We start from the raw sequence: 62,690 nt of genomic DNA, 5'->3' as shown, positions 1-62,690 counted from the left end.
TAGCCTACATCCAAAATATGGCTTAACCACTATGTTCTTTATTGTTTATCACAGCGATGATGATGATGATGATGATGATCTGCCTATTAAAGGGACCCTGGCTGGAATAAACTGGAATCATCCTTTAACACACTCACCACCCTCTCTTCCAATCTTGCTGTTTATTGACACAAAACACCTTTGGAACATCATTAGAAGAAGAAGCTGCTGCCTGAGAGAGGTCTACTACTGTGGTGGTGGGAGAAAGGGGCAGAGAGGAGAGCTGAACTTTGTTAATGGAGTGTTTCTCCATGCAAGTCACTCAGCTTTGAAAGCCAAGCCCCCCGGGTGAGGAATCTGAAGCGGAGCAGGAATCAGACATGCACAATCAGTTCCACTCCTTAAATCTCCTCCAGAATCATATCTATTTGAGCAGCCTTTCCTTAATTTATTTCTCTATCAGTTAGTGGGTTGTGATCTGACAAAGTGCTTCGGGAATACGAGGCACCGCTGAATGGTGAAATGGAGAAGGTTGCTCTCTTTCTGTTCTGTGTGCTCTGCATCCACACACACTCCCCTATCTCTCCCCACTGTGCCCTCGCCATCCATTTAGGCAGTGCCTCTGACTAATTTGCCCATCACGCTCGCTGTCTGGTCCTTTACGGTTGGAGACGTTTTGACGTGTCTCTCTCGGCTCGCTCGCCGCACTGGCACTGTCTCCACTATGATTAAGAATATTCCCGATAATAAGCAAAAAGCCAAGAGTCACCGAATGGCTGAGGAATCTGGGGTGCCACAGCGCGAGAGAGTGCCTTCCTCTGCATGAGTGGAAAACATGTTTAGAGTGAGCAGTGCATGCACAGCAATTTCTCTCAAAGGGGATGTAACACAGAGTTCATATTTTTTTATATCCTAAAGATGGAAGAGACAACGCTAATGCCTCAGATTGAATCTATAACTCCTATCATATTAATTACAGGCATTAGTCGTAAACACCTGCATGGATGTAGACGCCACATGCTCCCACGTGTCCTTCATCCACGACCTGAGTCACTGCCTGTTTGACTCCTCCCACAATCTCTTTGGGGGAAAAAAAAAAAAGGGCATCACACTGACGGGAAGAATGTGCCAGGCCACCGTGGCTCTCCACCCCCACAACCTCAAACCTCCACTCGCTGGACTCACCAAGTGATTAGTTGGGGATTAAAATATTTGCTGGTCAAATATCTGCTTTGGCCGTCTGACCCGACATCACAGTTCAAAGACACGGGCTTAACAAAACTTTTCTCTTTCCTCGACAAACCATCAAGACATCACCGGACCACACCCAGGACACCGGTCATGAATCGTTGATAATCTCCAGAGTTCGGTGACTGTAGAGTTCACCGAACTCACTGTGGAACTTTTTTTGTATTTAAACTGTGAATGTGGGCCATGTAGAGAATGAACTGCTGAGAAAGCATGTACCCGATTTGAAACGGAGGTCATTAGAGGGGATAATACGCGACCAAACACTCATGAATCTTGTGTTGGAGGTTCAGTTTCTTGCTTTTCTTTCTCTCCATTAGTGAAAGTATCAAAAGCGTTTAATGTAGAGTTTTGTATAATTATTATTATCATGGATATGTGCCCTTTAACCGTTATGGCTGTGTAAAAAGGAGCTAATGTTTAATATGTATATCCTGTTGGAAGGGTAAACTTATATTAAATAAGCATACTTCATTCAATTATCTAAATGGTTTAATTAAAGGGGAAATTGGGTCAGGACACTTGTAAAGTGATTCTTTTCCTGGTTAAATAAAGTTAAATTTAAAGTTAAAGTTTAAATAAAAAAAAAAGAAGATGTATTTATATAGTGCTTTTCTAGTCTTGACGACCACTAAAAGCTGCCTTACTTTCGATCACTCATCAGGAGCAACATTGGGTTAAGTGTCTTGCCCAAGGACACAGTGGAGCCGGGAATCAAACCCACAACCTCCAAGTTGAAAGACAACCAAAATGTAAAGAAACAAAAAGACTTTTTTCCACCACTGACCATGTGACATTAAATCAGGTCAAAGTCAGAACTTCATATATACTGACACACCTACTCAAGCTAAAGCAGCTAAAGCAAGAACTCTCTCTCTCTTTTTTTTTCCCCTTCAAAATTTCCACATAAACCGAAAAGCAGGGGAGACGAAGAGAAGTTGCCAAGTACATTATTACCCCTCGGGGCCAAACAACACACTCCCCCGAGGACTTACATCACTCAGCAAATTAAGAGCGGGGGCACTGTGGCTGGGGCTGTCCACCTCAGCAGCCTCCACCTCCCCGTCGAACAATACAACCTGCTCTACCACCCCAGAGCATTCATCTCAGCTCTACACCCAGCCTTGTTATTCCTTTATTATGAGTCCCAGCCACGAACTCAGGGGGCTAATATTGTTTTGCTTCCGACGGCCATTTGGCACTGAGTGTTCTTAATTTCTCGCGCCCCCTCTTTCCATCCTACCTTTTCTTTGTGTATCCCGAGGGAGCGGGGGGCGAAATGCAAAGGTTTAATTACTTTTTGTTGAATTAATTAAGGAGGAAAAACTTGTTCTTGGGGAACAAAAGTGAGGCTGGTTGGAGGCAGCGGTCAAGAATGGGCGTGCGGCAGAGGGAAAGAGTCATAGTAGCCTGGCAGCTTCAGAGGTTTTAATTTAGAGTGGGCCTCCTGGAGGGTCCCCTCATCTACTGCAGCCATAGGCCCCGAACCAACCGCTTGGAGGCTCTTATTGGTGCCGAGCTCGCAGCTATCCATCACTGTCACGCCACCGTCTGAAAACCAGGGCACACTGGGAATCTAGACGTCCGTCTGCAGGGGAGAGAGCTTCGGACCTGGAAACCGTGGAAATAAAAAGAAAAACAAGAGAGACACATGATGTTGTTATGATGTTTACGCTGACAGATTTTTATTTTTTAGCATTGTGTGTTTGGTTTAGCTTCCACAGTCCGAGTCTGAACGAGGTAAATTAATGTGTGCAAACGACCCCAATAAAATATGTCCTGATGATGAGGACGTGCAGGTCCTTCTATGAAACCTATATAATAATAATAATACCTTATATTAAAATACTGAATTAACATTGTGTCCAGACTGGTTGGAGTTTTGACATTTAATCTGATCTCATCTGCTTATTGCATCGCTTGTCCGAAACCACATCAGCCTCCGAGTTTGTCCATTTTTATCTGGATCAATTAGCAAATGTGCGATCCAATCGACGTGCCCTTACTCCCCGATTTTATTTTTGGGGAATATTTATCTCCGTGTTCCTGTCATTTCGTTCATTCCGCTCCCTCTTTTGAACCCTTATCTGCCCAACAACCCATAATGTAGCTGTCTAATAAACACATGAACTGAAAGTCCTTCAAGCACAGGAAAGATAACTGCACTGTTGTTGCCGTGTTTTTGTTTTGCATTTTTTTTCCCCTTCCTGCTTATAGCATAGGGGGGAGGGAAGGACTGTTAGAATACTACACCCAAAGTGTGTGCGCGACAGAAATATCACTAAATTAGATGTCTCTAATCCCTCCAGAATATGAATTAGCCTGGAATGAATCAGCGCTCAAATGAGTAGGTGTTTTGAGGAAGGAGAGGCACTGATATAAGAAACTAAAGCCAGTACGACAACAATGCACAATGGAAAGACAAAAAGGGAAAGTGGGAAAAGCTGCTCGAGGAAGATGCCAGAGAGATCTGAGACATTACATTCAGTATCACAGACAATGAGGTATGGTGTCATTATCAGCTGAGGATTTCTTCATCTCGTGTTTCTTACCTTTTGGCTTGGCGTGCACAAAAAACAAAAAAATGTGCTTTATTTGCGACCAATGTGTGCATTTCTAGTACCAAAAATAACGTTTTAACAGAGTGACAGGGAACAGTGTTATGTTTGTTTGTTTGTTTTAAACAGAGATGAAACCTCGCCGGACGAAACAACCTCATGCTGTTCGAAACCCTTTGATGTGGCGCATTTTAGTGATTTCAGAGGAAGTGGGTTTAATGGAAGCGGTGGATGTGTTTGTGCCATCGCTGCCAGTTATCAAAGCGGTTACTGCTGCAGCCTTTGGTTTTATCAGTGTGAGCTGAAGAGCTGGTGCTGAACTAATGCCTGCCAGTGCCATGGTGTTGAGTTTCCCTACTGGGTGGGCCATGCAGCCCCTCCAACTGTGTGCTGCCCTCCGTGCACCCACAGCATCGTACGGAGGTGTTCAAATCCCAGTCGGGACAAATCTGCATCTCTCTGGTCCACAGCTCCCATTCGCTCTCACTCGCACATTCCCCTCCACAGATCCACACCTCCCCTGTGACGGCTGCTAAGTGGGGGTGATGGCAGTCAGAGTGAGCAGCACCGCTGCAGATTATCCTTTTAATTGGCTTCAAACTGTTTTAGAGGGGTAAACAAAGTGGCACACCATACACTAAGAGGTATAACAACTCACTCACACGTTTCACAGGCGTCCTTAAAAAAAAGGTTGGGACGGTGTCCACACAGAGATGCTCTGGGACTTTGAACGTTGTTGCATAGCAGCAATCTAAAAGTGTTTTTTTCTTTAGAGGAATCCATCTTCCTCCTTAATCACACTATCAATTTGTAAGATCAACAAAAGCTTATTGCTTAAGCTGTGTCTTATTTTTTGGGGATGGAGGCAGTGTACTCTGTAAATGTTCTTATTGGCAAAATGTGAATTTCTTTTGCCTTCAAATTAAGCAGGATTAGCGGTCGCGGGGAGGAGTGGGGGGGAACAGGCTTTTTCGAAGTCATGTGACAGCGGTTGGGCGCGGTCTGTCCGACTCTCAGGTGACAAATTAAGGGTAAACGAGACAGGACAGTGGCATCAGACACTGCAAGTGTACACTTCATTTTAGTCAAGGCAGTAACACTTGCAGTTCTATACAGGAACATCGCAGGATTACATCTTAAATAATTGCATGGCGAAAGGGAATGGTGATGCCGATGTTCAGTGTGACCAAACAGTATAGAATAATTCATTGCGTTACACAACTTTGGACAGTTGCGCTTCAACCAAAACAGAGCAAACTCTTCAGCCAAGCCTCATTATCAGCAGCCTTATCCCTCTTCCTCTCTCTCTCTCTCTCTCTCACTCACACACACACACACACACACACACACACACACACACGCACGCCTTGCTCATGTTGACCGAGAGCAAATGAAAGCAGGCCCAGACCCAGAGAATGGATGGGTCTGTGGCCACAGTGTGAGGAGGGGAGGAGGCCCCAGTGTGCTGAAATAGCTTTGGTTCCAAAAAGAAATGAGATCCAGGCACTTATTTGTCAGAGTGTCTGCCTGCTCCTTCCCCGTCGCTGCACCGTGTGAATATGCATGAGGATTTGAGAGGTATAAATAGCGGAGGTGTCCATATTGCCACTGCGTTATCCATCAGTACATAGAAAGGTTTTAATGGGCTTATTATGAACCACATTACATCACCGACAGCCAATTACAAATTCCTTAAAGAAGAAGGAAAAAGAAAGGCTTATACTTTCAGGGCAAAGTGTGAGCGGCAAACACACCTAGTGACACCTTAGTTAAAGTGGCCCTATAGGTGTCATGTCACCGCAACATTGGACCGTAGCATAGCTAATGAAATAACAAACCATTAGCCAACAGTGGTCGCTCACTGTAAACTGGAAACAAATACCAACTTCCAATATACCGTATATAGAAGAGGCAAATTATACAAAGACAGTCCCTTTGAAGTCTAGTTTTGTCAAACTAGCCATAGTCACTGCCACATTAGGAATGTCACATCTGTCACTACTTACAGCCGAGATAGTCTAATGACACAGATTGTACAGTTCCATTAGAAGAAGCATACGAGGCAGTGGTTTTGGGAACTTGACCCATCCAAGGGACTGAAGATATCTCCACGTCATGTGTCACGTCGCCTATAATGGAAATACAATATTAAATCCATATCCAATCCAATCCATAGGACAGGTGCAAATGCATGAAAGGCCAAATTTAACCCAGGTGGAACTCAATGTGCCATAAAATCAAAAAGGTGCAAAATATTAGGCTAAATTTTTCTCACACATGACCCATGCATAGGAATATTTGAGGGACAGTGAAAAGAGTTTGTCTCGTTTTTCTCATAGTCTCTGGTGGGACCACTGGCTGGCTATAGGAACTACATAGCATAGCATGTCAGTGAATGATTCTGGGATGTGAGTGAACCTGAAGTTGCATGACAAAGATAAAAAATAATGAATTGTTATGGTTTTGTGTGTCTGTCTGAACACAATCTGAATAAAATCTTTGCTTATAGAGCTTAAATTTGTTTAGCAGCGTGCACACTGGCCCACTTTCTCCCATAGTTCCTGTTGGGGATTCACTCAGTCAGACTTCTGCTCCACTTTCTGTATAGTAATATAGTTCTGTCTTTGACCCACTTTGATTCACTTCAGTCTCCTGCTAACAACTTCTGAACATGGCGACACTGGATGAAATAAAGCCAGAGGAGTTATTGATGTATAAGTGGAAATATTCTGTAGAGACATCACATTGGGGGAGAGAAGAGATTTCGTCATCAGCGGCAGCAGCAGAAGCAGCAACTACATGGTAAACGGTGCATTCAAGGAGAGCATAGAAGGTCAGAAGCAGAGAGCTCAATGAACGGCTGAAGAGAGGGAGTACAGCCGTGGGAGATTAACATGTGAGATACAGCCAGAGTCAGTGTAGGAGAGAAAGAGAGAGTGAGATAAGTTGAGGAGGGTGGGCGAGGAGGAGATGAGGCAGGGATCTCATGATAAGCCTGATAGAAAGAGGGGCTCAGAGTTCTCTCAGGGAGCAGGTCGAGGGAGGATGGATGCAGCAGACGGCATCATCGAGGACCCCTGCCATCGATGGGACCCTGACGCCGGCACAGGCACGGGGGCCGGTTGCAGGGTAGGTGCCAGTGCAGATGCGTCGGCGAGGAACAATTGGGCAGGGGGCAGCGGGGCTTGGCATGAGGGGAGGCAGATAGAAGGAGAACAGGAGCTAGGGAGAGGGTACCATCCCCGCCGCTCTTTATCGCAGCCATTGATCGTGGCGTGTGTGCATTGATCCAAGTCGACCATCTGCTAGAGTTAGATAAGCGTGCGAGGGCCCGGGCATTGTGCTGTCACTCATGGAGTGTGCACTAAGAGAGAGAGAGAGAGAATGAGTGAGATAGAGGGAGAGCGAGATAGAGGAAAAAGGGAGTGGTGATGTTGGGGAAGGAGGGGTGCCGTGGCTGCAGGGAATTATGGGGGCAGGATTAGCCTCCTCACTTGCAGGAAACAGAATTTTAAAAGGGCTGTCTCCTGGCTCCCTCACACACACACACACACACACACACACATACGCACACACGCACGCACACACACACCATCCCCGTGTCTTCTCTCCCTGCCCCCATCCTGACTCCTAACACACACTTACAGTTACAGTGAAGTTCATTAGAGCAGCTCTGGTTTGGCGCATCATCTCGGTGACTTTAGTGTTCCTGTGCCTGGGTCATCATCTCATCACGGGGACTCTTGGGCCTTTGTGTGTTTCACACTTGGACATTTCTGGTGCCTTTTTGATTTCTTGATGACTCAAAATACGTCAGATTTGGGCAAAAGTACAGTCTTTCCCATTTACTTGCCACCGTTTGATTACAAACATGGTAGTGGGCTGTGAGGGAATCCACTGAGGGAATTATTTAAGCGAGATTTACATTGGCTTAATCATTTCTTAAAAGCCACTTTTGATCCACTGGCAAAAAAATTGTCCTTGGTAATACAATCCCCACTTTTTTTTGAGTTGTCCACATTCGGCTGCTTTTTTTGTTTTACTGCCTAATCCAGCTGGATTTGAAAAGAAACAATATGGTGTATCACAGTCGGTATTTGTGTACAAAAGTAAGCCCATGTGCATGCGGCTGAGTGGCACCTGTCCCCTTCCCCAAGGCTCGTTGTCGTTCTGGAAAATGGAAAGCACGGAGGACTCGGGGAAACATTTCGGTTACCAGGGAGACCTATAAAAGAGCAACTGCACCAGCATCAGGGCGCTCGACCCTGAGGGGGGAGAGTGGCAGCAGAGGGAGCGTGTGTTCTGGCAGCGAAGGAGCCTACCATGCTCCCACCCTCACCCCAGAGATCGCTCCCTATCTTCTGTGCAACTGTCTTTAAGTCCATTCTGCTCTGTTGTTGCAACTTTTTCTTTGCTCCATTTTCCTCTTTAGAATTTGCACATTGGGGTCCAATGCACAAGACCACTGCTTTGTGGAAGGGTGGGGGTGTTTTTGATGTGAAGGCGAAAGTAGTATGGAAGGATTAGTGTGGCCGGTTGGATCATCTTACAGCCGCCGACCCCCCCCAGACTCATGGACAATGGGGATTAAAACTTCTCTTATTCTTCGGCCCCAAACGGCAGGATGACAAAGACAGTATTCCTCTGGGTCTTTTTGCACAGCTGAAGTTGTGGACAAGGCGGGGGGTTGGGGGGGTGGTGGGGGCGGGGAGGGGGACCTGGGCAGGGGTCTTATACAGAAAATTAATCCTATGGAATTTTCTCCTCATTGCAAATGGAGATTTGTAGCCTTTGCCTTGCTATCTTGGCCAATCCCACAGAACACATCACATCATTCAATAGGGGATAACAGCATCCGGTGGAGTGAATGTTTATATCTGAGCCACCCAGGGGACAGACACAGCTGATACACATCTACATCCACGGAGCAGTGCGGCTTCAAAGGCAAGGTGTCAATGGCTCATTTGGAATAAATGTGATAGATTAATTATTTCACATCTTCTCTGCAAATCACGAGGCTCGGGCGACAGGCATCTCGCGTTCAAGACACTGAATGGGCCACGACTTCTTCCTCAGCATTTCTTTTACCAGTGTGTGGCTGCGTTTCATGTGAAACTGACCATTCAATTTAATTTAACGTTACATATATTGTGAATCCCAGGTCATCCCACGCGTCCTCTGAATGCCAATCACCTGACTATTATAACCTGCCTGCTGCGCTTCGGGTCCACTACAAGTCAACAAAAGGCGACATCTAGGTTCAATTATGCCGTGTGCTCTAAAATAACCCTGCCATCATCACATTGTATTGTTGTCGTGCTGTTGCCGGTTCGGCTTTATCCCACCACAAGGAACTCACAATGTCACTGCGTTCTCTTTCACTAATGAATGAAAAAAAAAAAAGAATGTTGTCTTTGGGGGTTGTCGGCGAGCAATTTCCAACAACAAATGACAAACTACCCCCTCCTCCTCTTGGGTGTGTGGAAAAATTGTTTCTCTAATAAAAAAAAAATACATCTTTTGATTGTGAGGGTGGGGATATTTAAAATATATGCATATTATCTTTCTCTCTTTCACCCTAGCTTCTCTCAGCTCCCCCCCCCCACCCTCTCTCTTACACCCTCTTCTCCTCTCTGTGTCTTGCTCTCTCGCTCCCCCTCTCTCTCTTTGCAGTAAATAAAAGATTAAAATGACTGTTCTAAAAACACCGACTGGTCACCAGAAGATAATTGTTTCAGCTTTGTTTACTGTGCGTGAATGTTTTCTCCCTTTTTAGTCCTTTTTTCTTTTTCATTGTGTCCATAATTAAAATTCCTTTATTTTCAAAGTAGTTCTAAAAGAGGCAGCTAAATTGCCTTTTCTGTGTTTATGTTGTCATTGGCCCACTGTCGGGAAGGGTAGAGGAGGGGGGGAGGATGGGAGACAGCAGCAATGTCCTTGGGCTGGATAGACGAACTTTTATTGTACAGTAAATGGAATGCATGTGTGCTGTGTGTACATGACAGGGAAAGTAGTCAGAGTGTGTGTGTGTTTTACAACGAAATCAAATCTGAAACAAATTCCCACCTGCACGCTCTCATGACGCACGCCGAGTGGCCTAATCTAATATCCTCAAATTGGTCGTTACACACAATTGAGGTGTTGATTGATCGCGACAACAACATCATGTAAATGTGAATGAAAATTACAAAAGCCACTCTGACACCTTATAATGAACAGTGCATCGCCGCCCCCCAAAAAAAGGCGCTGCGCAAACACTGACCTGAAACATGCTTATCTGGCACAGGCAGCAGAAATGAATTTCCGGGAGTCTGACTTTCATGCGCACTGATGAAGCCATAGCGCAGCTCTCCTCCGCCTCCAGCAAGCAGCCTGAGAGCCTACGCCGCCACCTCCTCCTCCTCCTCCTCCTCCTGAAGCTATGTCAGAACTGTGAACACAACTGATGATCAGGGAATTCATTAGAAAAAGGTGACAATGAGGTTTCACAACTTTGAATTTTCACATCTCCCTTTTGCGAACCAGAGCATGGCCAGGGAGACTGACGCGTGCTGCCTCTGAATGACGACGAGACTTGTGGAGGAGGTCTCGTCGTGCCCTTGATTCAAGTTCACAAGCACAAATACCAACACCTCATATCCAACCCAACGCAAGGCCAGAGACCAGGAATGTTCATGCATTCATACACCTCCAACAAATACAGATTCACACAAACGGGATCCACCGTACAATCACAGTCCCCCTCACCCCTGCTCACTGTGCTACCCCTCTTCTGCTTAGCCAGGCACCCATAATTGAATCTCAGGTTGGGATTAATTCTAGGAGGTGCACTTGACTCGGTCAAAAACAACTATTACAGGGAGGCAATGCATTTTTTTACAGAGCACTTCACATTGATTAGGCAATGTGCAGCGATGAGAGATGCGCCGGATTCTACATGACTGTCATTTGCATTAAATGAGGGGTTCGCTGAATTCACGGGAGCAGGGCTGCCTGGTATCAGCAGACCGAATAGCATTTTCCATAATGCACAGAGAGCAACACACACCTGCATGCACAAGTGCACACACACACACACTGGCTTTACATATGTTATACAAGCAAACACAACCGGCGATGCTGTATGAGTTGTTTGTATGAGTTCTCAGCTAACTTTGCAGAGGACATGAAAACATTAGCAAGCCGATCCCAGGAGAGCTAGCGGTCCAGAGAAAACTACCGTCTGTTTCACTGCTGGGTGAAAAGAAGAGGAGAGGCGAGATGATGAAGGGAAAAGAGAGCAGGCAGAGCTGGTGGTGGTGGTGGTGTGTGTGTGGGGTTCAGGAGGTGGGGACTGAAAAAGGCCCTCTTTCAGTTCTGAATGAGAGCAAGAGAACGTTTTTCTTGCCTCCTCCCGTTGTGCTGTCAAACTCGATCAGCACCGAGGAGTAGTGACGCTGCTCGCCTCCCAGACTCCCCCTTCGTACAATGGAGTCTGCGAGGACCCATCATGCATTTCACATTCAATTTAGCCCTCCCCGGGACATGGCTGTCAGGGTCAGCATCGGCAGTAGTAGACACAACTGGGGGGTGGAGGCCAGTGTCTTGGACAGTGGCAGGTTTCAAGGGGAGGAGGGGGTATAATGACAATGCTGATGTTTTTGGGCTCATAGTCCAAAGAAAGAGTGCTGCTGTTGCTCAGGATGGAGGGAGGTTGGCGGGCACAGAAGATCCTTGGAGAATGGACAGGAGATTTGGGGTGAAAATGGGGGTGATGGAGGGTGGCCTCTTCCCAGTAATAAAAAAAAAAAAACTCCAAAAGAAAGGTCTGGCCAGAGCCTTTATTCGACGGAGCTTATGCTGCTTTCCATGGGGTCTTCAATGGGAGCCAGGAGACTGTTGGTCTGCCGAAGCCCATTAGCCAGCATTAGGAGCGTCCACGCACCCACACAAGGAGATTTGAGACAAACCCTAAACACACCACAATAACTACAACGTACAAGGCTTGAGCCTTAAGACCTCGGCTCGGCCCAAAAGGGCCTTGAATAGACGCGCCCCAAATCATGTTGTTGAACAAATCAGGTATTAAGGACAGAGGAGTTTGTCCGAATTTACTTTCCCTAAAGACTTTAGTTAAGCTAGTTACTGCGGAGCTTTACTTAGGTCTGCGGTTGCTTGTGTGCGATTGTGCATGTGTGAGGGGCCATCATTCTTCAGACATCTTACACTATGACACCCTACGACCCCCCTGCAACATAAACCCTTCCATCTCTACCCCCTGTCACCCTCACATGTATAAACACAGCCGCTCTGAAGCCTAAATTCACCCACTCCAAACAATGGGCTGCTATTGGCAATTAAATGGCATTCGGCGATTCAGGGTGCAAGTTAATGGTATTACTGTTGCAATTCATCTCCTGAATGGCAAAAAGGATTTCCCTCTCCACCAATAAAGCACTACTCACTGTCTTACCAGCATTACATAGCTTACCTTGGGCTTATGATTCACGGCCTTCCGATTACCATTTGAATATTTCCTTTTTCTGAAGTGCTGGCAGACGTAGTTTTAGGTGCCGCTGGGCCTCCGGCTATTCACTGGAAAGAAGGCCAAGCTGTCGTCACCCATCACAGGCCTGTCGGTCAAGCCGGCCGGCGCTGTCCCACAGCATATCACTGGACAGCCACCCAGGTAGATGGGCCACACTATTCACTACACTCTTGTCTGGATTTGTCACTTATACCCTATAGTGCTTTAAAGCCTCACGACAAACTGTGAGACATGCGTCAGTAGCCTTTGGTCATTTGAGATGTTATGGATGCTTTACAATTTGACGAGTCACGCAAATAAAATAAAACAGGTGGTTTTTTTTTACTATTTACAGTATAAAAAGGTCAGATTTTAATTTTCTAAAAACACTAGCAACAAAAATTGGGAGACAGGGACAGAAAAAAAAATTATTCTTTGCCACTGGTTAAATAATTTCGCTCCAATAGGTCTCCCATCTCTTTTTCTCCTGATCTCTTGTTTGTCCAGAGATCCGGTTTGGCAGGCACCTTTTCTGTGGACACGACGCATTGAGAGGAATATGAAAAGGCAGATTTAAAGGTGACGGCTGGTCAGAGGGGAGAGAGAAAGAGAGCCTGGTTATCACAGCTATGTGACTACATTTGGAAAGCTCCCTCCCCTTTTCATCCTTAGTTGAAATGAACAAGAGAGGAAATGATGAAATTTAACAAAGTCACAGCGAGAAACGTCTGGTCCTAACAAAGATGAATGAAATGATGAAAGGGCTGAAAAGCTCCAGAGAAATATCTAATTTCTCTACCGCTCTATTCATTCAAGCATTCATTCTCGTCTGTGGCACATTCTGATAATATGAAATTAGGCCCAAACTTTATTATAGAGCGGCCGCCAAAAACTAAAATGTGTGTGTGAGCTGAAATATAATCTTCCCTCTCCATAATGGAACCAAAAACTGAGCTTTTTTTTTTTTTAGCGGCCAATTAAATAATGATTCCCATTGAAGGAGGAGGGATGATGGTAGGCCAACGACAATGCACAGGAATAGCTAGCAGATTCGTTGAGGGTTTGTTTATAGATTTGGTTCCCACAAGCACAAGCGGGTCTCCCTTAACTTGACAGACCAAACAGATCAGGCGGAGAACAGAGCAGGCCCCATCAATAGTGAGGATTATAGGAACGGCTGTTTGGCCTCCAACCATTTTGCCTGCCAGAAGACACAAGAGGGCTCCAGTCTGATTCAGCTCCACTCTTATTGTGAAGTGACTCTGGCACTAACACTGGCAACCTGGCTGACAACGATTTGGCCAATGACCTGCGGATGACTGAACTGCAAGGATTCAGACAGCTATTTTTGAAATACAAACATTCAAACGCGCCTCATTACGGTGCGCTTCAATTCCGATTCAATAAAATGCTGCTTCGTCACATCAGTGACAGGGAAAGCTCATTTCAGGCCCAGTTATTTATACGTAAATTCTGCAAACAAACGACTCGAACAATGATCGCGATACAGACTTCCCTCGCAAAATCCACACAGGACTGAGGCAGAAAATGCTCCACTGTCTTGTATGATGTTTATGCAACGCTGTCAATCAAAAACTGGCTCTGCCTTTCAGAGAGTTCCTCCAATCATCATGCAGAAGCCCATCATACGCGCCCACACACTGCTCCATCGAGTCCGAGAGAAGCCGAGCTTCTACGGAAGTGATGTTTTTGCCACATTTGTTCAATCACCATCGAGTGGTTGGACTCTGTGCCAGTTGACAACAGTTGATTATGAGCTTCAAATGGTTGGCTGCTATGGGAATATGAAAATCAGGCAAGATAAACAGCTGATTCTGAACGCACCACACGTTCTAATCTCGTTGTAGCGCATGTTTAGTATTGCAATGTAAATACAACACGGTCTTAGAGTGATCACCACTGAATCACATACCGTGACATGAACGGACATGACAGCAGCACGTGTTACCGTCCAAAATGCATGCAATAATGTTCTCTGCCTCTCTAACACCCCAACACCAGTAATGTGCGCATTCATGAGCTGTGGAAAGATGGTGTCTCACTGGCATTGTGTTGTTCCTCTGGGACATGACTGGTATTACAGTGCAGTTTAAGCTATTTCAGCCACGGCTATGATCTTAATTAGCTACACCTAAAGCCCATCTCTTCCCTAGACAAGTCTAATTAAGCCCAGCGCCTTTCTCCAGCCAGAGCCCCTCTGCTGGCTAAAAAGGAACCCGCAATCACTTGTCCAAGGATTACGACCTGGGATATATCACAAGTAATCATCTTTCCCCACAGCCCCCGTTCTTGTCTCATGAAAAGCACAAACACTATTTCACCACTAATTTACTGTGTGTGTATTAAACAGCCTCTTCACCCGAAGTCAAAGAGGTGAATCCCTCTTACAGGAGTCTTAATAAGTCCGGGGCAGACTGTGCAGCACGGAGCAGTCATTCCTTTGTACGCGGCAGCACTTTCTTAAGCTAAATGGCTTTGTTATTGGTAAATGGGGGTGTAGCTTTTCTGCATTAGCTCGAGGAGTGTCTCTCGGCGTGCTTGCGGAGACTCCAACTTTGTGTGGACGTACTGAAAAGGCACGCCTTTTAATTGGATAGTTTCCTTAACCCTGCAAGGATCTTTGATCCTTATTGTAAACTCTCATTGTTGTCCATCAGTCTTATGGCAGCTTCTGCGATTGCTTGGTCTCATCTTAGCATCCTAAACTCCTTAGTGTTAGTATCAGCTCAAGCTCTTAGCGCTGGATAAGCCCTTGCTAATGTCATAATGGTGATGATTTGGCTGAGCCCTCCAGCGTTGTGTCAATTCAGCCGAGGAAAGTAAGAGCCACAATTATCAGAAATTAGCTAAATGCTGCTGAGTGGTTCACCGTATCTGAGGTCAGGGTGCTGACCCTTACAAGCCCGCGCTGTTTTGTCAATCAATTATGTTTTCACAGATGGAGATCGACTTCATGATGTGAGCAAATCATTTAGTCAGTTATCCAATGACTGTTAACACTAATCTCTTCATTTTGGAGCCTTTTTGTCACATCATAAGTTCATCAACATTTCAGCTCTGTATCAGCAATAACCTGTATCCATACTAACACCTGAAAACCTACATCACACAATTTTTGTTGGACTGCTTTTAGCTTAGATTACGTCACGGAAAACACATTTAAATCCACATTTCAATCCAAATGTTGTATTTATGATAATGATGATTTATGAGTCTTTGCCAGCACATACTACAAGATTATCAATGAGGTAAAGGTCTGGACACTGGGGAGATCAAGTCATAACTTGAGCCCAACTAATCCTGGCATTGCAACTTTTGGAGTAAAAACCCTGGTCATTCAGTTTATTTAGGTAGCCTAGACCTGACCAACTGAAGCAAAATCAGTTCAAATAAGTCTGATTTTAGTCAGACTAAGACAATCATTTGGTTTTCCGACTAAAATCAAGCTTGTCTTAGTCGGACTAAGATACCGGGACAATGTGATTCATAGTCCGATTACTCCTGCATGTTTACGCTTAGTCGGACTTGGCGTACCAAAAAAATCCTCCCCACTCCTTGACCCGGAAGTAAAAGGAGACGACGTATAATCTACAGCACTGTTGTCAGAAATCATACGGCTGGAGGCAGGTACGAAACATAGGGAACCACAGCACGATCCATCTCCCCGTCCATCTCCCCATTCACCGTTTGGTTTTCTGTGACCTAAAGGTCAACAGGAAACTGATTCAATACGCACAAGCTTATAGAGAGATACTGTGCTACTTACGGAGGCGGAGTCAGACGTACATGGCCAATAAATAGCTTTTCTCCTCCGCATGTATACATGGACTCGGCAAGTTGTCCGGTTGCAGGTTTTAGTCGGACTACAGCCGTAGATGTAAGCATACAGTGTTACTACAGACAGAAACATTAGAGCATGGACTTTTTTTTGTTGTGTGACGTTTCTAAATGTCTAAATGCCTTTTTTTAAGCTTTTCTATTTCTCGGGCTGAAAAAAATTGCCAGGGTATTGTGGGTGACACGCGTATCCAGAGGGAAAATAAACTATTTGAATGTAGCCTCAGTAAAAAAAGTCCATATGTACTCACTATCCCGCTACACTAATGTCAGGGTATGAGACCAAACATTTAATACTTTAAGGCAGGGGTGTCAAACATACGGCCCAAGGGCCAGAATTGGCCCACCAGTGGATCCAATCCGGCCCGCATGATGCATTTGTGGGGGTTTTTGTACCTTTGTAGACCCACCATGATCTGTTAGTTGTAATGCACATGTGTAAATGGTAAAACTTTAATAATATTGTTGAAATTAAGAAAAATATTTGTATATTAGTTCTTGTTGTTTATGTTATTATGCTATTATTTTACTGTTCCAGCTCACTTGAGATCAAATTGCACTGTACGTGGCCCCTGAACTAAAATGAGTTTGACACCCCTGCTTTAAGGCAACCCATTTATATTTCAGGGAACACGGTGGAAGGTGTTAGTGGCTCCACTTACAGCTGTGCACTCCCACTTTGAAGTTCCTCAACAGACGCTCTCCTCGATTCATCAGAGTGCAATAGAAGTGAAAGCAGAATACTCTTCATGTCCAGTCACTGGAGGAAGGACCTGCGACAGAGCGAGCGCGTGAGGCTGTGGAAGTGAGAGTGCTGTAAAGATGGAGCAGAGGAGAGTGTGGGGATCTCCTGCGAGGAGGCCAGCCTTGGGTGGTTCTCATTGAAAGCCTATTTGTAGATGAAAGTGCTGCAGCCCTGGGGTCCACTCGCACAGAATGACGAGGCCAGTGATTAAGGGGGCGCGGGGGCAGGACGGCCCTTTAATTTGGGGCTACAGAGAGAAGGGGGTGGGGGTGGGGGGGGCCGGCACTGGTGTATCTGAAGCCAGACAATGGCGATTACCTTCCTCTTTATCTGGCGGAGAGGGGGCTTTGAGAGAGCAATCTGAGGAGCGGAGGAAATGGCACGACACAGGATTAGTGGCACAACAGGACGGTAAATTAAATGTTGGAGATGAAAGAATGAGGCTCTGACATGCATCAATAGAGAGCATTTGGTGCATTCTAATAACAGCAGCCAGGGAGAAATACCTGTAGAGATTAATGTGTGTGTGTGTGTGTGTGTGTGTGAGAGCGAGAGAGAGCGAGGGGAGAGAGAGAGACGGAGGATACCCAAACATATCAATGACTTTGGACACCTTTGACATGTGACAGCCCTCAGTGGGGAGGCAAACAGAACAGAGGACTGGGTGTATGATCATGAATTGTGTGTGTGTGTGTGTGTGTGTGTTTCAAAAAAGTAACTACATGTGTCAGCATGTCATAAACATACATGTGTCTGATATATATAGAAAAATGTCAGGTGAGCCAAAATATGATGAGTGTGCATTTAGACTCATTTTAAGATTTTTTTCACATCCAACACACTGTTAAAAATGTATTATTATTTATATTATTTAGTATTACTGAAATGTAGAAGTTATTAACACTTACACCGCACAGATAACATAATACCCAACTCCTTATATGGACATCCTGGGGGTGTGTGCTTACACGTCACATCTTCAGGCTACACTAAATGTGTTTTTCATCTTCTTATGTGTTATTGAGTCAAAGTTGTGATTCATTTTAAATCACATATTTAAGTAGAATAAAAAAAGGGGAGGAGCGATAATTGTGCAAAAGTCTCAAAATACACAGTTTTTCTTTTCTTTCTTTTTTTAAATTGAGTACCTTTTGCTCAGGTGTGTTTATATAGTGGGTGAAAATTTAAAAAATATAAGACACTTAGTCTTATAGCCTCTGTATATACATTTTAACATATGGAAAAATGCCACCTAAATGCTCTGAGGTCTAAGGGTTGAATCTTACACACTAGACCTTTAACAAATGAACCTACTAAAATATGGAGATACTCAACAGCTCTTTAACTAACATTTAAAAAACAAATCCAAAAAATAACTCTGCCTCAAACAACCTATTGCAGTTACGCTTATGTTATCATAATCCTTATTATGTCAATCCTGATGAGCCACCAACAAAGGCTTCAGCTGAAGTTTCAAAGTTCAACAACTATATTAAATGTGTTAGAATAAAATGCAGCAAACTGAACTCAGTAACTTAAATTGTCAAAGATACTTCACTTCTATATGAGAGGGCTGTTACTATCCACACAAATGGAACTCACCCACTCACTCATTCGTCTTCTACCGCTTTATCCTCCACATGAGGGTCGCTGGTGTCAATCCCAAAACATCAAGCGAGAGGTGGGGTCACATCCTGGACAGGTCACCAGTCCATCACAGGGACACATATAGACACAAACAATGATCCACTCTCACACGTATGGTTTATTTACAGTGTCAATTTTGCCTAATCCTCAAATCTGCATGTTTTTGGACTGAGAAAAGTCACGCACACACACACACGGGGTACAACTGGAACTTCTACATCATATGTCACTATAAATCTGTATCTAGTATTCTTATACACAAGTATATGAATACTATTACCCCTCCGACCGCCCCTATTAATATTCTGGTTGCCTAATGAATATTAGTGTTGTGCTGTAAAGATATCATCAATAATTCCCCGCTGACTTCCACGTGAGAACATACACAGCTAAAGACTCCTACACAACATACTAAACCTGTGTTCCATATAATTTAGGGTGACAGTGTCAGATGAGGATGCAATAGAAGTTTGTGCAACAGTCATTTCCTTGTAGTTACATTACACAAAAAACAATATTCAAATTCATGGGAGTCACCATTAGTGAACAAACAAACACCCTCATTAGCATCGAGCAGTGTGAGTGACAGGTATTAAAGACCAAAAAAAGTGAGGGAAAAGAGCGGAACACGGTAATGAAGGGAAAGTAGAAGCAGGGCATATGATGTGTGAGCGACAGCTGACAGGGAGAGAGCGCGAGGGAGCAGGTCCCGAAATGCAGGCAGAAATGATTCAATCAAAGAGTAGCTTTATCTAGGTTATTACAACACTGAAGCAGAATGATGAAGAGGAGGTTTGCCTTTATCTTGGCCACAATGGAAGGGAACAAAGGCGTACTTACAAGCACTATCAGCCACAAATATCAAATCAGCTCGAGCTGCACCTAATCCTGCCAGACAGCACTGTTGATTCAATGAACCTGCAGTCAGACATACACACAGCAATAGGCCTATGTGTAAAAGAGCCACTCGCACAGATGAACACAGTTGCACACGCAGATGGCCGCAGTTTACTTTCAATTAGATTAGTCTTGTGTTGCCCGTGTCCTGCCTTAATTAAAATATCCACTTTTACCTTACAAAAAATGCCATCATATCATATCATATCATTTTCGTATCATTTTCTCATGATCGCCCGTGCCAAATTTGAGAACCTCATACTACTACATGCTATTATTCCCCTCACAAAAGGGTACGACGACAAGATCCATGACATCCAATGTGATTTTTGAACTTCCACACACCCTTCTCACCAGGGCCTGGTCCACAGTGACATCAGTCTGTCCTTGTTCAGGACGGCACTTGGCAGAGCGAAAAGGACAACAGGCAACTTCATTATCCCAAAATAACAGGCTAATTATTGTGTTTGTTAGCAACAAATCAGAGCACAACAGACTGCATGTCCCTGTCCTGTTTTGAGCATCTTAATTACTTATACACACACACACACACACACACACATCCCCTTTCTGCTGCCACTGCTGCTGTCGTTATTTTGCATATAAAAGGCAACAGCTAATTGTCTGGACTATAAATATTCGGCATGCAATTAGCATCCTGGCCTGCCTCTTCATTGTGTTATCACCTCGCTGCCTCGTACGCGGTGTAGACCGCACACTCATTTCTCCACATCTAATGGGAGTTTGATAGCAGCACAGGACCTTTGTTTTGAGGAACACGCGTGACGATGAACACCTCCCTGTTGTGTCGACCCCTGCACTTGGCTTTGAGGAGCCAGCCTTTGGTCGTAGAAGGTGTGCACAGGGATGTGAAAAGATATGAATGAACACACTGTGTAGTTGCTATCCACCTCGAGTGGTAAAAATCCACTGGCCGCAGGGGCGAGGGGAAAAAAAAGAGCAAAATCTCACAAGGAGGGGGCAGGAGGGTGAAGGGGACACACTGACACCCAACCTAAAATCAAAGACAGCAGAGTCGGGGAGAGGTATAGAAGAAAGGCCGAGGGCCTTCACGGATGACTGCTGCCCCCGTTTGAGCTGCTAAAGTGAGGACATCAGACTTCTTTCATCTCCCTTCAGGGTCACTGTCCACGCAGGGCAGGGTCCCGTCATCCGGCTCTCGCTTCCTGACAGTGAGCTTCACAGCGACTTCGAGATTCCCAGAGCCACGGCACCCCACGAGAACCCCCGACAGACTAAGCAGGAGCGTCATAAGGCCGCAACTGCGGGGCGACACTGTTGAGGAGTAGAGAAGTGATAAAGAAGGAAGGAGAAAGAGGAGGGGAGGCCATGAAGAAGTCCCTTTAAGTTAAAACCAGATAGACGGAAGGATGAGTAAAAAGCGCTGGCTTTTGTACGTGTAGTGCAATTGGAAATGAGTGGCTTTTCAACAGCAACACTGCGAGAGTGGAACAACGTAGCTGCATACAGGTTGGCGTTTGACTGAAAAACACAGAAGAAGCATCCCTTAAAACATTTCAGAAGTGAATTCTTCTGCTCAGAAAAAATGATACCAACAACCAAAAAAAGGCAGCTTGAAGTTTTAGGGAAGAAAGAGTTGGAGAAGAGGTTGGTCCACACAGACCACAGAGTGTGTGTAGAATGGTTGACTGGAGCCAGCAGGCTCGTTATTCTGAGGGCTACTAATTGGGCTGACCAAGGCCAGAGACAGAGAACAGTCTCAAGATGTGGGTTTGGAGAGGGGGGAGCATGGAGGGCTATGGGAGTTAACGGCAAAGGGGGCTTTCCAAGTCACATGAAAGTTTGTGGGGATGAATGTACCATAATTAGATTAATAAGTAGCTTAATTTATCGCAGCAGAGGATATCAGCGGCTCCACATTAGAGGCAGGCCAGAAGATTAGCCTCGATCGGCGTTTCCAAAACACGATTAGCCCCCCAGCACAAAGACCAGGCTCTTTCACAGGTTCCTACCACAAGGGCTGGGATTAGAGAAACATGTTGAATAATCAGCAGTGCCCCTGCATCCTCCACTCAAGTCTGCACCACAGCTGGGGGTGCGTTTGCAGCCCTTTGCCCCCTCCCTGTCCCTGCTCACAACACTTATCAATTAGACTATTATAGGGCCAATTAAAGTCAAGAGTAGCTACACTAACACCAGGTTAACCTGCACCACACAGATCTGCAGGTTCGTTTAAACCGGCCAATACATGAATTTCAATTCCAAAAGAAACTCAAAAAGTGCACGGAAACTTTTTCAAGCACAGGTATTTTCATATGAATTCAAGCCCAGTCAGTTAGCATGGTGGTGTGTGTGTGTGTGTGTGTGTGTGTGTGTATGGCCACAGAGTCATCTGGGTATCCCAAGAGCCCCTGGTGACACACAGCTTCATGGCTAATTGATTGTCCCCCCCTCCAATCTCCTCTAGAATGCCAATAAAGACCTCAGCATATGTACGCTCCGGTCCCGCCACCACAACCACATGCATCATGAATGCAGCACTCTTACTAAGCTTTAGATCCCTTGATCCTCCACATCCTCCACATCCGGCCTCTTGTTTGACCAAAAAAAAAAAAAACCTGATGGGCCTTGAGCCAAGAGTTTTGCAGAGGAGGTCATCTATAGCAGAGAGGCTGCAGGTGGTTTGATGTTTTACAAAAACAGAAGGTGGACATTACGTCCAAAAAAAAGTATCTAATGCCTCCTACTGTACACAAGTGCTGTGCTAGTTGTTGTTTTAAAACATTTAAAAAGTAACAGCATTACTTCATCATGATATTACGCCCTTACTTTTGTAAATACAATCAAAGCTGATGTTTCTTTTGTTCGTGCAGGTCCTGTTTACCCTTGAGAAACAATTTCATATTTCCTACTGCAGGTCAATTATCCGGTGTGACTATGCAGCACCATGCATTGGTGATAATGTGCTGAAGAGTCAACACGTGGGAAGACTGAGCTTGCTGCCAGGTTCTGGCCTCAGCCAGCCCCGGCCCGTCCCGCCGTACAGGTCACGATAGCGCGGCTCACCTCTGCGAGACGAGAGCTGAACAAATCACAGTAACGCCTGCACTGCTTGGAGAATAAAGCGGTCGGCAATGGAGGGATGAATGAATATTATCTGTGTTATTTGTCCTTTGTTGGTTGTTTTTTTCAGACGTGTAGAACAATCTGAACAGCCTGAAATTTAAATATAGAAACAGAAAATATAGACCTGATGGATGGCCGTTTACTTTGTAATAAAAAAAGTGCACCTCAGTGTCAGTAGTTTCTTATCCACCATTGCTCCTTAACTTAAACCTTTAATGCCCCAAGCTCTTAATGAATTAGTGCTTAAAGTAGAAATCAAGCTCAGTTTGACTTTTCAGATTGGTATCTTGACCTTTGAAATCCCCCCCCTGGTGGCATCAGATTTTCAAAATCAAAGCATGGCTGGAGTGAAGGGGATGACTTACCTGGTCAGAGTTTCACCTGAGACAAAGAGACTTTCAAAGTCAGTCTGTGAGAGGAAGTGGCCGCTTTTAAACCTTGATGACCAGTCAGTAACTTTTCAATTCGGACTCTTTTTTTGTGGTGCATTAGAAAGTTATCACTCATAATGTACCAAACTTGCCTTTACGGAGCCAGTGTGTTGCTACCTTCACCAGTGGTCAGCCAGCTTCTCGCCCCAGCATCATGGCCCAGCACTCTCTGCACTGTGCTTGTTAGATAGCAGCTGCTAAACTCTCTCCTGGTGAAGCAATGTCTGTTACTGCACAAACGAGGGGGGAGACAAACAAACCCCGGGCTTGATCAGGCCACGTGCAGCGTGCTGCGCTCCCTGCTCCGCTCCGCTAGCTACCCCGGCAGCTAGCCTTCGCTGTGCACCAAATTAGAGACCCTCGCCATCAGGCAGACAGCTGGCAGCCTTCCCCGGGGAATGCCAATTAAGTTTGTAAAACATTTAGACAACAAAACTGTACAAGAGAAAAACATCCCATAGAGCCAGTCGTCCCCACAACTCCCGGCAGCCCTCGCCATGACCTCCACTGCTCTGCCCCATCTGCAACAGTCTCATGAAACACCACTTCAGAGCGCACACGGGCCAGAGGACAGCAAATATGCTCAGAGACATACATGAATACAAAGTCAAAGCCATTGATTTTGTCATGCTAATGTGTTGTCATAGCAAATTAGGCGACGGTGTTTTATTAATAAGTTGGTTTCTACTCCATCAGATGACAACGGACAGTCGCAGAGGAATTGACAGCCGCTTAACGCCAGCTGGTTCGACTGCTATTGTCGGCGTCTCATGCCACACACGGGGCTGCAACGGACTCAAACCAGAACCTGCAGCTTCAAACTTCAGCACGACGCCTGATCAAGTGTCCAAACTGGTAACCTGAGATATAGCTTAAGGGGGGACAAAAAGCTGGGTAGGGATTAGAATAGCACCTAAGTAGCTTTCTGAAAATTGAACCCTTGAGTAGGAAAGGAATATGGTGTGGCCTTAGGCAAAGAGTGTGACCCACGCTCTCCTGCTGAATGCTCGCGCTAAGACTTGTCGTTTGTTCGTGCGGGTCGGCCCACTCTTCGGCTGTATCAGCGCGTCACACCAGGAAGTGACAGACAGAGTGACAGCGCGAGTAACTAATTGAGACGGGACGCAAAAGAGATCCGCTGAGCCTTAAGTAAATGGAAGTGGGAGAACGCCCTCTTCTCCTAGCAACCTTCCACCTCTACACACACACACACACACATACATACAGCACTATCCCTGCTTAAGGCATATTAATTAATGTTAATTAGCTGAGAAACGATTACTATGGAAGCTAAAAGAGGTTATTGCATGTAATCAGTGTTCCCTTTGAACGATCGCTCACTATGTCAATAAAACTCTTTGGATTGAACTGTTTGGATTCCTCACATACAACATTAGCGCCACAGCGAGAGCGCAGGGGTGACGGATCTGTGTCATTGCCACTATTTCATCTAAAACGCACTGATTTATAAATGTTCACAAGTAGCTGTAGCTCCGTTACACCCTCGTTTTCTGGTACAGGTCTGAACTTAGATTTGTAAAGTCACCAAATGTACATTTACTGTAAAAAAAAGAGGTCCAGCTGTGTATTCAATTGTGAACTCAAATAATTATAAAGTTCAATATTTGCACTTTCACACTGGCCCAGCACCGACGTGGTTCAAATTCTAGTTCCATCTAGTGTTCAGACCAATTAGCCAGAATAAAAGTTTCACAACCCTATGGAAAATGGACAATTGCACCGAGCTTCTGCTCAAATTGTCACAAAATTTTTATTTTTTTTTCCGTTTTGGCAACTTTTAAGGTTATGAAACAAGTTTGAATGATTCAAAATTGGGTTCAGGGAACAGGAACCGTGACCGACTCTTGCCAGTGTGAAAAGGTTATATGCCAAAATCATGACTGAATGATTAATTTGGATTATTCCAGTGTTGTTTCATACTTTAGCTTCCATAATGTAACTGGAGCAGTATGAGCAGTAATTTTCCGCATGTTTCAAATCTCTTCAAGGTTTCTGCATCTGTGCAGATGGTCATCGGTGACGCTGTAGAGTAGGGCTGTTGTGCTCGTAATTTAGTAGTAGTGGGATTTTCAGTAAACTTGAAGTGGAAGACAGTGAAGTTGAGGGGTGTAAAACATGCGAAAACCCCCTTTTTCATTTCACATGGTCTTCTTTAGATCTCTCAAACGAAATATTGACGAGCGCATCTTTATCAAAACGTGTTCATATTACTTGCATATGATATTATCTACCCGACATTAAAATTTAAATACAAACAGCTGTAGATGTACTAATATCTGCCTTTAGTACATTATCGGTGGAGTAAGTTTTTGGCCACTGGGAGCAGTGGAGCACAAACACTCATCTGACTAACTTTCCAGTGCTTTCAGCTCCGTGTTGTAAATCAAGCGCAGCAATCAGTAGATTAAAGTGTTGACACTGTCACTGTCTCCCTGCCTGTGTTTTCCCTCCCTCCTCTCTCTCTCTCTCATCATCATCGCTGCTATCAGATGACCTCTCCACAGATGGCACAAGAGCAGACGCTGACAGCTTCATAATTCTCCTGACAAACAGCTCAGTAAACGATCACTTTGCGCCCGTGTTAACTGCCAGGCTGCATGCAAAGCACTCGGACCCAGTAATGAAGCCACAATTTCATTCCGGCGGACTGTGTGCATGCGCTCCATCGAGATATACTTTTATTAAGAAATGAAAGCTGGTAATTTTAGATAGAAGCAGTGTGAATGCACAGGCTGCTAATAGAGTTCCATTTTAGAGAGTCGTTTTCCTTTTTTTGGGGCTTTTAGCATCTAATCTAGTCTATTGTCAGGAGGGTCTGGGTGTATAATCATCCTTAACCTTGCATCAGTGCCATAACCCCTTCTTTTTTTCCCCCTTGCCCTCCAACAATTTAAACATGAATTTTAACATAATAACCAGACCTTTCAGCGTCCTTGTCACTGCACCTTCTACCAGCATAACCACAACTAATGGGATCTAATCTATAGAATAAGAGACATTAATATATATGCAAATCAGCTGTGGCTACATCACTCGCAGGGGAGATAGACCGAGTTGGCATACACTTGTATCAATTCTGTCACGTGTCATTAAGTTGTTAATTACTGGTAACATTCCTAAAATGCAAATATGCGGCTCTGCAAATACCGCAGCACATGTATCTTTAAGTAATAATGTTCAGACATGGAAAGGGGCCCCCCTCCCCACCCCTTCCCCCTCCTGAAGGTCCAGCAGTGTGGAGGGAATTTGAGGCACTGGGGGTTGAGGGTTGCAGGTCGGCTGTTCAAAGCCACTCTGTGCATTGTTAGGTAGTAGGGGATTAGGTCTCTCAAGGCTGTAGAATTTGCTTTCTAATTAAAAGGGATAAGATGTAGAAAAATAGTGAGGGGCATTACTACTGTAGAAAAAAAAAGGGGGGGGGGTGGAAAGGACAAATGCTGGAAAGAAGTTTGTAGTGTCACCACTGGTGTTTGATCACAAGAAAGAGTTACCAACCTCTTGTTCTGACTCTTACTGCCCATTTCTGCCCTCTCCGCTCTCCAGCTCCAGTCTCATTAACGCACACTTTGAACCTCGAAACAAAGACAAAATCGTGCCGTTACTTCTCCTTTTCACCAGCCACTGTTTTAAAGTGGGAAACATGCATCAGTATTAGCCGTCAGGCTGCAGAAGGTACAGTACAGTTTATGTTCTAATCGCTCTTAAATCAAAAAAAACACTACACTACACAGACTGTTGACTTACGACAAACAGCGTAATAATAAAATGTCATACATATAATAAATAAAGCGCACAATACCAGTGTGAGGAGCATGTATTTCATTTGAATGTGAACATTTTATACAGCAAAAAGGAACAGTTAAGCTTTTGTAAATTATAATTTTCATTTATTAAAAAAAAAAATCACTGATTATTTATTATTTTCATTCTTTACATATTAATCAAGCAATATTCTCTATACAGTGCACTCATCTGTCTCCACGTTTCCGGTCTTTACACAGTGGAAAACAGGACTTATAACAGTGTATTTGTACATTTGGTTATTGCTTCTTCTGCTAAAAAGATCCAAAAACACACCAGTCACAGGTCAATAGTGAGGACTGTTGGGTTAAATCTCAGAATACAGAAAAACCTCATTTAGCCAACTAACTGTATAATAATGAACCCATGGGGGCTGCTCAGTGACCCAGCATGTGTTTTTATTTACCCTTTGCTCCAGTGTCCATCCCTCCTTCAATCAGCACGCTGCTGTTTTCTTACCTCGTCTTCCAGCAGGGGTGAAGCTCTCCCCAGGCACCTTACAAACAAACCCTGAGATTTAAGCACACACGGGGGGCTCCATTCTTTTTTCCCCGAGCCCTGGGAGGCTAACGACATGCCAACGACATACCAGGGGGAGAACAATGCTGCGTTCCACTTACATCGGAAACTCGTAACTTGGAATGACTTCCACCTCCGAGCGGACCGTGTTCTAGAGAAAAGGCAGAAAGAGCACGGATACAGTACAAGCTGCAGTATGTGTACGACTGTCTTACTGTGGAACCAATAACAGCAGAAGTCGCTGTGTTTGTACAGTGGTAGCCGTCTTCCAATCCTAAGGTTTCTTAGCTACAAATTCAAGTCCCAAAAATGGCGATTTAACCCGAGATAGCGGCCTTCCTGGAGGATTTACAGCGCAGTCCTTGTTGACTTTTTGGATCGTCCTGACATGATTAACGTGCGTGAAACATTTCAAAAAATGACCTAATAAGAGCTATGTTTCATTTTCATCAGCCCCTCACTTTCAATTTTCGACACTTTTTCACCAAAAACGACTTGTACATTTTCACCAAGATTTTTTGGGGCATGTTCACGTTCACAAGACCTCCACCTCACTCCCCTCTTCTTCTACCGCCTTACCAGCATATACAGTGGCTTTTTTTTTTACCCCCCTTTCGTAGTTCTGCACCACCACAAATAACTCCAAAACCGTAGAACCGTGGAAACTTCACCTCAAACAAAACTAATGTCTTGGTAGCTTCTGGTTGCCGAAGCACCCCCCACACCACCACTATACCTACGCTATTTTTTACCAAGCTCCATGAATCGCTAACCTTTTTGCTCCCGGGCAATCCGATCCTATTTGGGAGTGTGTGACGAGGGCCATTCTCCATCACCTCACTGATCAAGAGCCCCCCTGTAAAGCAGGCCCAGGGATGAGCAGGTACAGATTTGGGGAGAGGAGGGAGTGAGGCATGTAGTGAAAGAATCTGCAGTGAGCCAAGGAGAAGATTAAATGGTGGCTAACCATCAGTACTCCTCTCTCCCCCTCCTCACTCCTTACTACTTCACTTGTGTCCTCGGGGGGAGAGTAGTGGTGGAAAGCAAGGGAAGGCCAGTGGCACAGTGGTGGCTGAGCCATCTTGTCATCATAGCAGGACAAGCACATTCAACCGTGTCCTCTGTACCCTCCCATCTTATTCCAGACACTGGTATTGCTCTCTGCTGAAGTCCATCAAAGCCCCTCTCTTGGCCCCTGCCCCCTCTTGTTGGAAGAGTGCTCTCTGCTGGTGTCTTTTCTTTTTTAAAGGGCAGAGATGAGTCCCGGGCTCCGCAGTCTTTCCAAGCATCCAAATTAATTTGCGTCTGGGCAGCAACATAAAGCAGCACGGGGCTATTTGATGAGAGTGTAGGGCAATGACATGCACTGGCAGTCATGCCTTGATCTCTTGCTTTCTTCCTTTGTCACTTTCCATCTCACCTAAACGCCAGATTCATGCCAGCCTCGTCCACATGGGTGGCACACACAAGCCCCGCTATACTCAGACGAGTCTGTGCTCGGAGAACACTCTTCAAATCGCGTGCTTTTGTGCGTGTATCAAATATCATTCTCGAGGCATGCTTCAATTACCAAAACCGGCACAACAACGGCAAGCTGCCCAAAAAAAAAGAAAAAAAAAAGAAAAGCAAACAGCACACCAATCACAGACGGTATTGTCCTCACAGCGGATAAAATGAGGACGCACTCCACTGAGCATTTTCTGAAGTTGACTTCACAAAAAACACAAAACACACTGAGGACATCTTCAAAACAGCACTCCTTTATTTTTGATAAATGTCAAAGTGAACTTAATGCAATTTGACACGCATTTTGAAGTTGTGATCCAAAAAGGGGAGCACAGCTGACGCTTAATTAGCATCCCTAAATAATAAAGCGACACCGACTAATAATTATTGCACGCACCCATTCTACCAATTGCACTGACAATTAACCTTTCCTCAACTGGTGATTTGCAATTCGAGTAAATCCTGTTATCAGCAAATGTAACACATGGCGCGCGCGCACACACACACACACACACACACACACACTCAAGGAAATCTATGCAGTGTTTACGGGAGGAAAGCAGAACAACAAAACAAACAGCAGATATCCACTCTCGGTAAACAGCCAGCCACTTACACCGTAACTTTAGGTGGCTGCAGTGAATGTCATTGAACTACTTGTGTATACTCGGGCTTAATGTTGCTATAACAAGGGCTCCTTTACACACAGTGAACGCCTCTGAGGTCAGTTTTTTTCCAGAAGGTGTTGTTTAATGGGAAACTGTGAGGCACATAACAAACGCTCCACAGTCCTTGATCTCATTCCACAAACACAATGACCCGGTGACAAAATAAAGGTGGAAAGATTTCGGAGTGAGCGTTCTCCCAAAATGTCTCTCCCTCATCCCAATTTGGCAGCACTTGGCTTGCTGCCCACTCATAGTGTGGACGGCCCTGCCACTGTTGCCATGGGGATGTGTAGACCAGTGCAGGCCCTGAAGGCAGAATGGTCTGGTGGTGAGGTGGGGGGGGTTATCATCAGCAGCAGACTCTGCTGGGCCCCCATCCAGAGGCCTGGGTGCAGGAGGAACTGCGAGGCAGCGGACGTCACACACACACACACTGCGACAGGGGCCTCTCCTGCCGGTGGATGCTGCCACTGCTTCAGTCACAGCAGAGTATGAGACTCTCTGGATGAGCTGGGATGAGACTCGTAGTAGTGCAGGGCTCCAGCCTGTCCACTGGGGGTCGGCTGCCTGACTCCCATAAGCCTGGGCCAGACGGGGTGGGCTGAGGTTGGAAGGGGCTGGGGGGGAGTCGAGCTGGACCGCGGCCCAGTGTGGTGACTGCCTGTCTGCCCAGGCGCTGGGCCACGCTGCCACTCCTCCCTGGGCTCGTGCCCCTGTACTTGGATTTCAAAGGGATGTGACAGGGGGACTGGCTTTCCCTCTCCATCGCAGGATCCATGCTCCACCAACAGCTTCACCAAAGCCCCCTATACCCCCCCGCACTCAAACAGCTTTCCGCCCCCACTCTCTCCTCTCTCAGCCCCCACATGCCCCTCCAACAGCTTTTCTGTTTCAACCATGAACCCAGGCTGCCTCTCACACTGTGCCATTCCCACCACTGCTGCCTCACATTTGGGAGGAGAAAGGGGGGAGGTTGTGCTGCTACACTGCACCCATCTGCCCCATGTCTTTCCATGCTGTGGACCATGATGCTGCAGCATGGCTCTCTGGGCGCCGTAAAGACTCTGGCAAGTACACTGGGCCTTCAGGCACCCGGCCTTCGCATGCACCCTGTCCGCCTGACGCACGCACCGATTTACACACCGTCTGATTCATAAATGCAGTTCTCGTGTTTTTGGGGGAGGAAAAGTACATTATGTTTGAATACGCTGCATATTTCACCCACTGAAGCCCGAGCATGGAGTGAGATGCGGTGCCACTGTGTCTGTGTGGCAACCGGCTCCTTCAGCAACTGGCCCATCATCAGTAACCTTCCTACAAAACCAGAATGTCACAGACAGGCTGCATTTCAATTGGCTGAGATCCTCCTCTCTCACTCTCTCGCTCTCTCTCTCTCTCTGTTTGACTGTCTAGGTTTCTCTCTTCATCACTCCCCGCATGGTATTTCTCTGGCAGGTCCTCCAGTGAAATTCCTCCCCTGGTGGAGTCGGCATTCCCGCAGCCAGCCTCCCTGCCTAGGCAGACCGGAGTGGCTGGGGCTGGGTGGGACAAACCCCCCCGCCCCCACATCCCATCCTATCCTATCCCACCCCACCCTGTCCGCGCCGACCCAAAGCTGCAGCTACAACTCCAGGCCACAGCGAAATTCCTGCAGCCCGCTGACCAGTCCCCCCAGCAACCAGGAGAGAGGTGAAAAGAGGAGGAACAGAGCTCGAGTGGCGGTGGCGGTGTTTGGTGTTATTATTCGCTGGAGTCGCGATCGAGTGTGATACTGGTGGTGAGAGTGTACATGAAACACCCCCGGAGGAAACGGCTTCATCACTTCTGAGATCACGATCACATTAAGTGGCGAGTTTCTTTGTCTTTTCCCTCCAACAGTGGGTTCTTTGATGCTCAACACAGAACAGAAATCGGGCGCTTTTCATCACTCTTTTCAGCACTTTTTAACTGGACAGCTGCCCGTGTTTCCTGTATACAATCACTAAATTGCATCCACCTCCACTACACTAGGTGGTGATGTCCCCTGGCAGCTTGTTAGTATTAGTTAGTTGCTGTTAGTGGAACAAGTTAAACTGGCAGCACTTAAATTTCCCGGTCAGCGCAAAGGAAGTGGAAATTGTGGAGCAACCAAATAAATACATGGCGTCATAATTTGGCTCTGCATTTCCATTATCTGGGTGCGTTAGACCACATCCACTATTTATGATTTTTGGTCAGACTATTAATCAATCTTATTCTAATGTCATGTAAAGAAAGGTGGAGTCTGACTGATGGGCTGCATATCACACTCTGTCAGTCCAAAGCTGCTCCTGGACAGCTCAAGGAGCAGTAGGACAGGAGCCGGACGGTCCCCCCTCCTCCGCTCCCTCCTACTTCTCCCCCAAGCTGAGCCAGGCACTGTGTTTACTCTCCTAATTACAGGGGAGGGGCCGGCTGACAGGCGAGCCATCACAGATTCCCCACAGGCCCGGGGCTGGGAACACTACAAACACCAGCCACTGTCTCTCAAATGTGACGGCGATGTCCAACTGTCACTGGGGAGCCTTCACTGGCAAAACCCAAGGGTCCAAAAAGAGATATTAAAGACATGAGAGGGATTGGCAGAGTTGGCACTGACAGGGGGTAAAGCTTGAGAAGTCGAAGTGGGGAGCTGGTGGCATCGCCAAAGTGTCATTCAAAGCAAAGTGGGGTTTGGACAGGGCACAAACACTGATTTACACACTCACGCCGAGACAAACTTTCACTCTTGTCAAGCAAAGGCGGGAGCGTTGCATGTAGCAGACAAGGAATCCAACGCCTGGAGCCACCAAACCATGCGACGGACGGTGTTTATCAACAATTAATAAGTGAGGCCCCGTCCACTCCCAACAGCTTTATCTACCGTTACTACACCAGCTGCTGCTTCCACCGTGGAAGACGCTCACCGTACATGATTTTATCACACATGGTCAGATGTACATGTTAAACAAGCGTGACGTGAAAACTTTCTCCTGTGCAGAAACACTGGCTCAGAACTAAAATGAGCAGCAGAGCTAAAAATATGAAAGAAATTGACAGTTTTGGTGGTGATCCAGACACTGATGGAGATTCATTAGTTAAAATAATTTGAAATATATAACAAAACAAAAACAATTCCACCAGGAAAAGAGAAGAGATGCCTTCTCTTTAACCCTTTAACCCCGAGCGCGTCACAGACGACACGTTGCGGTACTTACACGACAGTTGGTGCCATCGGAAAAATCCCAACCGCTTCTGAAAGCCGAGAAGTTGCACACTAAAGCCAACGTGTGGTTATATGTTAATTTCACTGAGCGTCTTTTTCACCACAGAGGAGAGAGTTGGAAAAACGCCTGTGCATAGTTTTTGCACACTTTTTTTGGCCTCTTTTTACACAAAATATGTTGCTCATATACAACTTTTCTAAATTAAATTGTTAATTCACTATTTTAACATGCAGTTAATTGTAAATAATAACAAAAGCACTTACATGACATTTTTGTCCCTTTTATGGTTAAAATAAGCAAAACAATTGAGGGCTTTGAGGATTAGGTGTTAAAGGGTTAAGAAATGTAACTTAATGTGGGGAAAACAAAGGGCAAGTTTCTAAATCTTACTTAAAAGGGTGCACTTTAAAATGAAACAAGTAAGACTTGCAGTAGTTGGTGCTTAACATGGCCTGGTGGAGAAATGAAAACAGTTTATTTACTAATCTATTGCCGTGGCTTTAATAAAATCACATTCTGTGTCGTGCATAACCCACCAAGGTCGTACTGGTCTGGTGCAGTCACGGCAGCTGACCTCATCCCATATTCAGGAAATCGGGACAAATAAAGTGTCGAGAGGACGCTTAAAAGACGGGGATTTTGTCTCTTCACCATGCTGAGATGGTCCCGCTCCCCGTCCGCGGCACACACCTAACCCCCGAGAGGCAAGACAAGAAAACCATTTGATAAATCGTGAATAGTCACAGTTGTGCTGTGACCATTTCTAGAAAAAAAAAAAAATTATTATGGGGATTACACGTAAAATCACACAATGTAACATTTCCAAATGTGTTATGAATGCCTCCCAGAATCCAATTCAAATCCTAGGTTACCAAATAAGCCTGAACAAATCCCCCAACATTGAGTTCCTTCCTCCTTTGAAGACTTGAGAGGTCCAGTCTGCAGGGCAGGTTTTACCACGCCACGCCATGCAGACACCTCAGCACACAGGAGGAGAAGAGAGTGGAAGAGGTGAAGCAGGAGTGGGGGAGAGGGAGAGAGAGAGAGAGAAGGTTTGACAGTGATATCAACACAAATGTCTCCATTTGCTTTGAACAAGTCAGAGACAGAGAAAGAAATAGGACAAGGGGAGGAAAAAAAAAAAAGGGGAAATTGTTTTAATTCACTTAAATAAAAATCATTAATTAAAACATCACGAGTGCAGCTGCTATGATCCACAGTCGGTGACGTGTCCACATTGTGCCGAGACGAGCTCTTCACACGTTTCCTTTGAGTCAGTGTTAACCTTGAGGCAGCGGAGTCTTCTCTCCCGCCTTTTATTTGTCCTTGTCTGTTTTCTGCCAGTCTTGACTTTGCCTTCCTCATTGATGATCTGAAGGCAAGTGTGTGTTGTGTTTTAATTGCATCCGTTTGTTTGCTGGCAAACTCCTGCACACAAACACAACACAAACAATTATAGCACTAATTAAAAGGCATGTCATATTAATGGCAAGAGCTGTTAAACTTGGCAAACACACACACAGAGCATTTACAGAGGTGCCACATTTGAATTTGATTTCCCTAATTAACACACCTTTATGTCGCTAAAAGTACAACCTGGAAGCAAGGAAATGACTCGCTCAACAGCACAAGCATCTTTCACAACCATTTCAACTTTAAACCTAAACTAAATTTGTAATTGAAGAGATAAAAATCTCAGCAGAGGATGAGAAAAGTCCTCTCACAGTGACACTCAGGGAGGTTTTCTCCCTCTTTAATCCCTGAGGAGGGATCTGAGCGTGTTTTCACGACCTCTGGGTCACGTACATGTTACATGACACAAAGGTTTAGCTCTTTTATAAAAAGGAGAATAGTGCAGGGAATCCCTCAGTTTAGAAATGTTGCTCGCTACAAAGTGCACCTTCCTTTCTTTTCTTTTGCAAAGCAGCAGCAGCAGCAGCATATCCATAAAACCGGCCAGGCTAATTAAAATACAGCTTGTGATTATCCTACTTCAGTTCATCTCACTCACACACACTCACACTGCATATCTTTACACAATAATTACTGTGTTTAAAAAAGAACTCACTGTGGTTGTGCACATGTTCCTAAATCAAATAATGAGTCATTACATTTATATCAAGAGAAGGGGAACATTTTTGAAAATAAAATAAGGTGAAAATACTTCATATTTTTCATATATTAAATTAAATTTAAAAAAACATACATATATATTATCTGTAGAAACTTTTGTTTGTTTGCTGTAATAAGGCAAACATATAATAGTGGGGTAAATTTGAATCCACAAACACAGAAGGAAAAGGACTCTTTTTTTTGACACAGCAGCAGATTATGTGCATTTCGCTATAAATTGGCTTTATTGGATTCTTTTTAAAGCTCGGAATGAATTCCACCAACACATTCCTCTCATTCAGCCTTGCGAATATTAAACGAGGAGAGGAGAGGAGAGGAGGGGAGATGTATAAGAATAAATATGTAAATATGCAGCTTTAAATTCAGATAACTCACAACAGCTGTGCTTTATTTTTTTGGAAAAGTGTTTACATTTCCACAAAAACACCACATATTTATTTTATTTTTCTTTGATATGCCTGATTATTATTTATGATAAAGGTGACTTGGGGCAACTTCCTTGTTATTATTATAATTATTATTGTTATTATTATTATTATCATCATTAATAATAATAATATATGTTTTTCTTTTTTCTTCTTTTATCAAACAGGGGTTAAACATCCAGCAGGTCAGTGTGCTGAAAGAGAATATGCTGTTCTAGGCATTAAGTGGAGGAAATGACAGGTTGGAGCAGGCCCTGCGCAAATCCTCAGCCTCAGGTTGAGTGGAGCAGAGGCGGAGATAAAAGGCGTCGTCGTCAATTAGCCGAGAGTCAGAGGGAGCGCAGCTCGCCAGAGGCGTTTAACTCCTTCTCCCTTTAAACGTCCTTTTAAGATACACACAGTCCCCGCGGAGGCTCCGACATTTAATAAATTATTTAGCTTTTCTTTTTTTTTTTTTTTCTTTTTTTATTAAACGCTGAGATGCAGCGGATAATAACAGCGCCACGCGTCACGTTTCTCCACGCGAGTCTGCAGCTGCTGCGAGGGAGCGCGTGCGTAAAAACAATATGATGTGGGTGTTATTGGTGGCTAAAATGTGTGACTACTTCATGCATAGGATGTGCTATAAATGTAGGAAGTCTGGTGACGTCATGACAGTGTAAGTAAAGTAAAAAGAATAATAATAATAATCAAGAACATTTTGGAGAAAGTTCCCTCACTATTGTGCACGAAAATGTGCCAGAAATGTATGTTTTTGACTATCAGAGAGGGCACAGAGTGAATTAAATCAAAAGAAATAAGACATTTTGTGTCATTTTCACCACAGGGCTACAGGCAAATACTCTAAAATGTTAGAAAAAAGAGAGAAATGACTAGATAATTACCACTGCACATTTGGTGTGTATGTTTGCCATTTTAGTGCATGAATAAGGTTCTTATTCAGGCAAATAAATGGTCTACAAAAGTATTTTGTAGACAATTACTATTACATTTTAAAGCAGAATTGCACCTTACATTTCTATACTATATTATTGTCTTGATAAGGTATACAAATTTACTAATGTGTACAAAAAATAGTTGACATTACTTTGGAGTGCACAGATGTCACACATGTTCTATACTGTACAACATGGGGTTTCATTATTTGAAATAAATAAAATACATAACAGTGATACCTGGATTGTGTTGCAGCTCCTTCTCTGTTGCAGGTTAAAAAGGAATCCAGGGGTTATGATCCATAACTGCCTCCTGTGATGGGAATGTGTCAGAAGACATGTCAGAGAGTGAGTGAGTGAGAGGGGGGGGAGTGTGTGTGTGTGTGTGTGTGTGTAAGGGGTAAGAGAGAGACAGTCTCTTCTTCCAGCAGCTGTCACTGCACCTTTGACTGTGGCCTTCTCCACACAAGACAGAGGCAAATGACGAGTCATTAAAGCCAGTCTGCCTGTGTTTGTATAAAACTGAATCAATATTCAAATCTCTCTCTCTCTCTCTCTCTGTGTGCCTGTGTATGTGAGTGTGTGAGTGTGTGTGGGTGTGGGTGTTCCACAAAGCCTCTTAAGATGATACATTTACCACACCGTGACAAAAACCCTCGGCACATTATTTTGAGATGGGCACGCGGGATCAAAATTCAAGTGACGTAAGGGAGGAGGATAATTTCCCCTCATGCATGCAGCCTCAACAGATAGAGAACGAACGACACCACTCAGTATTGTTATTTATTATAATAATAATAATGATGATAATAATAACAACAATAATAATAATAATAAATATAAATTATATATATTGCACTGTTGCATCACAAAATGTATCCAATGTTCAGAAAAAACAGGCTTACCTTGATATTTCTGTGTGTGTCCAGTTCCTCGGTGTCTCCCGGTGACAGTCCCCTCATGTTTGGTGCAGGCAGGGACATGGCAGCACACTGACTGTCTCTGTGAATGAGAGGACACTTTTAAAACACCTTTTTTCGTTTAACCTGCGCCTTATTACATTTCGTGTCAGTGTTGCCATTATACAAGTTAAAGTGATGCAGATGGTTGTTGTTGTTGTTGTTTTTAAGCATTTTCAGAAAACTTTTTATTTGTAGCCAAACACCTTATATTGTAACGTGTCGCGTCAATGTTTATTAATAATAAATAACAAAAACTGCCCTTAATTGTCGTCATCCAGCGGCATGGGCCGTTCACTTGTCAGCGGCGCTGCCTCTGTGCGCTGCGGCGGGATGGGGATGTTGTCAGTGGCTCTCTCGCTGCCATTGGCTGTGAGGAGTGTGCGCGTGGAAGGAAAAAAAAAAAGTGGCTGCAGACATTTGTTTCCCAGAGAGAGAGAGAGAGAGAGAGAGGGAGAGGGAGGAGAAAAAAGAAAAGGAGAAGAAGGAGGAGGAGGAGGAGGAGGGGGGAAATCCTCCCCACCAGTATGAGAGACAGACCTCAGCTCAGTCCTGCGGCTCCTATTGGCTGACAGTTTGTACAAAATCCAACTCAAACCACTTCACTCACAACACACCAACAAATCCTAAAGGCGTCCATGCAGCAGCTTCCTCCTCCTCCTCCTCTTTCTCCTTCTTCTTCATCTCCTCTTGCACCGCTTCTACAGCTGATGCAGGCGCTCAGTCTTTAAATGTTGTGCCTGTAAGAGAAAAAATCCTGCTCCTTGAAACTCTGACTGTTTTGGGGTTTTGGTGCCAGGTCTTGTTTGTGTTTTTTTTTTCTTTAAATCCTTCACCAGGACGTCGCTGATCCGCACCGACTTTTTTTTATTATTTTCTCCTGAAGGGAATCAAGTAGACAAAGAACTTGACACCAAGCGATACTAGGGTAAGTTTCATTCATTTATCAAGTATTATTATTATCATCATAATTAGTACTAGTGCTGTTACTAAGGCCTATTTAAGTCACATAAAAAATGTGATGTTTGTGATTAAAATAGTGAAGGGAAACGTTTAGCATAAAATTCCTCATCATTTCGTTTCATTATGTTTGAAAGAATAAAATAAAACAAGCACGTATGGAGTATAATGATAATTATCCAGAGCGATGGAGGCACATTGAAAGAGAATCTGGTGCTGCTACTGCTGCTGCAGGCAAAGACTGAATCTTACAGATTTAATCTGGATTTATATCAAAATGATAGGATTTTCATAATTGTGGAATTCATATTTTCATATTCCCTGAGTGTGACGCCGGTTTGGCAGCCGAGGAGAACACAGAGTTCATGTCTCCAAGTCAGAGAAGCTTCTGTCTTTCTTTCTGTTCTTTTTTTCTTTAAAAATAAAAACACATTTATCCACGCTGTTAAAAACCAGTGGAAAGAATTAAGAAAGACTTTGGCCTTTTACGACCCAAGGGCCTTGTTTTTAACTTCTGTTTTCAGATAGTAAAAACTTACAGGACAATAAAGAAATCTGTCATATTTATTATTAATAATAATATAGAGAGATTTACCAGTATTTCAAAAATACTAATAATGCCATTAATTATCCTTAAAAATAAAGTTACAAGTTTAGTTTACAACTTTAAATTAATTTCAGTAAATTCACATGAACATTGCCCGTAAAGGTGCAGTCGGGAATATTTAAGAGACAATTGGGTGATGCACTACAGTTGTAATTATGTCGTTAATTCATCAACAGGCAAAAATAACATTTATTATCATCAGCTCTCGGACTTATTATTATTGCTTCAATTATTGAGCGTGTGTGTGTGTGTGTGTTTTAAGTGTGACAGATTGGGATGAGGGGGTTAAAACCGTTGGATGTTTGGGGGGAAAAAAGTGCAACTAATCAGAACGCACAGTGGGGATAACGAGTGAGTGTCAGTGAAGCTGAATGACAGCGATCACACGTTTACAGAGCTCGTTTATGAACTGAATTTTAAAAAATAATATTGCAATTAAATCGCGTGTCCAAAGGAGAATGGTTGAGTGGAGGAAGGAGTGATAAACATAAAGAATATATAAGTGACTGAGTAAATATTGCTTTTGAAAAAGATGATCTATTTCTATTATTAATTCATGATTTTTTTAATTATTATTATTTATTAGGCCTGTAATGATTATTTATGTGAATTAAAGAGCCGAGTTCAATTCAACTGCTTTTAATTTATAGCTCAAGCCTCCACTTTTTGAGGGGAAAAGTGGAGCCTAAAGAAACAGAAACTAAGTGATTTACTTCGCACTAATTTGTGCGATTTAAATCGAACTTTAAATTGACTTAGAGTGTGTGTTGTTTTGAGGGGAGGGGGCGAGGACAGCTGGAGATGAAGCAGGGGCCGTTTTCGGTGGAGCGCCGTGCGTTTCTGGATAAACTGACTGGTAACTGGTGCGTTTTCATCCAAGTCACCTTCTTGCTTTCTCTTGTCCACTCGTGGAACAGGTGTCCCGGTGTTAACACGGTGCGCGCGGCGGACCAGGGACAGGAAGAAAAACCCAGTTCACCCTCGGGAGCTCCATCAGTTTTCAAGATTTTCTCCAACTTCAGCCCTCAGACAAACATTAGCATGATGTCGTATTTAAAGCAACCACCTTACACAGTCAACGGCCTCAGCTTAACCACTTCCGGCATGGACCTCCTGCATCCATCCGTGGGTTATCCAGGTGGGTTCAAAACCTCTTAATAATACATGAGCAGTGATGGCTCAGTGGTAATGGCTCGAGGCAAAAAGATCAACGACCACGAGCCAATTCATTAATTTGAAATCATATTCATCATTTAAAAAAATAAAATACAATATTAAATTATTAATATGTTAATTGGTCAATTTAATCAAGCAAGTTATAAATTAAATGTTATCTTTTTTTTTGCTCCATTAGACCAAAAAGTGCTGCAATTTGCTGATTTGAAAAAACAAACATTGATGTGTTTTATTCTTTTTACTCGTTTCTTTAAGGACTGATGAGTGAAATCGTTCATTTATTACTTTATTATTATTATTATTATTATTTTATTTACATTTGTGCTCTTTCTTACAGCGACGCCGCGGAAGCAGAGGCGAGAAAGGACTACTTTTACGCGCGCACAGCTCGACGTTTTGGAGGCGTTGTTCGCCAAAACTCGATATCCGGACATATTCATGCGCGAGGAGGTGGCGCTGAAAATCAATCTACCTGAGTCCCGAGTCCAGGTGAGATACATCTGTCTTAATATCATCAAATCAAAGTTTGGGTTTTGATTAAATTAATGAGCCAATAGAAAAATATGGAACAAGAACTCGAATGAAACTTTTTCTTTTAAGTCTATTTTCCTTTTGTGCTGCAGCAAAAAATAAGAAAAAGAAAAGAAAAGAAGGAGCTCATCTTAACCGTGACTAAAGCTTTGTATTTTGTTTTCCTCAAATCAAGTGGAAACCTTTTGCCAGTGGGGAAACATTTGAGTTTTTTGAAGATCCGGGCAATTAAATGAGACGGATCAGTCCAAATGTATCAAAAAAATAACTATAAATGAATTTAAGAAAATGTGTGGAACACGAATTCAATTACTAAGCCGTTTAAAATGTTAAACATTAAATTACAACTTAAAAAGTTTGCTCAATATGCGGGGAATAGAAGTGGTTGTAATTAACCTCGAGTCTGATTTTATTGATTGGATTTTTTGTTAAAGACATGATGTGTTTGTTCTCTTTGCAGGTCTGGTTTAAGAACCGGCGGGCAAAGTGTCGCCAGCAGCAGCAGCAGCAGCAGAACGGAGGCCAGAACAAGGTGCGACCTGCCAAGAAGAAAAGTTCCCCCACCAGAGAAGTGAGCTCAGAGAGCGGGGCCAGCGGACAGTTCACGCCCCCCACCAGCACCACCACAGTCCCCGCCATCCCCACCAGCACCGCCCCGGTGTCCATCTGGAGCCCGGCGTCCATCTCTCCGCTCTCGGACCCGCTGTCTACCTCCTCCTCCTCGTGCATGCAGAGGTCTTACCCCATGACTTACACCCAGGCCTCGGGCTACAGCCAGAGCTACGCCGGCTCCACGTCCTACTTCGGCGGCATGGATTGCAGCTCTTACCTCACTCCCATGCACCACCAGCTGTCAGGCCCGGGCTCGACACTCAGCCCGATGAGCACGAACGCGGTCACGAGCCACCTGAACCAGACCCCGGCGTCCCTCCCCACGCAGGGCTACGGGACGTCCGGCCTGGGCTTCAACTCCACAGCGGACTGCCTGGATTATAAGGACCAAGCCGCGTCGTGGAAGCTGAACTTCAACGCAGATTGCTTGGATTATAAGGATCAAACTTCCTCGTGGAAATTCCAGGTCCTGTGAACAGAGCAATCAGACACACACAAGTGCACAAACAGTGACGACCACACACATCAGGCACAGCGCTGCAAACGCCACCCCTCAATAATAAGAAGAACGCACCAGACTGGTTGAAATGTGAGCCGGGCTCGACGAGGCTGTGGGCCCTCAGGGGCCTCCACATATTTCTGGCATGATGGTCTTTGGTCCTCTATGAAAAGGAGAGGTTTAATTTATTTTAGGACTGGCAAAGAGATTTGTTTCCCCCGTTCATTCACAGGTTGTAGCCCCTCATCCATGCGTGACAGCGCGCGCCTCTGTGCGTAAAAACACCTGTTGATGAAAACGCAGAGTGAACTCCCGAGACAAAAGAAAAAAAAAAACACCACAAGAGCCACGGAACCTAATGTTTATCCACGAATTGAACTCGAGCTCATGAACAGAAACCCTTCTCTGCTTCTTCTTCTTCTTCTTCTTCTTACTCATGCAGCTTTTGCCGACCTGCTGGCACGGACACATGCGCGAGGATGGTGCGTGGACATGGATGCACTACTTTATTTAAGAAAAAAAAGTGTTTATAAGGAATCAATATGTAGTTTCTAAGAGACAATCAGTGTGTGTCTTATATAAATGGTACATATGTGTTTTTTTTTGTTTTTTTTTATCTGTGCTAGACTTGGAAACTGTGATCTGTTGTATTGTATGCAATTTGTGAGCCTCCCCCTCGCGCCACACTCTCTCGTCTCTGCTGTGACTTTAAAAGACGCCCATGGTTCCACCACAAAGAGAGACACGAGACTTCTGAAGTAACAATGATAATATTAATAATGATGATGATGATGATGATGATGATCAAGGTTTAGCCATACACTGGAAAAGACTCTCTGCTGCTGCCGAGAGCTCCGCTTTTTTTTCCTCCCCCTCCCTCCATTTATCTCAGTACACGGTGATTGTGGCCCCAAAGATGGTGTGACCTCACCGCTGAAAAGACACGAATAAAGGTCCTGCAGTGAGATTATACTCTTTCATCAGTGTGTGTGTGTGTGTGTACGTGTGTGTGCGCGAGGGACAGAGAGACGGTTTCTTTTTTATTATTTGATTTGTTTGGGGTTCAGGGAAAATTTCGACTTATTTATTTTTTATTTCCACCATCTAGGATTTGACTGTGGAAAACAGAAACACTGGGTGACCCAGTTATGTATGGGTATTTTAACTGAAGAAAAAAAAACAGTACAATAAGATTATACTATAGCCTATATTGGCAATGTCTCCTCGTGCTTCTATGAATTTCAGTGAAGATGAAATAAACCGTGTTTTAACTTAAAACAAAACAAAATTAGTTCTAAAATACAATAAAAAATAAAACATCTTTACATGTAGGATCACATTTTTTACTGATTCTAGAATTAATTGTGTTTTTTTTCTCCTTAGTTTCCGGTTGTTGTTTCAACAAAGAGGGCGCTTTGTGTTTTAATCCCGGCCTCCAAGAGATGTTAATCCCAATATTTTAGCGGCGGGGTGGGTTTTTTTTTTCTTCCCCCCTCTGGGGCAGCAGCGGTCTCCTTTCAAAGCCAACCACACGGGCTTTAACAAGTCTGATCCCCACATGTGCGCTTTAATATCAAGCCTTTAATCACATCACGATATTCGGCCCCCAAACAATAAAACACGTTTGGTTCAAATGTGAACTGTTTTAAAAGATTATAACTCTATCTGTCATGTCAGTTAATTCAACAGGAGGGAAACAAATCAGGCACCACTTTTCATTGATTTGATGTTTACTGCGTGTTTTCTGAAAGAAAAGAGAAAGATTGTGGGGGGGGGGGCCTTGCAACATTAAATTCGAAACTGAACCCCATAGTGTCCATGTGACATTATTTGTGTAGTGAGGCGAAGAGATGCCTTTAAAACACGCGCTCACTTATAAGAAGTGGATCATTTGCATTCTCTCCTTTTACTTTTCACATCGGCATATTACTAGGGTTGTGTTTTGATCGATTTATGTATTTATTTACTATATTAAAACGGTCGACGTGACGTCAGCGCGGCCCTGGACCCTGTAATGAGGCGACATGTCTCCACAGTGGCCTAATTGTTAGAAGTCCAACATTCAATTAGCATCCTTGACATTTGCCAATAATCTCTCTTACATTGCAGCCTCCGCTAAAGGAGCGCACTAATTAAAAGCGTTGCTTGGAATAATCGAAGCGTTCAAGAGAAGTAGAGTGGCTTTGATTCCATTGCCTGCTCGCGCAAACAGGTGTGCGCGCGCGCGTGTGCCACTGTAATATTTTTCAATATAGACCCTGACTTAGTCAATAGAGAAGAATAAATAGTTGTTTGTTTCTTTATATGCTCTTTTGACTCATCCACTTTTATTCATATATATATATATATATATATATATATATATATATTAAATTCATCGATGACCATTGTGGCGAAACGCAACGGTCAGTTTATCAACACTCACGTGAGCATGAACAATGACGGGGACTGGACTTGTGGGACAAAGAGCGTGAATATTCATGAGCTGCGTGTCTCCTCTTCCAGTGTCCTCCATCCAGACTGTAGTTATGGGGGGGAGTGTGTCACACTGCAGGGTCACTTTCAGCTGAAGCAAAAAAAAAAAAACAGAACAAAAAACATTCTTATTTATAATGAGAGACAAATAGATCAGGATTCACCTCTAAAGTTTGAAGTTGAGACAAAACTGGGACAAACATCTTTTTCTTTTACTATCTTATCGTCTTCATCTGGATAATTTCAGTCGATTTGGACAAAAATTAGTTATTCTTTAAAAAAACACTACAGTAAAACACTAACACCTACAGGTAAATAGTAAAATAATATACAGATGTGCAAAACCTGTCAGTTCAGGCCTGCAACTATAAGGAATTTTCCCATCATCCATAATTTCTTATTGATGAACTAATATACGTTGTTTGGTCAAAATCATTTTGCTACTGTTTTGCCTAAAGATAATCAGTATTTGCTTTCTCTGTCACAGAGCAGCAAAGAAACTATTATAGAACATATTCACATTTGATTTAAGTTGGAAAAACAAACATAGAAAAAGCTTCAATTAAAAGGAAAAAGCACTCAAACTGACCAATTACTCCAAAAAAAAAATAGTTGAATTAATTTTGCTGTCGATTACAAGTGGATTGATCATCAAACTTGTTCGGGTGGTGAATTTATACTCACGGAATAGAATAGAATAGAACAGTCGGGGAAAATAACATTTTTCTTTGCTCCTTAGTCATAATTACTTCATCGATTAATTGCTACAGTCCTATTTGTCACCTTCCTCATCGATAATGCTCTAATCAAGAGGTCTCAAACTCGCGCTCCACATGCGGCCCACCACTAAATACCAAGTTATTCCTGCATGATTCTCATTACTGTATTCATTTTTGCATCATAAATACGTTTATAATATGAAGTATTTATCGTTCCATATCAAATACAAACCCTTTTATTTTGAAATCATGTCGAATATCATCATAAACTATTAGTTTTCCACGTGACTGAGTGTGAGACTCCTGCTCTAAACCAGTGCGCACGGACACAATGGCCTCGTCCCGCTTGTTATTGTAACCTCGTGTTTTCAAAGTGCACAAGTCACGAGGAGGATTAGACAATCCGGTCTCCACGACATACTTCATACATACAATGAGTTTTTAATCAAGAGCAGAGCAGCGCCGAGGAGCATATGGGACCAACAGACGCGGCATTAATCCCTCCTGCGTGTTGTTGTCGAGCAGCGGGCGCTGCCCAGCGCCTCTGTCCCCGGCTCTGGTCTCTGTCCCCGGTTCTGGTGAAAAGGTGCTGGTTTGAGGCTGCAAGAGGAAACATAAGTGAATACAACATGTGGCCTGATCATATTTAAATATTATTTATATTAGATCAGGTTTAACCACGAATTCTTATAAATAAAACAATAAAGAGCCCATTAGGATTATGAGAATATGAATATCTCGTTGATTTCCATGTAGCAATCCAGCCTAAACAGAGCAGAAAAACTGCAAAAAAAAAGTAATAGGAATCAGTGTATTATTAATTCTGTCGTTTGGATAAAAAATAAAATAGATAATAGTATATGCATCATATTGCTTTACAATAATGACAATAAAAGCAATAACATGAGGGGTGATGAGGGGGGAAAATGTAGGAAACAGGGAAACATACACAAATAAATAGTGTGTTCTCTTTTTTCAAGATAATCCCACAGTATTCCCTTGAAAGTGCTTAATCAGGCTTAGTTAACATTTTTCTGACTGAAATTATTTAAGTTTGTGACATCATCAATGAATTTCATAATCTTGTCAGAGATTAAATTAAAAGGGTTGTGTACAGCACATAATAACAGATTTAGATGTTTTTATTTTTTTTATTTATTTTATTTTTTTACGAAATCTAAAGAGATTTGAAGTAAGCGCAATAAAAAGCATGTTATTTTAATTTCTATTACGGGCTGCACAAATCCATGGATTTACATCAGATCCACAGCTGATAAATGATATGAAGCGGCCTGAATGACTGGACATCCAGGTCCTGCAGTCATTTGGAACATCTGTCCCATGAGTGGACAACATGAAGGACAGTCCCATACTGAGGCTAAAGTTGTGATTTTTCTTTTCTTTTGTCTTTTGTCCAAACACAGTAAGTGCTCTTTTAAAAAAAAAAGTCTCCAAATATGCCTAAACATTTGGCTTATGATGTCCATAAGCCCCAGAGGACACAGAGAGCTTATCAGTTCATTAGCCACTTGATGGCCTATTTCAAGTTACAGTAGGTGGGAGGAGGAGGAGGGCAGAGGATGAGGATACAACCATCCATTACTGAAGCATATTTTTGTTAAGCTATTCAGAAGGGCAGCAGGGAGGAAAAAAAAAAAAAAAACTAAAACCCATAAGAAGCTTAGATCTGAGCATATGTTCAAAAATACATTATTGCTCTGCTCTTGGGTCAAGTTAATGCCTAGTTAGTTAAAGCTCACCTAAATGTCGTCCACGGTAATGAAAAGCTGAAATAAAAACACAACATTTCAGGTAAAATCCTAAAATGCGTTGGTGACATTTTGGCACACGAAGCAGATGTTTCAGAATCTCTGTATGAGACAAGGAATTTTACAGCAGCCAGGCGTCCAAAAAACACCTTATAATAATTAAAGACACACACACACACATCCTCGATGTTATGTTATTATAATTATAGTGTAAGGTATCTGAACTGAGGGAAACACACTAAAACACTGGGGTCCCTGAGACAATTCTATTTCTCATAAATACAAATATAGAATAATCTGTTTCTCACCGATAACCGAGACACACAATGCCCGCTGCTCTAATTCTCCACAACCTCCACGATAACAAAAGTCGACACCTCGGTGTTAAACGGAGCCACGTTCTGCTTTCAGATTTCATTGTTTCTGTTGGGTCTTTTTGAGCCAGAAATTTCTGCTGGTGTGATCACTGGTTTAAATAGGTATAGTAATGTTTTTTTTAGTAATAAAATATTCATTTTGTGATGTTGATTTGAGGGGAGAAAGAATAGAAAAGATGTTATTTCTGCATATAAAAATACAAAACCGAAAGAGATGGCTGTAGCATCCATCTGAAATCCAGTGGAGACAAAGCAGAGTGCATGAATGCGAGGCAGAAACAATGCAGTATATAATAACAACGTTTTACATCACAGGTTTTTGATTCTCCTGTCATGACTTCATGCTGCACTTTCAACTGAAATCGGGGAAACGGCGAGAAACCCTGACATTTGACATTCCACATAAGCCGTGATCAAACTCCATAGTTAAGGGCCTGAAAAAAGAGACACCTTTTGATCACAAATAGCTTACAAATTTAATGACTTCATGGTGAATGGAGCCAATTTCTCTCCATTTTCACCCAGCATTCTCACCACAGGCTACACAGTATATCAAAAAAAAACACAGTATATATCAAAAGAGGAAAAAAGTAAAGCAACAGTATTATGTGCTAATTTCACATTAATCCCCAGCCCCATGAATTCAGCAGTGCAAATTAATTAATTCATAAAACACAAGCCTTCTGTACAGGAGTGAATTACCTTCACCGGCAACATAATAACACTGACATTTGTTGGACTGTTGCTGTTAAACCTCCACAGTCGTTACGGCTGTGAACGACACACTTGTCTCCTCCGAAGAGAGGCCGCAGAGACCTGCCATTAAAGCAATCATGACAGGTGAACATGATGAGCCTCACTGATGATTTACACCTTTCCAACAAACACTCGTATCTCTTAATCTCCGGTAAACACTGTTCTCCAGTGAGACAGCAGGCCGAGGGAGAGAGAACCAAGAACTGTTTTTATCTGCATCCAACAGATAAGAGCGTGGAGACACCACCACCACCATCACCACCTAACCAAAGACGGACAGCAGTTCATTAGACAAATATCCTCTTTGCTTATTTCAATATTTCACTCAGTGTTATACATCAATGAACTGTTTCGGGGTGTCGTCGCACAAAAAAAAAAAACTAAGCCTGCGAGTGTGTGCCGTCACATCAACGTGCCTCGACTACAACGACGACAGGCGTCCAAAAATACACTAACTTCTGAAATCAGCACATCCACAGAACAGCACAGAAACTCGGATTACAATAGCAGCAATACTGTAGAAGTGTCCACTCACGTGAATTATTATTATTATATTATATATAAATAAAAGGAAATGGTTGCTATATTGTGTATGTGTAAATGTACTGTGCTTTGTTGTTTTATGTCTGTCAAATTCTGTGATCTTTGGCATTTGGACTGGGATGATGTGACAGGAAGTTGGTCTGAGATTATTATTATTACAACATGTGTATTTATGTAGCATTCTTCTCGTCTTGATGATCACTCACAACTACAGTTTTGCCATTCACACCCTGCACATTCTTCACATCATACATCTCTCAGCCGCCAGGGGCAAACATGTCTGGCACTGGTAAACCCATGCAGGCCAAGCAGCAACGACACCATGTTTAAGAGAGCCAGGGTCATATGTAAGGTTATAGGCCACATAAATAATTGACCTGCATTTTATTTTAAATACATTCCATACATGTTTTCTGTATTTTGTGGATGAATTCCAATAAAGTAAATGATATGGTACGGTCACTATAGTATAGGGGGAGAAAAAAGATAATATAATGTATATAATAGAAAATATCTGCTGATGGCTGTAAAAAAAAAAATAAAAAAGTTAAAAAAAAAAAATGATTGTAGGTTTTCCAATAAAAAGTCTGGAGTTTATGGCTGACAACAAAAAAAAGTGTTTTTAGATTTATTCGACAAAAGAAATCACAATATGTATCCACTAATGAACTTCCTCTCCAGCAATAGACCCCATAAAAGACCCCTTAAAGCTACAGGTGCTCATTTTTTCTACCCCATAAGAAACAAATCGGGACATTTTAAATGAAATACCAACGCTTGAGCACAACAAATATAGTGCAAATATGAATTCAATAACAATTAGGACCTAACCTGACACTTTTAAATGCAGTTAAATAAGCAAAAGACTAATCAGCAAATCATAATCAACCATGAACTTAAACTACTATGAAATACATAAATTATTCATTTATATTATTATAGATGGAACACAAACGCAAAGAGACAATGGCCATTAAAATGAGCTGCACATTGTACAGCACAGATGAGTTTCCAGTTTAAAAGCAAACACTCACATATGATTCTCCAGAGCCTGAAAACTATAATATAGGCAGATACAAAAAAATAAAATAAAGAGTGCTCCTACTGATCATCAAACATTTTATTTGGCTTAAAGGTTTAAGGAGTCTCCTTTGAAATCATCCGAGGATAGTCAAATATATCTCCCTTCTTATACAGCTAATTTGACAGTTTCAAAATCCCCCCATCGTCCATATTTCCTGATCAGTTTTACTTCTCTTAATCCCCCCTTTTCCTCCCTCCACCTGTTAGTCTGTGTTTGCATGCGTGTCTCCCTCTCCCCTGGGAGCATATGGAGCAGTGGCTGACCCAGGGAGTCGTTGGGTATGGGGACAGATGCAGCCGCCACCACCGCCGCCACCACCGCCGCCCCACCCCCCCAATAAAACCCCTTCATACAGCCACCACTACCAGCCCTTCCCCTCATATCCACCTGTTTGGGTCACAGAACAGGGGGATGAGTGGCTGTGCGCGTGCCACACCAGTGGCTTGGCCAGTGCTTTGTTATCCCACCCAAGACAAAAGGGTATTTAGAGAGGCCGGCTGCCTGCCCAAGGGGAACACAATGCCACGAGGCTGGCAGGCCTGCGGTCGCCGATCACGTGCCCACTAAACACGAGAGTGAGCGTCAGGGGGCATCTGTTGTGTGTGTGTGTGCGTGCGACTAACCTGAGATATAATGGAGGAAACAAAGAAAATGACAAGCGAGAGAGTGAGCGAGAGAGAGGTGTGTGTGTGTGTTTTTTTGGGGGGGGGACAACAAACAATTGCATCCATTATAATTAAATGAGGTCTAAACTTGAATAATTCATGCCCTAACCATTAACAGGTCAACTCCTGCTGCTAACTGAACTTCACATGCTCTTATTTTATAATGTCTGTTTACGAAAAATGCTGCTTTATAGAGATTTAAGGATTGCATGACGCCACATATTGAACAACAGCCCATTGAAAAGGTTTAATTAAGATCACAACACCCACATAAATCCCTCCAGACCTGGAAAAGATAAAGTTTGTCCCTTTCAGGGGCCAGGAATAAAAAAAGATAACCTGATTAGATTGCGTGTCATCTCAGCCTTTGCTCTTACGTATCGCTTCACAGATCAATAATATTGATCGGTCCACCGACGCGATGATTAGCTGCTCTCACCAGACTCTCGGGGGGGCCCAGCTGCGACTGTGCGGCTGCTGCGTGATTTATGAACTCCAGTGGAGAGAAACACAGCGACACAGCAGGTTGAGGGCATCGGGGTCAAGTCATCGAGGTTACCAAGGTCAGGTCAAGTCAAGCCCGTCTACGATGTGTGGTTCTTGACCTGAGGGTCAACGTGGAAAATTAAGTGACATAACACACAATTCAAACTGTGACCGAGGACAAGGACGGATAGGCGGGGGGTCCCCAACAACCCTGTTACCCTCATCAAATTCTTTCTTTCGTCTGTTGTAAAGATCAATGATTCTATAGAAGCAGTTCTAATTAATTCCTGCTGTCAATTCACATTTTGCAGGAGAACATCGCCACGAACACGAGCACAATTAGTCTTATTTGACGACATCATTTATATTTGGTGTGGAAATCTCTACTCTAAATCTAATAAGATGTTATTTGATAAATCTAAATATAAAATGGAACACGAGTGCACAAAAGAAAGCTAAACCTTTAATTATAGCGTTTTAATGTTTAAGTTTTATTTGATCCACTCCTAAAAAAACAACAACAACAACTAATGATTAATGCATTGGTGTGGTTTGTTTAGTCTAGACAATGTTACATCATTCTGGCAGTGGGTGTTTGTATGTTATTGTGTCTATTGAGGCTTACTGCAGCGTGTCATGCTCTCTCGACAGGCATGGTTACACATGGCTTGTGGCGCCCTGACCTACAACTCCCCCTCTTGTTTGTCAGCAGTTGTTTGGCCTACTTTCACCAAGACAAACACAGCCATTTGTTTTGTTTTGTTTTACATTTCCATGAAAATGGAATAAACAAATGGCGGTGACGGGGACAGTTGGGGGCGTTTCTTTTTGTTGTTGTTATTATAATATTTTTTGTCCTATGGCATGGGTTATGTGGCAAAGCGGATCAACCTACAAGCAAAATATGCACAATAACGGTGAAGAAGTTAACCAATGATATAAATATTATAAATACTCTTTTTGACACGTCAAGTTAATAGACTTAATACTTAAAATATGATGATTTTCATGTCAGTAGGTTTTTCCTGACCTTCTGGACTCCAACTGAACGAGTCACGAGAGTAGCAGACCCTCAGATTGAATCATCTCCTCCCTCCCTCCCCTCTTCTCTCCCCTCATGGACAGTAAGGATGCTACAGTTCATTAATGAGTCTGCTCCATAGCTCTCTTTAAGAGTCCTTAATTAGTGGCGCATTGACACTGGCAGCTCCCGGAGAGGGAGGGGAATGCTGGGAAGAAGGGACGGAGGGGCATGGTGGGGGAAGGGGGGGGGATAATGTCCACAAACCAACTTTTATAAATAAAGTACCCATCCATCCATCCATCCATCCATCTTCAACCGCTTTATCCTCCATATGAGAGTCGCAGAGGAGCTGGAGCCAATCCCAGCTGTCATAGGGCGAAAGGGAGGGTCCACCCCGGGCAGGTCGCCAGTCTCGAGACAGAGACAAACAACCATAAACTCTTAAATTCACATCCATTGTCAATCCAGCGTCTAATTAACCCAATCTTGAAATGTGCATGTTTTTGCACTGTCACATCCGGAGAGGAAACACATGCACATGAGGAGAACATGCAACAAAGGTCCTCCCGGTGACCCTTATAAAGATGTATCTTCTCAGAAAATCAAAAAGGTCAACCGACTTATTCCGATGTACGAGTCCACCAATGTGAGTCGGATGAAAACCAATCGTTTTGACACAAGGAGCTCGCGATCAAACAAAATTGATTAGGTCTTTGCAAGGGTGTGACATGGAGAGAACGCCACAGCTAGGCAACGGACTGTGGCAAATACATGTGATTGAAAGGCTTTAAATGGGTGTCAAACAAGCAGGGACATAATGTTTGACTTAAATTATCACAAGTCCCCCAGGAGGCTTCTGGAACCACTCCCCAGAGTCGGGCGTGTGTGTGGAATACAAAAAGGGGATTCACCAGTGACCAGTGGGTCAGTGCTGGGAGAGGGACAGGCACAGGTCGCTCCTGTGGGACTTGGCCACATTCCTACAGCAGGCTTTTTTCCATTTGCTGGACATGACCCCCACCAGCCCCCAGAAGCGGGCGACAACACGGCAGACACCACTTCGAACATACAGCCACAGATGCTTCCACTGTGTTTGCAGAGAGGGGCAGGTGGGGGGGTGGGGGCAGTGCGGTTGGGTGGCTGTTGTAGGGTCCCAGATGGGTTAATGGGGAGTTTAGCACTGGGATTACAATGCAACAGTGGCTATGGATTGAGAAGTGATTACCTCAATCTCTCACTAGCAACCCACTTCTGCTGCTTACACAAACAAGACTGTACACGCAAATAAATAGAAATTATTCATAAAATACAAGTAGCATCATGTCAATTACTTGATAGAAATGATGAGAAATCATTCAGACTACTCTTACTAAAAAAACAAATATAAACACAAAGGTTGTAACGCCAGCTGGCATCGTTGATGTTGCATTATTGTCTAATTCTGGATTCTTATATATGAATATAATGCTTAAAAATGTTAAGTGAGAGAACTGAGTACCAACCAAAGTTGTGTGCTCACTGTATGGATGTATTTTGGGCAAAAACAGCACCCATAGTGCTCCAACCCTCTACCCCTCTCAGCCAGGAACCCTCCACCAGAGTGGTATAGGACTAATCTGTGTGTCAAACACTTGTCTTGCCTCCTGTGCACCCCAGATACTCACTCCCTGACCCGCTCCCTCCCCAGCTGCTGGTCATTACTGGTCCAGCTCTAGCATCACCAGGCAGCCCGGTGAGAATGAAATGTTAAGGGCAGAGACAACAGCTCCTACTAATTAAATTCCCCAGGTTAATCCCTGACCATCCCCTCATCGCACTCTTCAACCAGGCACCGCGAGGAGACGGGGGGGAGGGGGAGACCCGGGAAGAACAAACAAACAAATATTCAGCTTCAGCAAATGGCACAAAAATCAGCTCCAAACAAACACGTACACATTATTGCATCCCAAGTATAGACGCTAAGGATTGAATACCTTAAATGTTCCTTAAAGGCTGTGTGTGGGTTTATAATTAGAAATAATACAAGGCAACTGTAAATTTGCAGTGGCAGATTTTTCATAAACATGAAAGCGGAACAATAATGTTGGCAGTCTATTAAGTGCCCTCCACATTCCCGGGACTGTGCGATGATGAAGTGCTCATCAACACCAGCCTCAGACCTGTCATCATCTCAGCATGTACAGTGACCTTACGTCTGACCCCGTGCCACTGTACTACAGACAACAGCCGACATGCTGACCCACCACGAGCAAAATATGCGACCTTGGCTGCGTAAACAAGAGGTGATACATCCCTCCCTCCTCATCTCGTCCCGCATGCAGCGGGCAGAAATTACTTTCCAACTCATCTGAGAAAAACATCTGAAAGAGGGCCATATTCATGGGTCATAGATTATATAAGGAAATCTGAATTTGTAAGATGTTAAACCCTTCCCTCTACATCTGGCATGTCAATAAATGAATATTAACAAACTCAATGGCGGCAGTGATGAAGACGGCTCAAAACAAATGTTATTTTAAATATGTTTTGAGCTCAAGTTTCAATTTTAACGCGCAAAAATCTGCAGTTCATATACAACTACAGTGTTTTTTCTCAATAAAACATTGTTTTTCTTCACTTTAAATTGTTAACACACTATTTTAACATGCAGTGAATTGTAAAAGTAGAATTTATGGTTGAAAATGATAATAAAGACTACTTGATCTTGTGGAAAGATGTGTGTGTGTGTGCTGAGAAGTCGATTTTAAAAAGGAGATGAGAAGAGCAGGTGCTTTTGTATAAAGTGGGTGTGGCATAGAGGAAGACGTGGGTGTATCACACATTGAGGGCACGCTGCGTCACACACGCCACGCGCCTGCGTTGTGGCTTTGCTCAGAGGTGTAATGCCTGATTAGGGGATTACAGGAAAGTGCTTCTTTGCAGTTCTGAGAGAAACAATTATTAACATGTTGGTGTCTCTAATCCTGGATAAACACAGCTTTTCAAGAACAACAGCAAGTCTTTCTTCTCCTCTTTTTTTTAAAAAAAAACAAACCCCGTTGTCACTTGAACTCCAAAGCCTAACAGAGGAGAAAGGCCATTCGTGTGGAACGCTGTCATTATAGAGGTTGTGCTCTTGGTGGAAGACGTTGCTGGCCAGCAGGCCTTCACATCAGCGGGGAAATCCAAATTTAGCTCGGGGACAGAAAATCATTGTGTCAAACGCTGCCTGTTGAAAGGGTATTAGACTGAAACATGTTCACAGCCTGTAATCTTTTATTTGTTTGTACACTTGTCTCATGTAATCTGCTTTCTAAAAATACAGAGACCATTTCCTAAGTCATGAATCCATGAATAATAGATCCGGCTATGACTACGAGTTATGGCAGGTTGACACTGCCTTCTACTGAATTAGTGAAGGTGTGGGACTTGTAAGTGTGCTGTGCAACTTCTAAATTCCCAAATTGTCAAATAATTGAACACAACGGCAGCTGTATTTAACTCTCTCTGTGTGTTTCTCAGTGTAGCCGATTTCATGGTGGTTTAAGTCAAGACAGAAGAAGGCTACATCAAAACTGATGAAAGTAAAGCGAGACGACTGCGAACGCAAGGTTGGAGTAGGACTGAAAACACAAGATGAACATGAAAAGTTTCAGGAGAGAATGATACTGCTTTTACTGTTGAGCAGTTTAACTGTAAAATCTTACATTATTTCTGGTCACCAAACAGAGGCAATATAATAACGCCGACAAAAATCAGCAAAAGTTACACACAGCACCATTAAAAAGTACTATTTAAAAAAATAAATAATAATAATTATACTCCAGCTACACAAAACAGTATCAGGGAACAACAGGTTCATAAAGGTTGACCTAAATTTTGACCTCGTTTTATCCCCTGGGGGTGATAACATGACAGACACCAGATGACTGAAGACTGATATCTTTCACAAATCACTGCATGAATGAATAAATGAATGAATGAATGAATGAATGCATAAACAAACAAAGGGGAAAAAAACAACTCTATCTAGTCATGAACGACATGTGAGACCGTTTCAGTTGTGTGCGACTGAAGTCGAAGTAGGAAGCAATCAACGCAGTGCTGATACCCACTCACACACACATACCTGCACAGACTCCATCATGTCAGTGTTGCCCGTGGCTCTGCCATTACAGCACATCAAAACAACCTGCGAGTTTCATTTTTCGACAACCCTGGAACCTGCTGACTGGCCACATTGTCCGCGAGCCGACACTTGGAAGAGTTCCTTCATCTCAGTCATTTCTCCTGCCACCGCTCCTGTGAAGAGATGATTGATGATGCATTCATTAACATGACTGCTCTGAACAAACATGCCACAGTTACCAACCTAGACATATGATGTATAAGACCACGGGGATTGTTTTCTCTTTTTTTAAATACAGAATATGAGGCTTTTATTTTGATGAATAATGCCTGGGAAACATATAATACATGTAAATCACATTATTATTGATTTCTGAGTGTCATCACAGTTCCACTCAACTCGTTTCCACAGAGGAGGACTGGGCAAGCGAAGTCCTAAAAGGTGCTTGTGTGTGATGTTGAGGACGCGTTGTGTCCATCTGGCAGGCCAGGGTTTAGCCGTAATCCCAGAGCCCCCGGCAGGGGAGCCCCCAGACTGTTGATCACTGCCCCCCTGCTGGCTCCACCACACTCCTGACCTCCTCAACACACAAACACACACACACACAAGAAAACACAACATCTGCACATAAACTGCAGACTGAAAAACCAACTTAGTGTGCGACATCTTCATATTCCACAAACGTTTTCTCATCTTCCTAGGTGTATGTCAATAGCGGGTGAGGACATTTTATGTGCAGTGGAGCCACAACAGGCTTAGGCAGCACCAGTGAACAAACACAAACAGACACTGTGAAAGAAAGAAGTATGACCCCAAACAACGGGGGGGGGACACAGAAACATACCTTCATGCATGCAGAGGGCACAGAGACTTGTTTTTGAGAGGCAATATAGAAGAACACATTTATCAGACACACAAGTAGGAACTGAGTAAATATACACACACGTAATTACAAAAACATAGACAGATAGGCAAACACACAAAGACACCCAGAAGCAGTCACCCAGCCATACACACCACACACCTAACCATCGTTAATCCCCCAGACACAGGAACACACACACACACACACTTGCACACACACTCACAGAGCATCATTATGTTTATCACTGTGAACCAGCCCACCGACACCCATCACTCTAATTCCGTTTGTCTGTTTAGATTCGTTTTGCTTTAATCCTCCCTTGTTTGTGCACATCTGCAAGCACTGCAATAGTACAGACACAGAGCAACAAGAGAGAGAGACAGACAGACAGATTGAAAGACAGAGGGAGAGAGGGAGCTCACAGGAAGGACTCTCCCTACTGACATGATCCTGGTCCCTGTAGCTCCAGCGGAAGGGGGAGACAGGCGTATCTCCCTGCCCAGGGAGAAGCTCCCTGTCCCAGCCACAGAGCCGCCGCCAGGCCCGCAGGCCGCCGTAATCACTGCAAACAGTCAAACATTCAGTCACACAGGCTCTTACACCAACACAACATTACAGGCTTTTTACACAGTATTACACCACATCTTATTATCCCATTCAAGTCCCTCTATTAGCTCAATTGGATGGTGGGATTTTCATTTGTAAATTGGGGGATTTTAGATTAGCTTGTCTGTCAGTGATGAAATGCCCCCCCGAGACTGTGACTTATGTGACCAATCACATATGAATCAATGCTTACACACGCCGCACTGCATGAATGGATGGATGGTGTCGGGAGGAAGAATATAAAACTACTTCACCCGGGATTATGTACTGTAAATATACAGCATGGCAGATTTTATCACAACACCACCACGGCTGCACGATCACAGTTCAGATCCTTTATCGCTTCTAATTGTTCTCAGGATGCTCAATAAAAAAAGTATGTGTGACGTGACCTCAATTAGTCAACAAATTATGAATGACAAGCGCTTTCCTTATAAATGACAACAACGTCTACGTCTCACGGAAAATGATACATATTAACTGCTACACACCACGTGGCAGCGGCATTATGCAGAACTGAAACCGCTTGGTTGAAAGGAGGCAAATGAATTACCCCCTCTTCCTCCGCAGGCCTTCCATTCAGACACGGAGCGTGTGAGAGAGAGAGAGAGAGGGAGGAGTGAGCGGGAAGAGGCACCTCGAGCTAGTCAAGAGACCCGGCAAATTATGAAAATGCCTCTCTGTGTCCTAAATGGAGGCCGAGCTCTTTAATGTGGCACAAAATTAGAACCTGGGGGAGGCAGTGTGGCCCACTTGATTGGCGAAACCCCTCCTGGCCCACTACCCTCCTTTCCTCTCCCCACTCCCCCCTCACACCCCTCTTTCTCAAAGTATAGAGATTTTATCCTGTGCCTGGTGGCGCTCTCTTGTATTGGGGAAACTGAAGGACCCAAGAGAGAGCCCAGGGGCATCCATAAAGGTGCCTAATTTGTCAGTTTACTCCTCAATTATTTAAATAGATCTAAGAAGGGAGTGGAGAATGGGGCTTTTTCTGCCTCTTCGCAGTCAAAGCAGAGAGAGACCTTTCTCCACGGTAGCCATTTTCAATTACGCTCTGCACTGCTGTCTTTGATATACACAAGTGCCATAGTGGAGAGGTGCTGTATCAAATAAACAAATGTGTGTACACGAGATAACAACAAGAACTTGGGGATAATATTCTGTTTGCTCAGAAGAACTCTGAAGTTATTTCACTTTTACAGATTAGTGAAAAACTTAACTGTGCACACACACACACACACAGTCAAGCATTTTCATCACACAGAGAGAGGGACGACTATTACTGATCCTTCTACACTGTGATCACTCGAGATATATGAGAGATATGGAGCCTAGATTTGTGGATGTCGCATTCCCCAACCCTCTGACCTCCAATTCCTCACATATCTTTATTTTGGAGGGGGTGAGGTCGTGCAGACCTAAGGAGAATGAGGACACCATGAAGGATGAGGGAGGACCACACAGGGTCCTAATGTGACCTTATCTCTCACAGGCATCTGGTGGAAGCAGGTAAAGAGCCCAAGTGAAATGATTGTTCATCTGTCCAGCAACAGTCATTTTCAAGCGCTATATCAGCAGCAATGCCAATGTGCGACTGCGCCTACACGAAGCTGCGAGTAACAAAACAATAGTCTAATGGTTTAATGCAGCCAAACAGTGAAAACACATTTTAGACGCTGCAGAGGTAAAGCTTCCCATGGACAAACAGGAACACAATGAAGGCTGCAACAAACACCTGTACAAATAAACTCAAATCAACCCACAAACACACTGTACCTGCACTGGAGACATACAAACTCATCGAGAGTGACGGCAAACAGAAACCTAAGATAAGTCAATCATGTCATCATGTCAACACAGACCGTGCTAATGGGCCTAATTCTACCCAATCCACATTGATAAGATGAACTACCACAACAATTGCTTCAAATGGGAGGGGGGGGGACCGCCACATGTAAGGCTGCATTTTTGATGAGTTTAAGAGTTGCACTTTGAGATTAACCTGCAACTTTGTGCGCTATAGAAACAATCCCAAGCTTAAAATATGCGTGAAGTTTGGCACAAGAATTGGCCACCTCAACAAAGATGGGTGGCCTCGTAAACATCCTTGAAACAGGTTTCTCATGCTTAGGAAAAGGATGTGAAAGGCAAAGTTTTTCAGAGTGTTAAGATTCTGCGAAATCGGTGGCCAGCTGAGTATATCATGCCTCTCACACCCTCCATTCTCTTCCCTTAACACGAACACACCACAGCCCCCTGCCTCCCTCCACTAGAAGCCTCCATCCAGCCAGAGAGGAGAGGAGATAGGCCCAGTTGCTAAAGCTGTCTTTTCAGCCCTTGCTCCCGCTCGGTCTATCTGAGATACACAGCAAGCGGAGGTGTCGCTTTTCCGCTGGCATTTCGGACAGTATCTACTTATAGACGGGAGAAAAAGAGAAAAGAAAAACAGAAGGGGTATTATCAGGGAGGGATGAGAGCAGCAAAGGCATTTTGTCTTTTTATTCCCCTCCTAAGCCCTGGGCTTTGCTCCCAATCCGATTGGTCGATACGGCCAGGGATGTAAATGAAATGCAAAGAGGAATAAGGCTGGCTTCCCATCTCCAGTGTGTGCCTCCCTAAGTCTCCCCACCCCTTTTTTTCCTCCTCTGTCTCACTCCGTCTTGCTCTTTGGGCTGTTTATGGTGTTGTGTTTCTGTCTCCCCATTCAGACTTGCTGTGCTCCCCATTTCCATCTCGCCCTCCACACTCTTCCTCATCCTCCTCCTCCTCCTACCCCTTCCCTGGCTGGGCACACAGCTCTTATCTTCTCAGACGTCCCACATTCCAGCGTTGCCGTGGCTCCCTGCCTGCATCCCTGGTCACGGCGATTCCACGGGTTCCCACAATCCTCGGCAGCTTGCTGATTTAGGGTGGGCAACTGACTCTCAGAGACAGGAGAGCGCAGAGAAACAGAGGGGTTAGGGAATGACGGGGTGAGAGGGGATGAGAGAAAAGACAGGGATGACAAAGGGGAGGAGAGGAAGAAAGCAAAGTAAAAATATCACAAGGGGCGAGACATGCAGCAGCAAATGACTGCAATGTACACACAAAAACACACATGAATATGTAAGAGACACAGTCAAACAACAACAAATATGATCCGCGGGGCGGGCGGGGGGGGGGCCGGGGTTTAACCCCAAAATGCAACATCAAAACATATCAAAATGTAAAATAAACAAAGATTGTATTGGAATATTTTAATCTTTAGAGGGCAGAGTAACCATTTTCCTTTTTTTTTTATGTGAAACCAAACCATCTGTGCTGCAGCAGGTTGAATCTCATCATCAAGCCAGCTGACAGCTGCTAACCAGGCCTGCAAACAGAAAGGGCTGATTACATTCTGAGAAAAGTGCACATACACTTACTGTCCTTTGCTTTTCTAGTGGTATATCAAAACAGCAGGCTCCTTCTGCAGTGTTTCATAAAGCTTACAAAACACTTGCCCAGTCCTTCTAATTCACATGTGTCATGTCATATCAGCATCGATAATCACAAAAACAGTAAAAGTCAAAGAAGTACTATGACTTCTGGTCCATTCACTGTGTGTGTGCAAGCCACAGTGTCTTTTTTCAGCAAACCCAGGTCAAAAAGTCCACGTTCCAGTGAACGGATAGTCCTGCGTGTCTACATGTGTCCCTGGAGTTTGCGAGACTTAAAATCATCGAAAAACAAAGTGTGCCGGTCTGTATAACTGACGATTCAAATCCAGATCTGGCAGGAAAAGAGCTTCAGTGGACACTTAAGCATGTTCACACACGCACACATAGGCATGCAAACACAAATCAACACATACACACACACACACACACACAAACACACCTCTAAAAGGGTCCCCGGCATTGTGACATTTAACATTTCATTTAAATCCAGGAGGGATTATAGCCCTCTGGTTAGGAATAAAGAGAGAGAGGAAAAAAACACTTATTGCATCCATTAGTTATAAAACATTTAAAAGACCATCTAACATAGACTGATGGACGGATTGAGAAGCGAGCGGGTGGGTCGTGTTGTCAGGGCATAGCGACGACTCTGTCGCATAGAACAAGTCTGTCCGAGATTAAACAAACAGCTCTAATCCCCATTTCTGCCCCCAAATTGGGTTTCCCTCAATCATGGCCCTACCATCCTGATGTGAAAAAAGAGAAATAGAGCAATGGCTGAATAATCAGTAGAAGACGAGTAAAAAAAAAAAAAGAAAAAAAAAAGAAAGAAAAGAAACCAGATGTAACAATAACGCAATCGAATGGTGAATTTAGAATAGTGGGAGCTAGTTTGGGGGTCAGTCAATACTTCGTGAAGTCAAGCTCTGTCCCAGGGCCACTGTAAACACTTATTAAATGTAGCATGGTTCAGTCTTTTTCCCTTCACCCTTTATACAGAGTTCTGTGACTCTGCACAGACTAGATAACGGAGCAGTATTTCCGCATCAGCAAGTCCATTTTCAAACTTTTTTCCAAACTTGCTTGGAATTGGGCTCATCAAGACCAACCATTGAATTGAACACCACTGCACATCAGTCTGTGCCCTTCTGGAAGAACACCTCGTCAACACCAGAAGAGGCAGATGGGTTCAGACTACGCTCCCATAGCCTCACACTCTGCCTGGGCTCACAGCACACTCTCAGTGGTGCCAGCTCCCAATAAGTCACCCTCAAATTTGTCATGGGTTTCGCCTCTGGCTCTGCTGGAGCCGGTCTCTCTCTTGGAGCAGGTGAGTTACGGCTGAGCGTATGGCAGGAGCCTGGGGATCTGTGGGCTCCTTCTCCAGGTAGAGACTGAAGTGCTGAGTACTGCAGGTCAGCAGGCTGTCTGGACTATGGCCGCGGTGACCTGAGCGCAGCAGCCTCTCACAGGCCAGTGCAAAGTTCTTGTCCCAGTTTGCAGGGTAGTTTGAGTGGGCCTCGACAATCTCCTTATACAGCTGTCCACAAAAACACACACAGACACATATAAACAGGTTGTAACAAAAGTATAATTTAAGTAATAAGTCAAACTTCATCCTGTAAGGCACTTAAAACAACATTTCTGTATAAAAATATCTAAAAATTACCAACTAATGTTATATTTTTATTGAGTATTGTGCTGAAATAAACATTTCCAACACTTAAAATTCATAGAAATCTATTCTATTTAAGATAACGGACCACTTCATTTTGGACGTCATCCACTATACAGTCTCTGCTGTAACTTCCAAGGCAAATCCCTGTCAAACATCAGTGTGGACAAGGAAACACTACTAAATACTACTAGTTAGGCAGTGTGTTGTCTTTTGTCTTGTTTTTTTATTTTATCGTGTATATTGTTCACTGATTGTATACTCATTGGCGCTTGGTACATGTTCTGACAAGGGGAATCAAACAAGACAATAAGACCCACAGTCCCACGCTGCTTCCGGATGTCATCAAACTTAGTCCTTTGTTGTCGTTTTTGACTGAGAGGCCCCTAGCGGCAGAAATGACCTAGCGTTCATTTAAATCCGCACCATTTATGATAAATGTCAGTGTTGCTGTGTGCGTGTTGAGGTCAGACTCACAGTGTAAGACAGCTCAAAGAGGCGAGCCTTCCCCTCTCCTTGAATTCTTTCTGCCAGGTCAAACAGAAAGAAAGCCGTCTTCATCCTGA

General features: G+C 43.8%; 2 protein-coding genes and 2 long non-coding RNA genes across 7 annotated transcripts in view; 1 reads left to right on the top strand and 3 right to left on the bottom strand.

Annotated features, from left to right (window-relative positions):
• Nucleotides 1-33,858: 33,858 nt before the first annotated feature.
• LOC122782610 lies at nt 33,859-37,594 on the bottom strand. The gene is made up of 3 exons (XR_006361938.1): nt 37,115-37,594; nt 36,450-36,522; nt 33,859-34,144 (listed from the first exon to the last, which is right to left on the bottom strand). It is a non-coding gene; the product is annotated as an uncharacterized LOC122782610 (long non-coding RNA).
• A 104-nt stretch (nt 37,595-37,698) lies between these two features.
• Nucleotides 37,699-42,525, top strand: otx2b (orthodenticle homeobox 2b). 2 transcript variants are annotated; one of them, XM_044047799.1, is made up of 4 exons: nt 37,699-38,096; nt 39,653-39,873; nt 40,249-40,400; nt 40,903-42,525. In XM_044047799.1, the coding sequence occupies exons 2-4, from the start codon at nt 39,777-39,779 to the stop codon at nt 41,527-41,529; spliced, it is 876 nt and encodes a 291-aa protein (XP_043903734.1). In that variant the 5' UTR covers nt 37,699-38,096; nt 39,653-39,776; the 3' UTR covers nt 41,530-42,525. The 2 variants fall into 2 exon arrangements, with proteins under 2 accessions (XP_043903734.1, XP_043903733.1); XM_044047798.1 differs by lacking the exon at nt 37,699-38,096 and having other exon boundaries at nt 38,732-39,873.
• Nucleotides 41,808-57,355, bottom strand: LOC122783157. Of its 2 annotated transcripts, XR_006362003.1 has the most exons (4): nt 55,959-57,355; nt 55,560-55,732; nt 45,180-45,347; nt 41,808-44,119 (listed from the first exon to the last, which is right to left on the bottom strand). It is a non-coding gene; the product is annotated as an uncharacterized LOC122783157 (long non-coding RNA). The 2 variants fall into 2 exon arrangements; XR_006362002.1 differs by lacking the exon at nt 41,808-44,119 and having other exon boundaries at nt 44,966-45,347.
• A 2,896-nt stretch (nt 57,356-60,251) lies between these two features.
• The window catches only part of tmem260 (transmembrane protein 260), a 27,587-nt gene continuing 25,148 nt past the window's right edge, over nt 60,252-62,690 (bottom strand). For both annotated transcript variants that reach the window (XM_044048031.1, XM_044048030.1), the window contains exons 15-16: nt 62,602-62,686; nt 60,252-61,989 (exon numbers count right to left, since the gene is read on the bottom strand). In XM_044048031.1, the coding sequence (XP_043903966.1) occupies nt 61,729-61,989; nt 62,602-62,686 (346 nt within the window). In that variant the 3' untranslated portion in view covers nt 60,252-61,728. The remainder of the gene's footprint in view (nt 61,990-62,601; nt 62,687-62,690) is intronic.

Source organism: Solea senegalensis, linkage group LG16, assembly GCF_019176455.1.
Source record: "Solea senegalensis isolate Sse05_10M linkage group LG16, IFAPA_SoseM_1, whole genome shotgun sequence".
Lineage (NCBI taxonomy): Eukaryota > Metazoa > Chordata > Actinopteri > Pleuronectiformes > Soleidae > Solea > Solea senegalensis.
Note: the sequence above shows the minus strand (reverse complement) of the source record. Positions and strands in the feature narration are given on the sequence as shown.

Coding starts and splice junctions, on each gene's coding strand:
- otx2b (XM_044047798.1), top strand. CDS start 39,537: ATGAAGCAGGGGCCGTTTTCGGTGGAGCGCCGTGCGTTTCTGGATAAA. Junction 39,874..40,248: donor TCCATCCGTGGGTTATCCAG/GTGGGTTCAAAA, acceptor TCTTTCTTACAG/CGACGCCGCGGAAGCAGAGG. Junction 40,401..40,902: donor TACCTGAGTCCCGAGTCCAG/GTGAGATACATC, acceptor TTCTCTTTGCAG/GTCTGGTTTAAGAACCGGCG.